The 72,089-nt window shown below is 44.7% G+C and overlaps 3 protein-coding genes and 3 long non-coding RNA genes across 7 annotated transcripts in view; 3 read left to right on the top strand and 3 right to left on the bottom strand.

Annotated features, from left to right (window-relative positions):
• Positions 1-8,314, top strand: part of LOC139418060 (retinal homeobox protein Rx1-like) — an 8,566-nt gene extending 252 nt beyond the window's left edge. The window contains exons 1-3 of the mRNA XM_071167225.1: positions 1-25; positions 4,180-4,433; positions 7,883-8,314. The exon at positions 1-25 is cut by the window's left edge and continues 252 nt beyond it. Of these exons, the coding sequence (XP_071023326.1) occupies positions 1-25; positions 4,180-4,433; positions 7,883-8,314 (711 nt within the window). The remainder of the gene's footprint in view (positions 26-4,179; positions 4,434-7,882) is intronic.
• A 13,520-nt stretch (positions 8,315-21,834) lies between these two features.
• On the top strand, positions 21,835-36,564 carry LOC139413465 (albumin 1-like). Of its 2 annotated transcripts, none has more exons than XR_011634799.1 (14): positions 21,835-22,045; positions 24,189-24,321; positions 25,343-25,465; positions 25,628-25,716; positions 27,688-27,820; positions 27,994-28,091; positions 28,201-28,330; positions 30,850-31,070; positions 31,281-31,413; positions 32,254-32,357; positions 33,498-33,639; positions 35,318-35,541; positions 35,774-36,005; positions 36,379-36,564. XR_011634799.1 is itself a non-coding variant. In XM_071160919.1 (14 exons), the coding sequence occupies exons 1-14, from the start codon at positions 21,927-21,929 to the stop codon at positions 36,490-36,492; spliced, it is 1,827 nt and encodes a 608-aa protein (XP_071017020.1). In that variant the 5' UTR covers positions 21,835-21,926; the 3' UTR covers positions 36,493-36,564. The 2 variants fall into 2 exon arrangements, 1 of the variants encoding a protein (XP_071017020.1); XM_071160919.1 differs by having other exon boundaries at positions 35,774-35,906; positions 36,448-36,564.
• Positions 28,436-29,194, bottom strand: LOC139413476 (uncharacterized). Its single transcript, XR_011634802.1, has 4 exons — positions 29,147-29,194; positions 28,703-28,828; positions 28,574-28,665; positions 28,436-28,542 (listed from the first exon to the last, which is right to left on the bottom strand). It is a non-coding gene; the product is annotated as an uncharacterized lncRNA (long non-coding RNA).
• On the bottom strand, positions 29,316-30,882 carry LOC139413481 (uncharacterized). Its single transcript, XR_011634803.1, has 3 exons — positions 30,744-30,882; positions 29,513-29,555; positions 29,316-29,442 (listed from the first exon to the last, which is right to left on the bottom strand). It is a non-coding gene; the product is annotated as an uncharacterized lncRNA (long non-coding RNA).
• Positions 29,564-30,539, bottom strand: LOC139413485 (uncharacterized). Its single transcript, XR_011634804.1, has 4 exons — positions 30,465-30,539; positions 30,220-30,271; positions 30,031-30,117; positions 29,564-29,634 (listed from the first exon to the last, which is right to left on the bottom strand). It is a non-coding gene; the product is annotated as an uncharacterized lncRNA (long non-coding RNA).
• Positions 36,565-43,543: 6,979 nt separating the features above from the next.
• On the top strand, positions 43,544-69,102 carry LOC139413463 (proto-oncogene c-Rel-like). Its single transcript, XM_071160901.1, has 9 exons — positions 43,544-43,632; positions 48,011-48,150; positions 52,547-52,695; positions 53,176-53,267; positions 62,690-62,830; positions 63,748-63,852; positions 64,392-64,607; positions 64,765-64,908; positions 66,147-69,102. The coding sequence occupies exons 1-9, from the start codon at positions 43,626-43,628 to the stop codon at positions 67,148-67,150; spliced, it is 1,998 nt and encodes a 665-aa protein (XP_071017002.1). The 5' UTR covers positions 43,544-43,625; the 3' UTR covers positions 67,151-69,102.
• The last annotated feature ends 2,987 nt before the right edge of the window (positions 69,103-72,089 follow it).

Below are 72,089 nucleotides of genomic sequence, written 5' to 3'. Positions count from 1 at the left end.
AGCACCCAGCACTCTGCCTTTCACGGTCAGTACATTGGTTGTTATTGATTTATAGGTTCATTCATTGATTGATTAGGTGATGTTTATTACATGAAGACAAGGTAAAGGGCGGCAGGTAGCCTAGTGGTTAGAGAGTTGGGCCAGTAACCGAAAGGTTGCTAGATCGAATCCCCGAGTTGACAAGGTAAAAATCTGTCGTTCTGCCCCCGAACAAGGCCCCCACTGTTCCTAGGCTGTCATTGTAAATAAGAATTTGTTCTTAACTGACTTGCCAGGTTAAATAAAATAAATAAATAAAAGTAACACTTCCTATGAATACCCTCTTATGAGACATGCATAATGCATTATAATGGACAACATAGGCACTAATAACTGCTCATAAACATCTATAACATATACAGCAACAACATCAGTGAAATAGCAGTTCATATAAGACTTATATCCAAGACTTTCACTTCTCCACAGTAAAATGAGTAGTCACAATGTTTACTTAGATTACCTCATCCAGGAGGAAAGGCAGGGACAGTTGAAAGCATACGGCACTGACCTCATCCAGGAGGAAAGGCAGGGACAGTTGAAAGCATACGGCACTGACTTCATCCAGGAGGAAAGGCAGGGACAGTTGAAAGCATACGGTGCTAACCTCATCCAGGAGGAAAGGCAGGGACAGTTGAAAGCATACGGTGCTAACCTCATCCAGGAGGAAAGGCAGGGACAGTTGAAAGCACACTGTGCTAACCTCATCCAGGAGAAAAGGCAGGGACAGTTGAAAGCACACGGCGCTGACATCATCCAGGAGGAAAGGCAGGGACAGTTGAAAGCACACTGTGCTAACCTCATCCAGGAGGAAAGGCAGGGACAGTTGAAAGAACACTGTGCTAACCTCATCCAGGAGGAAAGACGGGGACAGTTGAAAGCATACGGCACTGACCTCATCCAGGAGGAAAGACGGGGAGAGTTGAAAGCATACGGCACTGACCTCATCCAGGAGGAAAGACGGGGACAGTTGAAAGCATACGGTGCTAACCTCATCCAGGAGGAAAGGCAGGGACAGTTGAAAGCATACGGTGCTAACCTCATCCAGGAGGAAAGACGGGGACAGTTGAAAGCACACTGTGCTAACCTCATCCAGGAGGAAAGGCGGGGACAGTTGAAAGCACACGGTGCTAACCTCATCCAGGAGGAAAGGCAGGGACAGTTGAAAGCATACGGCGCTAACCTCATCCAGGAGGAAAGGCAGGGACAGTTGAAAGCATACGGTGCTAACCTCATCCAGGAGGAAAGGCAGGGACAGTTGAAAGCATACGGCGCTAACCTCATCCAGGAGGAAAGGCAGGGACAGTTGAAAGCATACGATGCTAACCTCATCCAGGAGGAAAGGTAGGGACAGTTGAAAGCATACGGCGCTAACCTCATCCAGGAGGAAAGGCAGGGACAGTTGAAAGCACACTGTGCTTGGATTGTCATTTTCTCAAGATTCAGAGACTACAGTTTATCACTACAGTATAGCTACAATGTTTAACTTAATGTTTCCAACCTGTTAAGGATGATGCAAATTTTCGCAGCTTTTCGCAACTTTTTTTTACAAATCGCGCAACATTTCAACGTCCTGCTACTCATGCCAGGAATATAGTATATGCATATAATAAGTATGTGTGTATAGAAAACACTCTGAAGTTTCTAAAACTGGTTAAATCATGTCTGTGGCTATAACAGAACGTGTTCAGGAGTAAAAATCCCAGGAATAACTGTTCACCAAAAACACAAAAAAAATATTCATCCGCCAGTCTTTGAATTGTCTAAGGCGATAGAAAATAGATGAGGTTCCGTTTACAACGCCTACAGCTTCCACACGATGTCGCCAATACTGGCATTTCTTTGCACGTTTATCCTTGGTGGGATGACGTATAGGCACTTCCTGTCTTGGGGTGCACCCAGGAAATTATGAAAGTGAAAAAAATGGACGATGATTTCAAGACTTGCTGCTATCGAATACAGATTGCCCCGTGATCAATTCTATCGATTATTAACGTTTATTAATACCTAAAGTTGGTTTACAAAAGTCGTTTGAAGTGATTTGTAAAAGTTTAAAAGGCAACTTTGTTAATTTTAAAAAGTGACGTTGTGTCGTGTAAAGGTGAATTTTCCTTGGATCAGACGGCCTTCATAAATTGACATTTTGGGCATACTTTGACGGATTTAATCGGGAAAAAGACCCAATTGTGATGTTTATGGGACATATAGGAGTGCCAACAAAGAAGCTCGTCAAAGGTAATGAATGTTTTATATTTTATTTCTGCGTTTTGTGTAGCGCCGGCTACCGCAAAATCTTTTGTTTAGGTCTCGTTCAGGTATTTTGGGGGGTGCATGCTATCAGATAATAGCTTCTCATGCTTTCGCCGAAAAGCATTTTACAAATCTGACATGTTGGCTAGATTCACAACGAGTGTAGCTTTAATTGAGTACCTTGCATGTGTGTTTTAATGAAAGTTTGAGTTTTATCGAGTACTACGAGTGGCGCTCTGAAATTTCCGCTGATTTGGTTCCTGTGCAGGAACCAAAAATTTGCATCATCCGTAACAGGTTTTAACACAACCAGATCTAGGACCAGGCTTGGATAAGAAATGGCAGGTTGGATATCGACTGACTGACTAAGTAGGCCTGGCTGGGATGAATAAGGGACTGGTGTACCAAGTATTTTGTTTATTAGAACATAACATTATATCCTTCTATTACTGTAACATTACAGCATAGTGACTTAAGGAGACCACTTTTCCTGCCTCACATGTTTGTTACCAAGTCAACGATCTGATGATAATCTTGAGCCTCAATTGATTTGGATTAATAAATTAACAAACTCGGATTAGATCTACCATCCATCAGCCATGTGTAGTGGGGCTTCAACCTCACCCTGTTTTCTACCATCAGCCATGTGTAGTGGGGCTTCAACCTCACCCTGTTTTCTACCATCTATCAGCCATGTGTAGTGGGGCTTCAACCTCAGCCTGTTTTCTACCATCAGCCATGTGTAGTGGGGCTTCAACCTCAGCCTGTTTTCTACCATCAGCCATGTGTAGTGGGGCTTCAACCTCACCCTGTTTTCTACCATCAGCCATGTGTCATGGGGCTTCACCTCACCCTGTTTTCTACCATCAGCCATGTGTAGTGGGGCTTCAACCTCACCCTGTTTTCTACCATCAGCCATGTGTAGTGGGGCTTCAACCTCAGCCTGTTTTCTACCATCAGCCATGTGTAGTGGGGCTTCAACCTCAGCCTGTTTTCTACCATCAGTCATGTGTAGTGGGGCTTCAACCTCACCCTGTTTTCTACCATCAGCCATGTGTAGTGGGGCTTCAACCTCACCCTGTTTTCTACCATCTATCAGCCATGTGTAGTGGGGCTTCAACCTCAGCCTGTTTTCTACCATCAGCCATGTGTAGTGGGGCTTCAACCTCAGCCTGTTTTCTACCATCAGCCATGTGTAGTGGGGCTTCAACCTCACCCTGTTTTCTACCATCAGCCATGTGTCATGGGGCTTCACCTCACCCTGTTTTCTACCATCAGCCATGTGTAGTGGGGCTTCAACCTCACCCTGTTTTCTACCATCAGCCATGTGTAGTGGGGCTTCAACCTCAGCCTGTTTTCTACCATCAGCCATGTGTAGTGGGGCTTCAACCTCACCCTGTTTTCTACCATCAGCCATGTGTAGTGGGGCTTCAACCTCAGCCTGTTTTCTACCATCAGCCATGTGTAGTGGGGCTTCAACCTCACCCTGTTTTCTACCATCAGCCATGTGTCATGGGGCTTCAACCTCACCCTGTTTTCTACCATCCATCAGCCATGTGTAGTGGGGCTTCAACCTCACCCTGTTTTCTACCATCAGCCATGTGTAGTGGGGCTTCAACCTCACCCTGTTTTCTTAGAAAAGATGATCTGGTGTGGGGCGGTGCAGAGGACAAGTACAGTCTTGGTGTAGATTAGAGCTGTCTATTCCCACATGAGGACACTCAGGTTTAACAGGTGGCATCTGTCCCCATGGGACTATGAGATCACCCGTAGAGAGAGCTGCATATTAGGTCGCCTTTTGGTAAGTAGAGCTGGCACTGCCGAAGGAGCCGAGTGCAAGAAGACAGATACCTAAACACACACGTCTCTCCTGTTCGACTGTCTCCTCTTCAGAGTCGGGCCTTTTCTCCAGGGACGAGTGTGACGGGGACCTGGGAGATCTCCAGAAGGGGGTGGGCAGCGGGGAAAAGTCCCCCGAGCCTCCAAAGGAGGACCGCCCTAAGAAGAAGCACCGGCGTAACCGCACCACCTTCACCACCTTCCAGCTCCATGAGTTGGAGAAGGCCTTTGAGAAGTCCCACTACCCTGACGTCTACAGCCGGGAGCTCCTGGCCATGAAGGTCTACCTCCTTGAGGTCCGTGTCCAGGTATACAACCTCCACCTATCTAATACTACTACTATACACTATTAATACTGTATTGAGTATCTACCTATCTAATACTACTACTACTATACACTATTAATACTGTATAGTCTCTACCTATCTAATACTACTATACACTAATAATACTGTATAGTCTCTACCTATCTAATACTACTACTACTATACACTAATAATACTGTATAGTATCTACCTATCTAATACTACTACTACTACTACTACTACTACTATACACTAATAATACTGTATAGTCTCCACCTATCTAATATTACTACTACTATACACTATTAATACTGTATAGTCTCTAGCTGTTTAATACTACTACTATACACTATTAATACTGTATAGTCTCCACCTATAATACTACTACTACTACTATACACTAATAATACTGTATAGTCTCTACCTATCTAATACTACTATCACTATACACTAATAATAATGTATGGGAGTCTCTACCTATCTGATACTACTATCACTATACACTAATAATACTGTATTGAGTATCTACCTATCTAATACTACTATACACTAATAATACTGTATAGTCTCTACCTATCTAATACTACTACTACTATACACTATTAATACTGTATAGTCTCTACCTATCTAATACTACTATACACTAATAATACTGTATAGTCTCTACCTATCTAATACTACTACTACTATACACTAATAATACTGTATAGTATCTACCTATCTAATACTACTACTACTACTACTATACACTAATAATACTGTATAGTCTCCACCTATCTAATATTACTACTACTATACACTATTAATACTGTATAGTCTCTAGCTGTTTAATACTACTACTATACACTATTAATACTGTATAGTCTCCACCTATAATACTACTACTACTACTATACACTAATAATACTGTATAGTCTCTACCTATCTAATACTACTATCACTATACACTAATAATACTGTATGGGAGTCTCTACCTATCTGATACTACTATCACCATACACTAATAATACTGTATTGAGTATCTACCTATCTAATACTACTATACACTAATAATACTGTATAGTCTCTACCTATCTAATACTACTACTACTATACACTAATACTACTGTATTGAGTCTCTACCTATCTGATACTACTATTACTATACACTATTAATACTGTATTGAGTATCTACCTATCTGATACTACTATTACTATCACTATACACTAATAATACTGTCTTGAGTCTCTACCTATCTAATACTACTATCACTATACACTAATAATACTGTCCAGGTATGGAGCCCTTGGCTGTCGACTATTACTAGACTAGGATTACTACTGGCCCTTCTACCACTACTACCACCACCACCCCCATTACTACAAGTACCACCACCACTACGACTAGTACTACCACCACCACTACTACAACTATTACCACCACCATCACCACTACTATTACTACTAATATTACCACCACCACTACTACTACTATTACTACTAATATTACTACTACTACTACTACTACTACTACTACTACTACTACTACTATTACCACCACCACCATTACTATTACCACCACTTCTACTACTACTACTATTACCACTACTACTACTACTATTACCACCACTTCTACTACTATTACCACTACTACTACTACTATTACCACCACTTCTACTACTATTACCACCACTACTACTATTACCACCACCACCACCACTACTACTATTACCACCACCACCACTACTACTATTACCACCACTACTACTATTACCACCACTACAACTACTACTATTACCACCACTTCTACTACTACTATTATTACCACTACTACTACTACTATTACCACCACTTCTACTACTATTACCACCACTTCTACTACTATTACCACCACCACCACTACTACTATTACCACCACTACAACTACTACTATTACCACCACTTTTACTACTACTATTATTACCACTACTACTATTACCACCACTTCTACTACTATTACCACCACTACTACTATTACCACCACCACTACTACTATTACCACCACTACAACTATTACTATTACCGCCACTTCTACTACTACTATTACCACCACTACTACTACTACTACTACTACTACTATTACCACCACTACTACTACTACTACTATTACCACCACTTCTACTACTACTACTACTACTACTACTATTACCACCACTTCTACTACTACTACTATTACCACCACTTCTACTACTACTACTACTATTACCACCACTTCTACTACTATTACCACCACTTCTACTACTACTACTATTACCACCACTTCTACTACTACTACTATTACCACCACTTCTACTACTACTACTATTACCACCACTTCTACTACTACTACTATTACCACCACTTCTACTACTACTACTATTACCACCACTTCTACTACTACTACTACTACTACTACTACTATTACCACCACTTCTACTACTATTACCACCACTTCTACTACTATTACCACCACTTCTACTACTATTACCACCACTTCTACTACTACTATTACCACCACTTCTACTACTACTACTATTACCACCCCCACCACTACTATGACTACTACTACTATTACCACCACCACCACTACTACTAATACCACCACTACTACTATTACCAGCACAGCTGCTGCTACTACTACTACTACTATTACTATTAGTAGTAGTAGTAGTGGGCACCAGTAGCTTACCACAGGTTAAATAAATTACACAGAATTACACAGCCTCTTACACAGCCTCTAACTAAATTGCATAGCCTCTAACTAAATTACACAGCCTCTAACTGAATTACACACCCTCTAACTGAATTACACAGCCTCTAACTGAATTACACAGCCTCTAACTGAATTACACAGCCTCTAACTGAATTACACACCCTCTAACTGAATTACACAGCCTCTAACTAAATCACACAGAATTACACAGCCTCTTACACAGCCTCTAACCAAATTACACAGCCTCTAACCAAATTACACAGCCTCTAACTAAATTACACAGCCTCTAACTAAATTACACAGTCTCTTACACAGCCTCTAACCAAATTACACAGCCTCTAACTAAATTACACACCCTCTAACTAAATTACACAGCCTCTAACTGAATTACACACCCTCTAACTGAATTACACAGCCTCTAACTAAATTACACAGCCTCTAACTAAATCACACAGAATTACACAGCCTCTTACACAGCCTCTAACCAAATTACACAGCCTCTAACCAAATTACACAGCCTCTAACCAAATTACACAGCCTCTAACCAAATTCATTTGAATTCTGAATAATTTAGTCCAGGCCATTTTTGTAAAAAAAAATTAAGCAAAACATCAACAACAACATCTACAAATACTATTATTACTACCATTATTGTGATGTAGTGTGCACTACATCGATGTAGTGTGCACTCCTGAGTGACTACTGTAGACTAATACTACGGTATCTTCTCTTCCGTGTCCAGGTGTGGTTCCAGAACCGTCGGGCTAAGTGGAGACGTCAGGAGAAGATGGACTCCAACTCAACAAAGCTCCGCAACTCCCCCATGTTGTCTTTCAACCGGTCGCCCATGCCCCCCAATGTGGGTCTCATGTCCAACCCATTACCCCTGGACCCCTGGCTGGCATCACCCGTGTCCAGCGGCACCCCGATGCACACTATCCCCGGATATGCAGGCCCAGGGCAGGGCCCTCACTTTCAGCCTGCCTACCCCAGCCACTCCCACTGCCACAGCCACAGCTTCCTCGACAGCCCCCCAGGACATGGCATGGTGCACCAAGGGATGGTACAGGGGATGCAGTCTGTGGCCCTGCCACTCTACCAGTGCCCCTGCAGCTTCAATGATAAGTACCCTCTGCTAAGGACCTGGAACATGGTTCCAGCATCACAGCACTGAGGTTGAAGGCTAAGGAGCACATCCATTCCATGGATAAAACCTGGAAGCCGGACATTCATTTAAGGATGGTCAACCACAACAGGTGATCACAACAAAGATATTATGTTAACAATAGTGAACTTCAACATGATCAAAACAAAGACATTCTATAAAGGATGCTAAACTTCAACATAATCAAAACAAAGACATTCTATAAAGGATGCTAAACTTCAACATAATCAAAACAAAGACATTCTATAAAGGATGCTAAACATCAACATAATCAAAACAAAGACATTCTATAAAGGATGCTAAGCTTCAACATAATCAAAACAAAGAAATTCTATAAAGGATGATTACTTCAGCAGGTAATCAAAACAAAGACATTCTATAAAGGATGATTACTTCAGCAGGTAATCAAAACAAAGACATTCTGTAAAAGGGATGGTGAACTTCAGAACAAAGACATTCTGTATAGTTTATACATTTTTTTTTGTTAATTTTAGTTAACCTTTATTTATTTTAGTCAGATAAAGAGATATGGTCAAAAGTAATACATTATATAGGGATTAGGGTGCCATTTAGGTTGTGTTCTGTGTATTTAAAAGGCTTATTGTCTCCATTAAGTTTTTTTTCTTATCACTTATTTATATTTGCATATTTGTACACTGTAAATTCTTTCTGGAAGTGAAATAAAATGAACTTTTACGAATAATTCAGTGGTGCTACCATATTGAAAAGTCTAGTGATCATGTGAAATGTTATCATATTGGCATTGATTAAAGATTGTTTACACCTAATATTAGCTTTGTGTTACTGTAACAAATCCTGTCCTAGTTACTGTAACTAGATGGGGCAGGGTGGGGTGTGTTACAGTAACTAGATGGGGGCAGGGTGTGTTACAGTAACTAGATGGGGGCAGGGTGTGTTACAGTAACTAGATGGGGCAGAGTGTGTTACAGTAACTAGATGGGGGCAGGGTGGGGTGTGTTACAGTAACTAGATGGGGCAGGGCAGGGTGTGTTACTGTAACTAGATGGGGCAGGGTGGGGTGTGTTACAGTAACTAGATGGGGGCAGGGTGTGTTACAGTAGCTAGATGGGACAGGGTGTGTTACTGTAACTAGATGGGGCAGGGTGTGTTACAGTAACTAGATGGGGCAGGGCAGGGTGTGTTACAGTAACTAGATGGGGCAGGGTGGGGTGTGTTACAGTAACTAGATGGGGCAGGGTGGGGTGTGTTACTGTAACTAGATGGGGCAGGGTGGGTTACAGTAACTAGATGGGGCAGGGTGTGTTACAGTAACTAGATGGGGCAGGGCAGGGTGTGTTACAGTAACTAGATGGAGGCAGGGCGGGGTGTGTTACGGTAACTAGATGGGACAGGGTGTGTTACAGTAACTAGATGGGGGCAGGGTGGGGTGTGTTACAGTAACTAGATGGGGCAGGGCAGGGTGTGTTACAGTAACTAGATGGGGCAGGGTGGGGTGTGTTACAGTAACTAGATGGGGCAGGGTGGGGTGTGTTACTGTAACTAGATGGGGCAGGGTGGGTTACAGTAACTAGATGGGGCAGGGTGTGTTACAGTAACTAGATGGGGCAGGGCAGAGTGTGTTACAGTAACTAGATGGAGGCAGGGCGGGGTGTGTTACGGTAACTAGATGGGACAGGGTGTGTTACAGTAACTAGATGGGGGCAGGGTGGGGTGTGTTACAGTAACTAGATGGGGCAGGGCAGGGTGTGTTACAGTAACTAGATGGGGCAGGGTGTGTTACAGTAACTAGATGGGACAGGGTGTGTTACAGTAACTAGATGGGGCAGAGTGTGTTACAGTAACTAGATTGTGGCAGGGTGGGGTGTGTTACAGTAACTAGATGGGGCAGGGTGTGTTACAGTAACTAGATGGGGCAGGGCAGGGTGTGTTACAGTAACTAGATGGGGCAGAGTGTGTTACAGTAACTAGATGGGGCAGGGCAGGGTGTGTTACAGTAACTAGATGGGGGCAGGGTGTGTTACAGTAGCTAGATGGGACAGGGTGTGTTACAGTAACTAGATGGGGCAGGGCAGGGTGTGTTACAGTAACTAGATGGGGGCAGGGTGTGTTACAGTAACTAGATGGGGCAGGGCAGGGTGTGTTACAGTAACTAGATGGGGCAGGGTGGGGTGTGTTACAGTAACTAGATGGGGCAGGGTGGGGTGTGTTACTGTAACTAGATGGGGCAGGGTGTGTTACAGTAACTAGATGGGGCAGGGTGTGTTACAGTAACTAGATGGGGCAGGGCAGGGTGTGTTACAGTAACTAGATGGGGCAGGGTGTGTTACAGTAACTAGATGGGACAGGGTGTGTTACAGTAACTAGATGGGGCAGAGTGTGTTACAGTAACTAGATGGGGGCAGGGTGGGGTGTGTTACAGTAACTAGATGGGGGCAGGGTGGGGTGTGTTACAGTAACTAGATGGGGGCAGGGTGGGGTGAGTTACAGTAACTAGATGGGGCAGGGTGGGGTGTGTTACAGTAACTAGATGGGGCAGGGTGTGTTACAGTAACTAGATGGGACAGGGTGTGTTACAGTAACTAGATGGGGCAGAGTGTGTTGCAGTAACTAGATGGGGGCAGGGTGGGGTGTGTTACAGTAACTAGATGGGGGCAGGGTGGGGTGTGTTACAGTAACTAGATGGGGCAGGGTGGTGTTTGTTACAGTAACTAGATAGGGCAGGGTGTGTTACAGTAACTAGATGGGGCAGGGTGGGGTGTGTTACAGTAACTAGATGGGGCAGGGCAGGGTGTGTTACTGTAACTAGATGGGGGCAGGGTGTGTTACAGTAGCTAGATGGGACAGGGTGTGTTACAGTAACTAGATGGGGCAGGGCAGGGTGTGTTACAGTAACTAGATGGGGGCAGGGTGTGTTACAGTAACTAGATGGGGGCAGGGTGGGGTGTGTTACAGTAACTAGATGGGGCAGGGCAGGGTGTGTTACAGTAACTAGATGGGGCAGGGTGGGGTGTGTTACAGTAACTAGATGGGGCAGGGTGGGGTGTGTTACTGTAACTAGATGGGGCAGGGTGGGTTACAGTAACTAGATGGGGCAGGGTGTGTTACAGTAACTAGATGGGGCAGGGCAGGGTGTGTTACAGTAACTAGATGGAGGCAGGGCGGGGTGTGTTACGGTAACTAGATGGGACAGGGTGTGTTACAGTAACTAGATGGGGGCAGGGTGGGGTGTGTTACAGTAACTAGATGGGGCAGGGCAGGGTGTGTTACAGTAACTAGATGGGGCAGGGTGTGTTACAGTAACTAGATGGGACAGGGTGTGTTACAGTAACTAGATGGGGCAGAGTGTGTTACAGTAACTAGATTGTGGCAGGGTGGGGTGTGTTACAGTAACTAGATGGGGCAGGGTGTGTTACAGTAACTAGATGGGGCAGGGCAGGGTGTGTTACAGTAACTAGATGGGGCAGAGTGTGTTACAGTAACTAGATGGGGCAGGGCAGGGTGTGTTACAGTAACTAGATGGGGGCAGGGTGTGTTACAGTAGCTAGATGGGACAGGGTGTGTTACAGTAACTAGATGGGGCAGGGCAGGGTGTGTTACAGTAACTAGATGGGGGCAGGGTGTGTTACAGTAACTAGATGGGGCAGGGCAGGGTGTGTTACAGTAACTAGATGGGGCAGGGTGGGGTGTGTTACAGTAACTAGATGGGGCAGGGTGGGGTGTGTTACTGTAACTAGATGGGGCAGGGTGTGTTACAGTAACTAGATGGGGCAGGGTGTGTTACAGTAACTAGATGGGGCAGGGCAGGGTGTGTTACAGTAACTAGATGGGGCAGGGTGTGTTACAGTAACTAGATGGGACAGGGTGTGTTACAGTAACTAGATGGGGCAGAGTGTGTTACAGTAACTAGATGGGGGCAGGGTGGGGTGTGTTACAGTAACTAGATGGGGGCAGGGTGGGGTGTGTTACAGTAACTAGATGGGGGCAGGGTGGGGTGAGTTACAGTAACTAGATGGGGCAGGGTGTGTGTTACAGTAACTAGATGGGGCAGGGTGTGTTACAGTAACTAGATGGGACAGGGTGTGTTACAGTAACTAGATGGGGCAGAGTGTGTTGCAGTAACTAGATGGGGGCAGGGTGGGGTGTGTTACAGTAACTAGATGGGGGCAGGGTGGGGTGTGTTACAGTAACTAGATGGGGCTGGGTGGGGTTTGTTACAGTAACTAGATAGGGCAGGGTGTGTTACAGTAACTAGATGGGGCAGGGTGGGGTGTGTTACAGTAACTAGATGGGGCAGGGCAGGGTGTGTTACTGTAACTAGATGGGGGCAGGGTGTGTTACAGTAGCTAGATGGGACAGGGTGTGTTACAGTAACTAGATGGGGCAGGGCAGGGTGTGTTACAGTAACTAGATGGGGGCAGGGTGTGTTACAGTAACTAGATGGGGCAGGGCAGGGTGTGTTACAGTAACTAGATGGGGCAGGGCAGGGTGTGTTACAGTAACTAGATGGGGGCAGGGTGTGTTACAGTAACTAGATGGGGCAGGGCAGGGTGTGTTACAGTAACTAGATGGGGCAGGGTGGGGTGTGTTACAGTAACTAGATGGGGCAGGGCAGGGTGTGTTACAGTAACTAGATGGGGCAGGGCAGGGTGTGTTACAGTAACTAGATGGGACAGGGTGAGGTGTGTTACAGTAACTAGATGGGACAGGGCAGGGTGTGTTACAGTAACTAGATGGGGGCAGGGTGTGTTACAGTAACTAGATGGGACAGGGTGAGGTGTGTTACAGTAACTAGATGGGGGCAGGGTGGGGTGAGTTACAGTAACTAGATGGGGCAGGGTGTGTTACAGTAACTAGATGGGGCAGGGTGGGGTGTGTTACAGTAACTAGATGGGGCAGGGTGTGTTACAGTAACTAGATGGGGCAGGGTGGGGTGTGTTACAGTAACTATATGGGGCAGGGTGTGTTACAGTAACTAGATGGGGGCAGGGTGGGGTGTGTTACAGTAACTAGATGGGGGCAGGGTGTGTTACAGTAACTAGATGGGGCAGGGTAGGGTGTGTTACAGTAACTATATGGGGCAGGGTGTGTTACAGTAACTAGATCGGGGCAGGGTGGGGTGTGTTACAGTAACTAGATGGGGCAGGGTGTGTTACAGTAACTAGATGGGGCAGGGTGTGTTACAGTAACTAGATGGGGGCAGGGTGGGGTGTGTTACAGTAACTAGATGGGGCAGGGTGTGTTACAGTAACTAGATGGGGCAGGGTGGGGTGTGTTACAGTAACTAGATAGGGCAGGGTGTGTTACAGTAACTAGATGGGGCAGGGTGGGGTGTGTTACAGTAACTAGATGGGGCAGGGTGTGTTACAGTAACTAGTTGGGGGCAGGGTGGGGTGTGTTACAGTAACTAGATGGGGCAGGGTGTGTTACAGTAACTAGATGGGGCAGGGTGGGGTGTGTTACAGTAACTAGATGGGGCAGGGTGTGTTACAGTAACTAGATGGGGCAGGGTGGGGTGTGTTACAGTAACTATATGGGGCAGGGTGTGTTACAGTAACTAGATGGGGGCAGGGTGGGGTGTGTTACAGTAACTAGATGGGGGCAGGGTGTGTTACAGTAACTAGATGGGGCAGGGTAGGGTGTGTTACAGTAACTATATGGGGCAGGGTGTGTTACAGTAACTAGATCGGGGCAGGGTGGGGTGTGTTACAGTAACTAGATGGGGCAGGGTGTGTTACAGTAACTAGATGGGGCAGGGTGTGTTACAGTAACTAGATGGGGGCAGGGTGGGGTGTGTTACAGTAACTAGATGGGGCAGGGTGTGTTACAGTAACTAGATGGGGCAGGGTGGGGTGTGTTACAGTAACTAGATAGGGCAGGGTGTGTTACAGTAACTAGATGGGGCAGGGTGGGGTGTGTTACAGTAACTAGATGGGGCAGGGTGTGTTACAGTAACTAGTTGGGGGCAGGGTAGGGTGTGTTACAGTAACTAGATGGGGCAGGGTGTGTTACAGTAACTAGATGGGGCAGGGTGTGTTACAGTAACTAGATGGGGGCAGGGTGGGGTGTGTTATAGTAACTAGATGGGGAAGGGTGGGGTGTGTTACAGTAACTAGAAGGGGCAGGGTGGGGTGTGTTACAGTAACTAGATGGGGCAGGGTGTGTTACAGTAACTAGATGGGACAGGGTGTGTTACAGTAACTAGATGGGGCAGGGTGTGTTACAGTAACTAGATGGGGGCAGGGTGGGGTGTGTTACAGTAACTAGATGGGGCAGGGTGTGTTACAGTAACTAGATGGGGCAGGGTGGGGTGTGTTACAGTAACTAGATGGGGCAGGGTGTGTTACAGTAGCTAGATGTGGGGTGTATGTGGAAATGTGTGTTGTGTGTGTGGGGTGTGTGTGTGAGTGGGAGGTGGGTGTGTGTGGGGGGGGTATGTGTGGTAGGTGTGTTGTGTGTGGGAGGTGGTTGTGTGGGGGGGGGGGGTATGTGTGGTAGGTGTGTTGTGTGTGGGGTGTATGTGTGTGTGGGAGGTGGGTGTGTGTGGGGGGGTGTATGTGTGGTAGGTGTGTTTTGTGTGGGGTGGGTTTGTATGGGAAGTGTGTAGGGTGTGTGTGTATTGGGTTCATGTGGGAGGTGGGTGGGTGTGTGGGGGGTATGTGTGGGGGGGTATATGGGAGGTGTGTGGGGTGTGTGTGTATTCGGTGTGTGTGTATTGGGTGCATGTGGGAGGTGTGTGTGGTAGGTGTGTTGGGTGTGTTTGGGGTGGGTTTGTATGGGAGGTAGGTGGGTGTGTGTGGGGGGTATGTGTTGGGTGTGTGTGGGGTGGATGTGTGTTGGGTGTGTGTGGGGTGGGTGTGTGTGGGAGGTGTGTTGGGTGTGTGTGGGGTGGGTTTGTATGGGAGGTGGGTGGGTGTGTGTGGGGGATATGTGTGGGGTGTGTGTCGGAGCTGTGTGGTGTGTGTGTGTGTATTGGGTGTGTGTGTATTGGGTGTGTGTGCATTGGGTGTGTGTGTATTGGGTGTGTGTGCATTGGGTGTGTGGGGGAGGTGTGTGTGTTCTGTAGATAACAGTTTGTGCTGTATAACCTCACCTGATACCAGTGTGTAACTGTCAGAGCAGCAGTAGTTGCTAATATTAAGGGATATGCCTACAATAAATATTATTATTGCATTGCAAGGATGTACTTTCGTATGGCTATTTATAACAAAGGGCCACAATATTATGCCTTGGTGTTTACATTTCTACGGACCTAATTACCAAATTGACACATTTCTCCAGTAAGCAGGGTTCTACAAACATGTCAATTGAAAATGTGTTTTTTTGTAATAAGTGTATGGCTGGACGAGGGTTGAAGTTTATTACTAAATAATAACAAAACATTGAGTTTGTAACTCGCTGTTCATTGAAAAACATGATGCAGGGAGGGGTGTGTTACAGGGTTGTGTGTGTGTGTGTGTGTGTGTGTGTGTTCTAATGTGGCGGCTGTGTGCCCACGTCTGTGTGCGTACGTGGGTGGGCTGTGTGTGTAGGCTGAAGATCTGTTGACAGTCCAAGAGGGGTTGTTTGTGTAACGTGACAGGGGTTATCTATCTCCAGTTTGGAGGCATTTCAAGTCCATAGGTCTGCAAAAATGTCCTTTGAAAATGTTTTTGTGTCATAAATGTATGGCTGAATGAGGGTTGTAATTTAAAATTAAATAATAACAATACATTGAATTTGTAACGCACTGTTCATTGAAAAATAATCTCAAAGTTCTATAGTTTGTGTGTGTGTGTGTGTGTGTGTGTGTGTGTGTGTGTGTGTGTGTGTGTGTGTGTGTGTGTGTGTGTGTGTTCATACTCAGAGAAAGGTATCCCTGCCCACCAGGTAAACTGGGGATGGGTCTGGAATAAGCAGGGCTTTCTCCTATAGCAGGGCTTTCTCCTATAGCAGGGCTTTCTCCTATAGCATGGCTTTCTCCTATAGCAGGGCTTTCTCCTATAGAGCTCCATTTTTATGGAATGGTCTGCCTACCCATGTGAGAGACGCAAACTCTGTCTCAACCTTTAAGTCTTTACCGAAGACTCATCTCTTCAGTGGGTCATATGATTGAGTGTAGTCTGGCCCAGGAGTGGGAAGGTGAACGGAAAGGCTCTGGAGCAACGAACTGCCCTTGCTGTCTCTGCCTGGCCGGTTCCCCTCTTTCCACTGGGATTCTAACCCTATTACAGGGACTGAGTCACTGGCTTACTGGTGCCCTTTCATACCGTCCCTGGGAGGGGTGCGTCACTTGAGTGGGTTGAGTCACTGATGTGATCTTCCTGTCTGGGTTGGTGCACCCCCTTGGGTTGTGCCGTGGCGGAGATCTTTGTGGGCTATACTCGGCCTTATCTCAGGATGGTAAGTTGGTGGTTGAAGATATCCCTCTAGTGGTGTGGGGGCTGTGCTTTGGCAAAGTTGGTGGAGTTATATCCTTCCTGTTTGGCCCTGTCCGGGGGTATCATCGGATGGGGCCACAGTGTCTCCTGACCCCTCCGGTCTGAGCCTCCAGTATTTATGCTGCAGTAGTTTGTGTGTCGGGGGGCTAGGGTCAGTTTGTTATATCTGGAGTACTTCTCCTGTCTTATCCGGTGTCCTGTGTGAATTTAAGTATGCTCTCTCTAATTCTCTCTTTCTCTCTTTCTTTCTCTCTCTCGGAGGACCAGAGCCCTAGGACCATGCCTCAGGACTACCTGGCATGATGACTCCTTGCTGTCCCCAGTCCACCTGGCCGTGCTGCTGCTCCAGTTTCAACTGTTTGCATGCGGCTATGGAATCCTGACCTGTTCACCGGACGTGCTACCTGTCCCAGACCTATTATTTGACCATGCTGGTCATTTATGAACATTTGAACATCTTGGCCATGTTCTGTTATAATCTCCATCCGGCACAGCCAGAAGAGGGCTGGCCACCCCTCATAGCCTGGTTCCTCTCTAGGTTTCTTCCTAGGTTTTGGCCTTTCTAGGGAGTTTTTCCTAGTCAACGTGCTTCAACACCTGCATTGTCACGGAGTTCCTTTGTTATGTCTTTGTGTTAGGTTGGTCAGGGCGTGAGTTGGGGTGGGTAGTCTATGTCCTTTTTCTATGTTGTTATATTTCTATGTGTTTGGCCTAGTATGGTTCTCAATCAGAGGCAGGTGTCGTTCGTTGTCTCTGATTGAGAATCATACTTAGGTAGCCTGTTTTCCCCATTTGGGTTGTGGGTGTTTGTTTTTTGGTTTGTGTTTCTGCACCAGACAGGACTGTTTCAGTTTCATTTTCGGTCTCTTGTTGTTTTTGTCATTCAGTGTTCTGTTCTATGAAATAATCATGAACACAAACCACGCTGCACTTTGGTCCTCACCTTCTTCCACCAAGGAAAACCGTTACATGCATTGCTTGCTGTTTGGGGTTTTAGGCTGGGTTTCTGTACAGCACTTTGAGATATCAGCTGATGTACGAAGGGCTATATAAATAAATTTGATTTGATTTGGAATACTCCATAGCTCCTGGTTGCCTCGGCCACTAAGTACGGCTTGTTTGAAAGACGGTTTCAGCTGTCGTGGGCTGCCAGCTGTTTGGAGATGGAGGTGCTTTCTGTACCCTTGAGTGCCACGCATACAGGGACCTTTGAAATGTTCGGATCCTTTTGTTTTTGTAAATTTGATTAGTGGATTCAAAGTATGCGTCCGTGTGTGGTGAGGTTATGGACCATTGGCAACAGACAGCCACAATTATTTTAAACCTTTATTTAACTAGGAAAGTCAGTTAAAGAACAAATTCTTATTTACAATGACGGTCTACACCGGCCAAACGCGGATCAATTGTGCGCTGCCCTATGGGACTCCCAATCACGGCCGGATGTGATGCAGCCTGGATTCGAACCAGGTGCCTTAGACCCACTAGTAACACTTGACTTACTATAAGCCACCTGTTTCTAATTGACAGTTCAGTCATTAAGCAGACGCTCTCATCCAGAGAAACGTACAGTTAAGGCATTAAAATAGCTAGGTGAGACAACAACACATCACTGTCGTATCACGTACATTTTCCTTCAATGAAGTAGCTATAAGCAGTCAGTAAATAGTGAGTTATTTAAGAGAGTCTTCAAAGAGGAAGGGTTTCAGATGTTTCCTGAAGATGGGCAGGGACATCGCTGTCCTATCTTCAAGGGGAAGCTGGTTCCACCATCGGGGTGCCAGGATAGAGAAGAGTTTTGACTGGGCTGAGCGGGAGCGGGATGGGAGGGCCAAGAGACCAGCGCTGGAGAGATGGAGTGCTTGGGATGGGGTGTAGGGTTTGAGCACAGCCTGAAGGAAGGGAGGGCGGTTCTTCTTGCTGCTCTGTAGACAAGCACCATGGTCTTGAAGATGATGCAAGTTTCGACTGGAAGCCAGTGGAGTGTGCGAAGGAATGGGGTGACATGGGAGAACTCAGGAAGGTTGAACACCAGGTGGGCTGCGGCATTTTGATGGCACAATCTATAATTTAGATGGTGGGTTAGCATGGGAACAGTTTGGAGACATATTATCTGGTTACCTTTAAACAGGTCAACATACACAAGGCTGCGGGGCCAGACGGATTACCAGGACGTGTGCTCCGGGCAAGTGCTGACCAACTGGCAGTTGTCTTCACTAACATTTTCAACATGTCCCTGATTGAGTCTGTAATACCAACATGCTTCAAGCAGACCACCATTGTCCCTGTGCCCAAGAACACAACGGCAACCTGCCTAAATGACGACAGATCTGTAGCAGTCACGTCCGTTGCCATGAAGTGCTTTGAAAGGCTGGTAATAGCTCAAACAGATCCACAGATGATGCAATCTCTATTGCACTCCACACTGCCCTTTCCCTCCTGGGCAAAAGGAACACCTACGTGAGAATGCTATTCATTGACTACAGCTCAGCGTTCAACACCATAGTATCCTCAAAGCTCATCACGAAGCTAAGGAACCTGGGACTAAACACCTCCTTCTGCAACTGGATCCTGGACTTCCTGACGGGCCGCCCCCAGGTGGTGAGGGTAGGTAACAACACATCTGCTATGCTGATCCTCAACACTGGAGCTTCCCAGGGGTGCGTGCTCAGTCCCCTCCTGTACCCCCTGTTCACCCACGACTGCATGGCCAGGCACGACTCCAACACCATCATTAAGTTTGCAGACGACAGAACAGTGGTAGGCCTGATCACCGACAACGACGAGACAGCCTATAGGGAGGAGGTCAGAGACCTGGTCGGGTGGTGCCAGAATAACAACCTATCCCTCAACGTCACCAAGACTAAGGAGATGATTGTGGCTTATCATATATGCATAGCCACTTTAACTATACATTCATGTACATACTACCTCAATAAGCCCTACTAACCGGTGTCTGAATATAGCCTTGCTACTCCTTTTTCAAATGTCTTTTTACTGTTGTTTTTATTTCCTTACTTACCCACACACACCACACACACACCACACACACACACACACACACACACACACACACACACACATATACCTTTTTTCGCACTATTGGTTAAGTAAGCATTTCACTGTAAGGTCTACACCTGTTGTATTCCGCGCACGTGACAAATATACTTTGATTTGATTTGACAGTTTGAAGACAACATGTGTAGGTTGGCATGGGGACAGTTTGGTGAAATTATCTGGTTAGATGGTGCAGGTTACCATGGGGACAGTTTGGAGACAGATTACCTGGTTAGCTGGTGCAGGTTAGCATGTGGATAGTTTGGAGACATATTACCTGGTTAGATGGTGGGTTAGCATGGGGACAGTTTGGAGACAGAATATCTGGTTAGATGGTGCAGGTTAGCATGGAGACAGTTTGGAGACAGATTACCTGGTTAGCTGGTGCAGGTTAGCATGTGGATAGTTTGGAGACATATTACCTGGTTAGATGGTGGGTTACCATGGGGACAGTTTGGAGACAGATTACCTGGTTAGATGGTGGGTTAGCATGGGGACAGTTTGGAGACATATTACCTGGTTAGATGGTGGGTTAGCATGGGGGCAGTTATGAGACATGTTATCTGGTTGGTTAGCATGGGGACAGTTTGGAGACATATTACCTGGTTAGATGGTGCAGGTTAGCATGTGGACAGTTTGGAGACATATTACCTGGTTAGATGGTGGGTTAGCATGGGGACAATTTGGAGACATATTACCTGGTTAGATGGTGGGTTAGCATGTGGACAGTTTGGAGACATATTACCTGGTTAGATGGTGCAGGTTACCATGGGGACAGTTTGGAGACAGATTACCTGGTTAGATGGTGCAGGTTACCATGGGGACAGTTTGGAGAAATTATCTGGTTAGATGGTGCAGGTTAGCATGGGGACAGTTTGGAGAAATTACCTGGTCAGATTGTAGGTTAGCATGGGGACAGTTTGGAGAAATTACCTGGTCAGATTGTAGGTTAGCATGGGGACAGTTTGGAGAAATTACCTGGTCAGATTGTAGGTTAGCATGGGGACAGTTGGAGACAGATTACCTGGTCAGATTGTAGGTTAGCATGTGGACAGTTGGAGACCTATTACCTGGTTAGATGGTGCAGGTTAGCATGGGGACAGTTTGGAGACAGATTATCTGGATAGATGGTGCAGGTTAGCATGGGGACAGTTTGGAGACAGATTATCTGGATAGATGGTGCAGGTTAGCATGGGGACAGTTTGGAGACAGTTTATCTGGTTAGATGGTGCAGGTTAGCATGGGGACAGTTTGGAGACAGATTATCTGGTTAGATGGTGCAGGTTAGCATGTGGACAGTTTGGAGACATATTACCTGGTTAGATGGTGGGTTACCATGGGGACCGTTTGGAGACATATTACCTGGTTAGATGGTGGGTTAGCATGTGGACAGTTTGGAGACATATTACCTGGTTTGATGGTGGGTTAGCATGGGGACAGTTTGGAGACATATTACCTGGTTAGATGGTGGGTTAGCATGGGGACAGTTTGGAGACATATTACCTGGTCAGATGGTGGGTTAGCATGGGGACAGTTTGGAGACATATTACCTGGTCAGATGGTGGGTTAGCATGGGGACAGTTTGGAGACATATTACCTGGTCAGATGGTGGGTTAGCATGGGGACAGTTTGGAGACATATTACCTGGTCAGATGGTGGGTTAGCATGGGGACAGTTTGGAGACATATTACCTGGTCAGATGGTGGGTTAGCATGTGGACAGTTTGGAGACATATTACCTGGTCAGATGGTGGGTTAGCATGGGGACAGTTTGGAGGCACAACGGACAGTGGACTTTGTCTTTCAGACCTTTATTTACTGACAGATCACTGTGTGCAAAGACCAGTTGTGAAACACAGTCCCAGGTCCAAATGAAAGAGAGTCAGAGAGACAGAGAGAGAGAGAGAGAGGTGGAGAGAGAGAGAGAGAGAGAGAGAGAGAGAGAGGTGGAGAGAGAGAGAGAGAGAGAGAGAGGTGGAGAGAGAGAGAGAGAGAGAGAGAGAGAGAGAGAGAGAGAGAGAGAGAGGTCAGCTAATGATTGACAGATTCCACAATAGTATAAAGGAGCCCTGCATTTCTCCATTCCTCGGCTCAATCGCTAGATCCCGTCCTCCATCCATCCCTCCTTCTCTCCATCCATCCCTCCGTCCGTGCGCCTGTCCTTTCATCATGCAGTGGTTGTCTGTCTGCAGCCTGTTGGTGCTGCTGAGTGTGTCAGCCCGGTCTCAGGCTCAGAACCAGATCTGTACCATCTTCACAGAGGCCAAGGAAGATGGATTCAAATCTTTGTGAGTAGTGAAGCCTCATACTGCAGTAGTAGATATGCCTCATGTTGCAGGAGTAGATATGCCTCATACTGCAGTAGTAGATATGCCTCATGTTGCAGTAGTAGATATGCCTCATATTGCAGTAGTAGATATGCCTCATACTGCAGTAGTAGTAGATATGCCTCACATTGCAGTAGTAGATATGCCTCAAATTGCAGCAGTAGTAGCCATGCCTTATATTTCATTAGTAGGATGCCTCACATTGCAGTAGTAGATATCCCTCATACTGCAGTATTAGATTTGAGGCAAATTATCTCAAGAAATCAGTCAGAAAGTTAAAGCTTGGTCACAAATGGGTCTTCCAAATGGACAATGACCCCAAGCATGCTTCCAAAGTTGTGTCAAAATGGCTTAAGGACAACAAAGTCAAGGTGTTGGAGTGACCATCACAAAGCCCTGACCTCATTCCTATTGACAATTTGTGTGCAGAACTGAAAAAAAAGCGTGTGCAAGCAAGGAGGCCAATCCCGATCAGACGCGATTCTGAAAAGGAAGATATATTGGAGACAACATTAGAAAACTATGAGAATGCAGGGAAACTAAGTATAATCTGTAGAGCAGATTTTGAGAGAGCATTTCATACAGTACGCCTAGAATCTGTTTATAAGTGCCTGGATTTTTTCTACTTTATAGAATGTCTCATAAAATGGGTAGAAGTCATGTACAGTAAAATGATAAATAACGGTTACTTCTCTGAGAATTTTGAATTGTCAAGAGGCATAAAACAAGGTTGTCCTGTGTCACCATACCTATTTATTATGGCCATTGAATTGCTTTAAAAATCAGATCTAAATGATGACATTATTAAGGGGCAAATAAATGAAGGGATTAGAGACAAAATGATCAATGTACGCTGATGATTCTCTTTGAGTCCTCAATCTTCAACCTTGAAAGGCCACATTGAGGACCTGGATAATAAACCCAACTATGATAAGTGATAATATGATAATACTATATTAAGGATTGGGTCTCTAAAAGATGCAAACTTTAAAGTTTGGTGAAGTCGATGTGCTTGGTGTACATATCCCCGGGAAAAGTTGAGGGATCTTTGCAACTATTAACTTTGATCAAAAACAGCAAAATATATATAATCTTGAAACTGTGGAAACAGCCATCCGTTTACGGGAAGATTTACCCTGATAAATTCTCTAGTCATATCAAATCAAATCAAATTTATTTATATAGCCCTTCGTACATCAGCTGATATCTCAAAGTGCTGTACAGAAACCCAGCCTAAAACCCCAAACAGCAAGCAATGCAGGTGTAGAAGCACGGTGGCTAGGAAAAACTCCCTAGAAAGGCCAAAACCTAGGAAGAAACCTAGAGAGGAACCAGGCAATGTGGGGTGGCCAGTCCTCTTCTGGCTGTGCCGGGTGGAGATTATAACAGAACATGGTCAAGATGTTCAAATGTTCATAAATGACCAGCATGGTCGAGTAATAATAAGGCAGAACAGTTGAAACTGGAGCAGCAGCACGACCAGGTGGACTGGGGACAGTCGCAGTTTACATATTTATTAATGGACTTATTGACTCCAAGGGAATCATTCTTCAAATCATGCGAGAAAATAAATTTCCCTTTATTTGGAATGGCAAACCAGATCAAATTAAATGAGCATATGTACATAACAAACACCAGTTTGGAGGGTTAAAACTATTCAATATTAAGGCATTAACCTCTCTCTTAAAGCCTCCATTGTACCCCAGAAAATTCTAAATCCAAATTGGTTTTCTAGCAAGCTCCTGAGAGAGGACCATCCAGTTTAAGAGCTCTTTGCATTTTTGCTGATTAAAACCTTAGCTGTAAGTAGCAGTAGAAGTATTGTTGTCCGGGACGGTAGGGTAGGGAGAACAAGTATAAGAAAACATTTTTCTAGGCAAGTCAGTTAAGAACAAATTCTTCTTTACAATGACAGAAAGGTGGGTTAACTGCCTTGTTCAGGGGCAGAACGAAAGATTTGTCAGCTCGGGGATTCGATCCAGCATCCTTTCGGTTACTGGCCCAATGCTCTAACCACAAATAACAATGAGTTCAGTCAGTAAACTGCACTGTGTGTTCATGTTTTGGTTTAATGCATCATCTGACTGACTGTGCGTGCGTGTAGGATCCTTGTAGGGCTGGCTCAGAATCTTCCCGATAGTACGTTGGGTGACTTGGTGCCTCTCATCGCGGAGGCCTTAGCCATGGGCGTCAAATGCTGCTCAGACACTCCTCCAGAGGACTGCGACAGAGATGTGGTGAGAGACACCTATCATTTCATCATTCTGATCACACCTCATCTTCCTTATCACATCTCATCCTTATCATACCTCATCAACCTTATCACACCTCATCATCCTGATCACACCTCATCTTCCTTATCACACCTCATCATCCTTATCACACCTCATCATCCTGATCACACCTCATCATCCGTATCATACCTCATCATCCTTATCACACCTCATCATCCTTATCACACCTCATCATCCTTATCACACCTCATCATCCTTATCACATCTCATCCTTATCACACCTCATCATCCTTATCACACCTCATCATCCTTATCATACCTCATCATCCTTATCACATCTCATCATCCTTATCACACCTCATCATCCTTATTATGAGATGTGGTGAGAGACACCTATCATTTCATCATTCTGATCACACCTCATCTTCCTTATCACATCTCATCCTTATCATACCTCATCAACCTTATCACACCTCATCTTCCTTATCACACCTCATCTTCCTTATCACACCTCATCATCCTTATCACACCTCATCATCCTGATCACACCTCATCATCCGTATCATACCTCATCATCCTTATCACACCTCATCATCCTTATCACACCTCATCATCCTTATCACACCTCATCATCCTTATCACATCTCATCCTTATCACACCTCATCATCCTTATCACACCTCATCATCCTTATCATACCTCATCAGCCTTATCATACCTCATCAACCTTATCACATCTCATCATCCTTATCACACCTCATCATCCTTATCATACCTCATCATCCTTATAACACCTCATCATCCTTATCACACCTCATCATCCTTATCACATCTCATCATCCTTATCACACCTCATCATCCTTATCATACCTCATCATCCTTATCACATCTCATCATCCTTATCACACCTCATCATCCTTATCATACCTCATCATCCTTATCACACCGCATCTTTCTTATCACACCTCATCATCCTTATCACACCTCATCATCCTTATCACGCGCGCGCGTGTGCGTGTGTGCAGGCGGACCTGTTCCAAAGTGCGGTGTGTTCCTCTGAGACCCTGGTGGAGAAGAACCATCTGAAGATGTGCTGTGAGAAGACTGCCGCTGAGAGGACACACTGCTTCCTGGACCACAAGGCCAAGGTAGAATGGACCACCCCTCCCTCTGAGCCAGGTTTCCTATCTAGGTTTCTTCCTTCTGCTCTTTGGGGTGTAGACCGGGTTACTGGAAGTCAAAAAGACTTTATGGATACATTTGACTGATTGATTGAGTGATTGATTGAGTGATTGATTGATTGATTGTAGATTCCTCGGGACCTGTCCCTCAAAGCTGAGCTGCCCGCTGCAGACCAGTGTGAAGACTTCAAGAAGGACCACCAGGCTTTTGTTGGGAGGTAAGTGTCCACACTCGACTCGAGACCACACCATCGTCTAGAGACCACACCATTGATTAGAGACCGTCGACTTGAGACCACACCATCGACTAGAGACTACACCATCGATTAGAGACCATCGACTTGAGACCACACCATCGACTTGAGACCACACCATCGACTAGAGACCACACCATCGACTAGAGACCACACCATCGACTAGAGACCACACCATCGACTAGAGACCACACCATCGACTAGAGATCACACCATCGACTAGAGACCACACTATCGACTAGAGACCACACCATCGACTAGAGACCACACCATCGACTAGAGACCACACCATCGACTAGAGACCACACTATCGACTAGAGACCACCCCATTGACTAGAGACTACACCATCAACCTGAGTCCACACCATCAACTAGAGACTACACCATCGACTAGAGACCATTGACTAGAGACCACACCATCGACTAGAGACCACACCATCGGCTAGAGACCACACCATCAACTAGAGACCATCGACTAGAGACCACACCATCGACTAGAGACCACATCATCGACTAGAGACCATCGACTAGAGACTACACCATCGATTAGAGACTACACCATCGACTAGAGACCACACCATCGACTAGAGACCACACTATCGACTAGAGACCACACCATCGACTAGAGACCACACTGTCGACTAGAGACCATCGACTAGAGACTACACCATCGACTAGAGACCACGCCATCGACTAGAGACCACACTATCGACTAGAGACCACACCATCGACTAGAGACCACACCATCGACTAGAGACCACACCATCGACTAGAGACCACACTATCGACTAGAGACCACCCCATTGACTAGAGACTACACCATCAACCTGAGTCCACACCATCAACTAGAGACTACACCATCGACTAGAGACCATTGACTAGAGACCACACCATCGACTAGAGACCACACCATCGGCTAGAGACCACACCATCAACTAGAGACCACATCATCGACTAGAGACCATCGACTAGAGACTACACCATCGATTAGAGACTACACCATCGACTAGAGACCACACCATCGACTAGAGACCACACTATCGACTAGAGACCACACCATCGACTAGAGACCACACCATCAACTAGAGACTACACCATCGACTAGAGACTACACCATCGACTAGAGACCATTGACTAGAGACCACACCATCGACTAGAGACCACACCATCGACTAGAGACTACACCATCGACTAGAGACCATTGACTAGAGACCACACCATCGACTAGAGTCCACACCATCAACTAGAGACTACACAATCGACTAGAGACCATTGACTAGAGACCACACCATCGACTAGAGACCACACCATCAACTAGAGACCATCGACTAGAGACCACACCATCGACTAGAGACCACATCATCGACTAGAGACCATCGACTAGAGACCACACCATCGATTAGAGACTACACCATCGACTAGAGACCACACCATCGACTAGAGACCACACTATCGACTAGAGACCACACCATCGACTAGAGACCACACTATCGACTAGAGACCACACCATCGACTAGAGACCACACTGTCGACTAGAGAGTACACCATCGACTAGAGACCATCGACCAGAGACCACACCATCGACTAGAGATTACAACATCGACTAGAGACCACACCTTCGACTTGAGACCATCGACTTGAGACCATCGACTTGAGACCATCGACCAGAGACCACACCATCGACTAGAGATTACACCATCGACTAGAGACCACATCATTGACTCGAGACCATCGACTAGAGACCATACCATCGACTAGAGACCATACCATCGACTAGAGACCACACCATCGACTAGAGACCACACCATCGACTAGAGACCATCGACTTGAGACCACACCAGCTAAAATACTGTGTTAGGCCGCTGAGCAGTATGGAGTGTTTTTCTGGAATTTACTGTGTGTGTGTGTGTGTGTGTGTGTGTGTGTGTGTTTCAGGTTCATCTTCAAGTTCTCCAAGAGTAACACGATGCTACAACCACATGTGATCCTGGCTATCGCCAAAGCTTATGGAGAGGTTCTGACTAGCTGTTGTGGAGAGGCTGAGGCCCAGACTTGCTTCGACACCAAGGTCAGGAGGCGTCAGATCGCACCCTATTTTCTATACAGTACTCTACTTATGAGAGAATAGGGTGCCATTTTGTATGCAGTCTCTCTCTCAATTCATTTCAATAATATTTATTGGCATGGACAGATAAAGCACCTATATAGCCAACGTAAACATTCTCTCTCTCTCTTTTCCAGAAAGCTACTTTCCAACGCGCCGTCGGGAAACGCGTGACTGAACTCAGGGCCCTGTGCATCGTCCACAAGAAATATGGAGACCGCGTTGTCAAGGCCAAGTAGGACACGTCAATCTAAAATTCTATGGTTCTAATTGGCTGAGAGCCAGGTGAGCCCGCCCTTGGGCCAGTCCCATTGGTTGACGCGTGTGTCTGTCTGTTCTAACAGGAAGCTGATCCAGTACAGTCAGAAGATGCCTCAGGCCTCTTTCCAGGAGATGGGAGGCATGGTAGACAAGATCGTAGCGACTGTTGCCCCCTGCTGCAGCGGAGACATGGTCACATGCATGAAGGAGAGGGTAAACTATGTCTTCTCTCTATTCCTCTCTTTTTATTGGTGGATTGCTCTTTTAGTTCCTCCTCTCTTTTAAAACTATTTCATTTCCTCTCTGTTTACCTTTTAAACTCTGTCTCTAAACTCTCAACCTCTCACCTCTTAGCCTCTCAGTCTCTCACCTCATCCTCTCACCTCTTAGCCTCTTTCTTACCTCTTAGCCTCTCACCTCTCATCCTCTCAGCCTCTCACCTCTTAAGCCTCTCACCTCTCATCCTCTCACCTCTTAAGCCTCTCAGCTCTCACCTCTTAGCCTCTCACTTCTTAGCCTCTCAGCTCTCACCTCTATTCCTCTCTAGCCTCTCACCTCTCAGCCTCTCACCTCTTAGCCTCTCACCTCTCAGCCTCTCACCTCTTAAGCCTCTCAGCTCTCACCTCTTAGCCTCTCACTTCTTAGCCTCTCAGCTCTCACTCTTTCAGCCTCTCACCTCTCACTCTCAGCCTCTCACTCTCAGCCTCTCACCTCTCAGGCTCTCACCTCTCACTCTCACCTCTCACTCTTACCTCTCAGCCCCTCACCTCTCAGCCTCTCACCTCTCACTCTCACCTCTCACCTCTCAGCCTCTCACCTCCCTCTCTCACCTCTCACTCTCACCTCTCACTCTCAGCCTCTCACCTCTCACCTCTCAGCCTCTCACCTCCCTCTCTCACCTCTGACTCTCACCTCTCACTCTCAGCCTCTCACCTCCCTCTCTCACCTCTCACTCTCAGCCTCTCACCTCTCAGCCTCTCACCTCCCACTCTCACCTCTCACTCTCACCTCTCACTCTCAGCCTCTCACCTCTCAGCCTCTCACCTCTCAGCCTCTCACCTCTCAGCCTCTCACCTCATACTCTCACCTCTCAGCCTCTCAGCCTCTCACCTCTTAAGCCTCTCAGCTCTCACCTCTCAGCCTCTCACCTCTCAGCCTCTCACCTCTCAGCCTCTCACCTCATACTCTCACCTCTCAGCCTCTCAGCCTCTCACCTCTTAAGCCTCTCAGCTCTCACCTCTTAGCCTCTCACTTCTTAGCCTCTCAGCTCTCACTCTTTCAGCCTCTCACCTCTCACTCTCAGCCTCTCACTCTCAGCCTCTCACCTCTCACTCTCAGCCTCTCACTCTCAGCCTCTCACCTCTCACTCTCAGCCTCTCACTCTCAGCCTCTCACCTCTCAGCCTCTCACCTCTCAGCCTCTCACCTCTCACCTCTCACTCTCAGCCTCTCACTCTCAGCCTCTCACCTCTCACTCTCAGCCTCTCACTCTCAGCCTCTCACCTCTCAGCCTCTCACCTCTCAGCCTCTCAGCCTCTCACCTCTCAGCCTCTCACCTCTCAGCCTCTCACCTCTCAGCCTCTCACCTCTCACCTCTCAGCCTCTCACCTCTCACCTCTCAGCCTCTCACCTCTCAGCCTCTCACCTCTCACCTCTCACCTCTCAGCCTCTCACCTCTCAGCCTCTCACCTCTCACCTCTCAGCCTCTCACCTCTCAGCCTCTCACCTCTCAGCCTCTCACCTCTCAGCCTCTCACCTCTCAGCCTCTCACCTCTCAGCCTCTCAGCCTCTCACCTCTCAGCCTCTCACCTCTCAGCCTCTCACCTCTCAGCCTCTCACCTCTCACCTCTCACCTCTCAGCCTCTCAGCCTCTCACCTCTCAGCCTCTCAGCCTCTCACCTCTCAGCCTCTCACCTCTCAGCCTCTCACCTCTCAGCCTCTCACCTCTCAGCCTCTCACCTCTCACTCTCAGCCTCTCACCTCTCAGCCTCTCACCTCTCACTCTCAGCCTCTCACTCTCAGCCTCTCACCTCTCACTCTCAGCCTCTCACTCTCAGCCTCTCACCTCTCAGCCTCTCACCTCTCAGCCTCTCAGCCTCTCACCTCTCACCTCTCAGCCTCTCACCTCTCAGCCTCTCACCTCTCAGCCTCTCACCTCTCACCTCTCAGCCTCTCACCTCTCACCTCTCAGCCTCTCACCTCTCAGCCTCTCACCTCTCACCTCTCACCTCTCAGCCTCTCACCTCTCAGCCTCTCGCCTCTCACCTCTCAGCCTCTCACCTCTCAGCCTCTCACCTCTCAGCCTCTCACCTCTCAGCCTCTCACCTCTCAGCCTCTCAGCCTCTCACCTCTCAGCCTCTCAGCCTCTCACCTCTCAGCCTCTCACCTCTCAGCCTCTCACCTCTCAGCCTCTCACCTCTCACCTCTCAGCCTCTCAGCCTCTCACCTCTCAGCCTCTCACCTCTCAGCCTCTCACCTCTCAGCCTCTCACCTCTCAGCCTCTCACCTCTCAGCCTCTCACCTCTCAGCCTCTCACCTCTCAGCCTCTCACCTCTCAGCCTCTCACCTCTCAGCCTCTCAGCCTCTCACCTCTCAGCCTCTCAGCCTCTCACCTCTCAGCCTCTCACCTCTCAGCCTCTCACCTCTCAGCCTCTTTCTATTGGATGTGTGTCTGCATATACATGTATCTGTGTCCCTGACTCTTCCTGCCTGTGTGTGTATCCCCCCAAACAGAAGGCCCTGGTGGATGAGGTGTGTGCTGATAAGAGTGTGTTGTCTCGCGCGGCGGGTCTGTCTGCATGCTGTAAGGAGGATGCAGTACACAGAGGGTCCTGTGTTGAGGCCATGAAGCCAGACTCTAAGCCAGACGGTCTGTCTGAGCACTACGACGTTCACGCTGACATAGCAGCAGTCTGCCAGACCTTTACCAAGACCCCGGATGTAGCCATGGGGAAGTATGTATACACACACACACACACACACACACACACACACACACACACACACACACACGCACACACACACATCTGGAAAAGCTGCCTATACACACAATTCTGACTTTGTATGGGGTGTTGCTATTGGCTAAACGACTGTGTACGTACGGTCTGTTCTGATTGGCTGTCTGACTACTGACTCTCTGTATATGGTCTGTCCTGATCGGGCAGGTTGGTGTATGAGATCTCAGTGCGTCACCCTGAGTCGTCTCAGCAGGTGATTCTGAGGTTCGCCAAGGAGGCTGAGCAGGCCTTGCTCCAGTGCTGTGACAAGGAGGACCATGCAGAGTGTGTCAGAACCGCTGTATGTATTAGCCATGTGTGGTTTCCATACTAACCCCAACCCAAGACCAATTCCCTTTGGGGACAACAAAGACTTCCATACTAACCCCAACCCAAGACCAATTCCCTTTGGGGACAACAAAGATTTCCACACTAACCCCAACCCAAGACCAATTCCATTTGGGGACAAAAAGGAGGTGTCTTGTCTTCTCTTATCAGAAGACCTGGCTAGTTACACTATATATCAGTCTGTGATGTGTAACCTAGCTAGTTACACTATATATCAGTCTGTGATGTGTAACCTAGCTAGTTATACTATATATCAGTCTGTGATGTGTAACCTAGCTAGTTATACTATATATCAGTCTGTGATGTGTAACCTAGCTAGTTACACTATATATCAGTCTGTGATGTGTAACCTAGCTAGTTATACTATATATCAGTCTGTGATGTGTAACCTAGCTAGTTATACTATATATCAGTCTGTGATGTGTAACCTAGCTAGTTACACTATATATCAGTCTGTGATGTGTAACCTAGCTAGTTATACTATATATCAGTCTGTGATGTGTAACCTAGCTAGTTATACTATATATATCAGTCTGTGATGTGTAACCTAGCTAGTTACACTATATATCAGTCTGTGATGTGTAACCTAGCTAGTTATACTATATATCAGTCTATGATGTGTAACCTTGCCTTGACCTGAATACTTGCAGTAGCTCCCCTGAGCTAATAGCAGATAGTTGTTGGCTTTAACACAGCAGGCTAGCACTGAATTCCTAGTATTTTTAGACCATAATAATGGCCTCTGCCCTGTTATGTGGCATCATGCCAACTGTATGAACGGTTCTGTCCCCAGCTGGCAGGAAGTGATATTGATAAGAAGATCACTGATGAGACTGACTACTACAAGAAGATGTGTGCTGTTGAGACTGGCATGAACAATAACGCCTTTGAGAAGAGGTGAGGGGTCACGCTTTAACACAGAGATATTACCGTTCAGATGAGATTCATGTGGTATGAGATATTAACGGTCAGATGAGATTCATGTGGTATGAGATATTAACGGTCAGATGAGATTCATGTGGTATGAGATATTAACGATCAGATGAGATTCATGTGGTATGAGATATTAACGTTCAGATGAGATTCATGTGGTATGAGATATTAACGGTCAGATGAGATTCATGTGGTATGAGATATTAACGTTCAGATGAGATTCATGTGGTATGAGATATTAACGGTCAGATGAGATTCATGTGGTATGAGATATTAACGATCAGATGAGATTCATGTGGTATGAGATCTGAAACATCACACTTAGGCCTAACAACTTATGGGTGAATTGATCCTTACTTTATGGCTTACTAATCATTTATGAATGGTTTATTTTTAATACATTACTACTTAATGACTGATTAACAATCAACTCATGCTCCTCTTCCTCCTCCTCTACCTCCTCTTCCTCCTCCTCTAACCATCCTCCACATCCTACTCCTCCTCTACCACCTCCTCCTACTCCTCCTCCTCCACCACATCCTCCTCCCACTCCACCTCCTACTCCTCCCACTACACCTACTACTCCTCCTCCTTTACCACCTCCTCCCACTCCACCTCCTACTCCTCCTCCTCTACCACCTCCTCCCACTCCACCTACTCCTCCTCCTCTACCACCTCCTCCCACTCCTTCTCCACCTCCACATCCTACTCCTCCTCTACCACCTCCTCCTCCTCTACCACCTCCACCTCCTCCATCTCCTCCACCTCCACATCCTCCTCCTCCTCTACCTTCTCCTCCACCTCCTCCATCTCCTCTTCCTCCTCCACGTCCTCCACCTACTCCATCTCCTCTTCCTCCACCTCCTACTCCACCTCCTACTCCTCCTCTACCACCTCCTCCTCCTCTACCACCTCCTCCACCTCCTCTACCACCTCCACCACCTCCACCTCCTCTACCACCTCCTCCACCTCCTCTACCACCTCCTCCACCACCTCCACCTCTACCACCTCCTCCATCTCCTCCACCTCCTCCTCTACCACCTCCTCCACCTCCTCCATCTCCTCCACCTCCTCCTCTACCACCTCCTCCACCTCCTCCTTCAGTATGATGGTGCACTACACCAGGATAATGCCCCAGGCCTCCTTCGACCAGCTCCACATAGTGTCAGAGAGGGTGCATGATGTTCTCCATGACTGCTGCAAGGACGAGCCAGGCCACTTCATCCTGCCTTGTGCAGAGGAGAAGGTCTGACACACACACACATCCTCCCTACCTTTCCCTCCACTTCATCCTGCCTTGTGCAGAGGAGAAGGTCTGACACACACACACACACACACACACACACACATATCCTCCCTACCCCCTCCTTCCACTACCCCCTCCCTCCACTACCCCCTCCCTCCACTACATCCTCCCTACCTTTCCTTCCACTACCCCCTCCCTCAACTACCCCCTCCTTTCACTACCCCCTCCCTCCACTACCCCCTCCCTACCTTTCCCTCCACTACCCCCTCCCTCCACTACACCCTCTTTCCCTCCACTACACCCTCTTTCCCTCCACTACATCCTCCCTACCTTATCCTCCACTACCCCCTCGCTCCACTACCCCCTCCCTCCAAGTCTCTCTAGATATGTCACATCCTCTCATATTAAATCACTCTGCTCTTCCCAGTGTTGACCCCTCCCCTTTCTGTTTCTGTCACCACAGCTGACCAACACCATATACTCTACTGTACTCTGCTGTACTCTACTCTACTCTCCTGTACTCTACTGTACTCTACTCTACTGTACTGTACTGTAATCTACTGTACTCTACTGTACTGTAATCTACTGTAATCTACTGTACTCTACTCTACTGTACTGTACTGTAATCTACTGTACTCTACTGTACTGTAATCTACTGTACTCTACTCTACTGTAATCTACTGTACTATACTGTACTCTACTGTACTCTCCTGTACTGTACTGTACTCTACTCTACTGTACTGCCCTCTACTGTACTGTGCTCTACTCTACTGTACTCTACTGTGCTCTACTGTACTGTGCTCTACTGTCCTGTACTGTGCTCTTCTCTACTCTACTCTACTGTGCTCTGCTCTACTCTGCATTACCCATGTGTCCTCTACTGTACTGTGCTCTACTGTCCTCTACTGTACTGTGCTCTACTGTCTGTCTCTACTGTACTGTGCTCTTCTCTACCCATCTCTCCTCTACTGTACTGTGTCCTCTACTCTACTCTGCATTACCCATGTGTCCTCTCCTCTATTACCCATGTGTCCTCTCCTCTACTCTGCATTACCCATGTGTCCTCTCCTCTCTATTACTGTGTCCTGCATTACCCATGTGTCCTCTACTCTACTCTGCATTACCCATGTGTCCTCTACTCTACTCTGCATTACCCATGTGTCCTCTACTCTACTCTGCATTACCCATGTGTCCTCTCCTCCCATGTGTCCTCTACTCTACATTACTCTACTTTACTGCATTACCCATGTGTCCTCTACTCTACTCTGCATTACCCATGTGTCCTCTACTCTACTCTGCATTACCCATGTGTCCTCTCCTCTACTCTGCATTACCCATGTGTCCTCTACTCTACTCTGCATTACCCATGTGTCCTCTACTCTACTCTGCATTACCCATGTGTCCTCTCCTCTACGCTGCATTACCCATGTGTCCTCTACTCTACATTACCCACGTGTCCTCTACTCTACTCTGCATTACCCATGTGTCCTCTACTCTACCCTGCATTACCCATGTGTCCTCTCCTCTACGCTGCATTACCCATGTGTCCTCTACTCTACTCTGCATTACCCATGTGTCCTCTACTCTACCCTGCATTACCCATGTGTCCTCTACTCTACTCTGCATTACCCATGTGTCCTCTACTCTACTCTGCATTACCCATGTGTCCTCTCCACAGCTGACCGATGCCATCGACGCCACATGTGAGGACTACGACCCCTCCAGCATTAACCCCCGCATCGCCCACTGCTGCAACCAGTCCTACTCCATGAGGAGACCCTGTATCCTGGCCATCCAGCCTGACACAGAGTTCATGCCCCCAAAGCTGGATGCCAGCAACTTCCACATGGGCCCTGAGCTCTGCACCAAGGACAGCAAGGAGCTGCTGCTCTCTGGGAAGAAGTGAGATATATTACCAACGCACTGTGAATAAACACGTGGGCACAAATTAAACACACGTAGGCATGAAACTAACACACACACACACACACGAGCTCACACATACACACACTCCAACAACAACAAAAATTAATGTGTGTGTGTGTGTGTGTGTGTGTGTGTGTGTGTGGTGTGTGGTGTGTGTGTGTGTGTGTGTGTGTGTGTGGTGTGTGTGTGTGTGTGTGTGTGTCCTCAGACTACTGTATGGTGTGGTCAGACATAAGACCACCATCACTGAGGAGCAGCTGAAGTCCATCTCTACTAAATATCACAGTATGAAGGAGAAGTGCTGTGCTGCTGAGGACCAAGCAGCATGCTTCACTGAGGAGGTAAACACTCACCGCTCAACACGGTTCAAACCCTTTCATCCTCATTAAGAGAGGTGGTACAGAACAGTAGAGAGAGAACATCATGTTTCATTAAGAGAGGTGATACAGAACAGTAGAGAGAACATCATGTTTCATTAAGAGAGGTGATACAGAACAGTAGAGAGAACATCATGTTTCATTAAGAGAGGTGATACAGAACAGTAGAGAGAACATCATGTTTCATTAAGAGAGGTGATACAGAACAGTAGAGAGAACATCATGTTTCATTAAGAGGTGGTACAGAACAGTAGAGAGAACATCATGTTTCATTAAGAGAGGTGGTACAGAACAGTAGAGAGAACATCATGTTTCATTAAGAGAGGTGGTACAGAACAGTAGAGAGAGGTGATACAGAACAGTAGAGAGAACATCATGTTCCATTAAGAGGTGATACAGAACAGTAAAGAGAGAACATCATGTTTCACTAAGAGAGGTGGTACAGAACAGTAGAGAGAGAACATTAATTGATTCTAACAACTGATCACCTTGTTTTCTCCTACAGGCACCCAAGCTGGTTTCTGAGAGTGCAGAGCTGGTCAAGGCTTAAGATAGAATTGTGATGATTTTAATTTCAAAAGATGAACTGATGATTTTAAAAAAATAAAAATAATAAAGGTTCTGTCTGTATCGATCCATCTACCTCCCCAGCCTACATTTACACCATGGTGACCTCATCCTCCTATCCACAACGTCTTGTCATCCACTCATAAGTCTGTCTATCAGTGATCTGTGATCGACTCATAAGTCTGTCTATCAGTGATCTGTGATTGACTCATAAGTCTGTCTATCAGTGATCTGTGATCGACTCATAAGTCTGTCTATCAGTGATCTGTGATTGACTCATAAGTCTGTCTATCAGTGATCTGTGATCGACTCATAAGTCTGTCTATCAGTGATCTGTGATTGACTCATAAGTCTGTCTATCAGTGGTCTGTGATTGACTCATAAGTCTGTCTATCAGTGGTCTGTGATTGACTCATACGTCTGTCTATCAGTGATCTGTGATTGACTCATAAGTCTGTCTATCAGTGATCTGTGATCGACTCATAAGTCTGTCTATCAGTGATCTGTGATTGACTCATAAGCCTTACAGCCTACCCTCATCAAACCTCTATCTGGGATGAATCACGCCGCTGGTTAATTTCTGATAGACATGAATGACTCCTGTCAATCAAACACACATGAATAACTGAATAAAGTCATGTTTATCAACTGTATTACTGCCGTGGATATTTATTAATTATGTGTTTGGAGGATTCTCAAGACTTTAATACTTGTCCATGCGTTAGTTTCTTTATGACTACATCACAATTTTAAACCCATGAGTTTTCTTACAACTGTTTATGAATTATTTTGTGTCTTCACATTTTGTTTTATTAACAGTTGATGAACTAAGTATAAATCCTTCATAAACCCTTGATGAAGGCAACGTTAATGGAAAGAGTTGCACATTTTTGTTCAGAAATTCTTAGCTTTCTCTCTCTCTCTCTCTCTCCATGGCTCCCTCCTCACTAAAAGAGAAACATATTGACACATTTCATCTGAATAATTCACAACGCAATAAATAAAAGTAGTGATGAAGTCAATCTCTCCTTCAATTTAAACCAGGAGAGATAAACATGCATATTATTAATATTAGCTCTCTGTGTACATCCAAGGGCCAGCCGTGCTGCCCTGTTCTGAGACAATTGCAATTTTCCTAAGTCCTTTTTTGTGGCACCTGACCAAACGACTGAACAGTAGTCAAGGTGCAACAAATCTAGGGCCTGTAGGACCTGCCTTGTTGATAGTGTTGTTAAGAAGGTAGAATCTAGGGCCTGTAGGACCTGCCTTGTTGATAGTGTTGTTAAGAAGGTAGAATCTAGGGCCTGTAGGACCTGCCTTGTTGATAGTGTTGTTAAGAAGGTAGAATCTAGGGCCTGTAGGACCTGCCTTGTTGATAGTGTTGTTAAGAAGGTAGAAACTAGGGCCTGTAGGACCTGCCTTGTTGATAGTGCTGTTAAGAAGGTAGAATCTAGGGCCTGTAGGACCTGCCTTGTTGATAGTGTTGTTAAGAAGGTAGAAACTAGGGCCTGTAGGACCTGCCTTGTTGATAGTGTTGTTAAGAAGGTAGAATCTAGGGCCTGTAGGACCTGCCTTGTTGATAGTGTTGTTAAGAAGGTAGAAACTAGGGCCTGTAGGACCTGCCTTGTTGATAGTGTTGTTAAGAAGGTAGAAACTAGGGCCTGTAGGACCTGCCTTGTTGATAGTGTTGTTAAGAAGGTAGAAACTAGGGCCTGTAGGACCTGCCTTGTTGATAGTGTTGTTAAGAAGGTAGAAACTAGGGCCTGTAGGACCTGCCTTGTTGATAGTGTTGTTAAGAAGGTAGAAACTAGGGCCTGTAGGACCTGCCTTGTTGATAGTGTTGTTAAGAAGGTAGAGCAGCGCTTTATTATAGACAGACTTCTCTCCATCCTAGATACTGTTGTATCAATATGTTTTGACCATGACAGTTTACAATCTAACATTTCAACTTGCTCAATTTCCAAATTTAAGTCGAGGTTTAGGGTTTAGTGAATGTTTTGTTCCAAATACAGATGCTTTCAGTTTAAGAAATATTTAGGGCCAATTTATTCCTTGCCACCCATTCTGAAACTAACTGCAGCTCTTTGTTGAGTGTTGCAGTTATTTCAGTCGCTGTAGTAACTGACGTGTATAGTGTTGAGTCATCCGCATACATAGAAACTCTGGCTTTACTCAAAGTCAGTGGCATGTCGTTAGTAAAAATAGAAAAAAGAAAAGGGCCTAAACAGCTACCCTGGGGAACTCCTGATTCTAATTGGATGATATTTGAGAGGCTTCCATTAAAGAACACCCTCTGTGTTCTGTTGGACAAGTAACTCTTTATCCACATTATAGCCGGGGATGTAAAGCCATAACACATACGTTTTTCCAGCAGCAGACTATGATCAATAATGTGAAAAAGCTTCACTGAAGTCTAACAAGACAGCCCCCACAATAATTTTATCATCAATATCTCTCAGCCAATCATCCGTCATGTCCATTAACAGTGACTGGAGTCAGGAACCCAGGGCCGGCCCACTCATTAGACAGGATTACACAGCTGCCTCTGCCAACCCTGTCCATTAACAGTACCCTCGTAAAACTGACTATTCTACCAATCTTCGACTTCGGCGACGTCATTTACAAAATAGCCTCCAACACTCTACTCAGCAAACTGGATGCAGTCTATCACAGTGCCATCCGTTTTGTCACCAAAGCACTATATACTACCCACCACTGCGACCTATATGCTCTCGTTGGCTGGCCCTCGCTACATATTCGTCGCTAAACCCACTGGCTCCAGGTCATCTATAAGTCTTTGCTAGGTAAAGCTCTGCCTTATCTCACTGGTCACCATAACAACACCCACCCGTAGCACGCGCTCCAGCAGGTATATCTCACTGGTCATCCCCAAAGCCAACACCCACTTTGGCCGCCTTTCCTTCCAGTTCTCTGCTGCCAGTGACTGGAATGAATTGCAAAAATCGCTGAAGTTGGAGACCTATATCTCCCTCACAAACTTTAAGCATCAGCTATCTGAGCAGCTTACCGATCGCTGCATCTGTACATAGTCCATCTGTAAATAGCCCACCCAACTACCTCATCCCCATATTGTTATTTGTTTACTTTTTTGCTCTTTTGCACATCAGTATCTCTTCTTGCACATCATCATCTGCACATCCATCACTCCAGTGTTAATCTGCTAAATTGTAATTACTTCGCTACTATTGGCCTATTTATTGCCTTTACCTCCTTACTCCATTTTCACACACTGTATATAGATTTTTCTATTGTGTTATCGACTCTACTTTTGTTTATTCCATGTGTAACTGTGGTGTTGTTTGTGTCGCACTGCTTTGTTTTATCTTGGTCAGGTCACAGTTGCAAATGAGAACTTGTTCTCAACTGGCCTCCCTGGTTAAATGAAGGTTAAATAAAATTAAATTAAAAAACAGTGACTGGAGTCAGGAACCCAGGGCCGGCCCGCTCACTAGACAGGATTACACAGCCGTCTATGGCGGCATGTTGACGAGGGCGGCAAATTTCATGCAACACTGTAGGCCAGGGATGGGCAACTCCTATCCCCTGGGGCCTGATTGGTGTCACAATAACACACCTGACTCCAATAATCAACTAATCATGATCTTCAGTTTAGAATGTAATTAGTTTCATCAGGTGTGTTGATTGGGGATGGGGGGGGGGGGGGGGGGGTGTGACATCTCTCTGGCCCCTGAGGACTGGAATTGCCCCTCTCTGCTGTGGGCTACACCTCAGCCATTTTTTGGGGCCCGGACTGGCCTTGTTTTTTTGGTGCAGTCCGGACTGGCCTTGTTTTTTTGGTGCAGTCCGGACTGGACTTGATTTTTTGGTGCAGTCCGGACTGGACTTGTTTTTTTGGTGCAGTCCGGACTGGACTTGATTTCCACGTCCACGGACGTTGTTTTTAAGTCGGGTCTGGACCAAATCTGAACCAATTATAGACGTCTATGTTTAGTTCAGATTTTGTCCGGTTGATTTGGCCCAAACCAGGGATGTCACGCGACATTCAGAACATCCAGGGCTCAACCCTGAAGACCTGGGGCCAACTCCGGGTGGGAGGGGGGGTTGATCTCTGCGCGACTGAAATGAAGCACCCCACATTCTTGGCCTGGCACCTTAGCAGTGAACATTTAGCAGAAACATAACGTGATGTTTCGTATCTCACTACTGTCTTCCATGCACTGTGTTCTCCTGAAGTCAAATAATCAACACTTGTTCATATTAATTCAATAGATTGTGGTCAGTAAACCCATGGAATATGGTGTTAACAAAATGTATAAAAAATCTATTGGCAAGTACAAATTACAAGTGCATAACTATATTGTAATTTTCCATTAAGAATAATTGTTGTAAAAAGTATTTGTATCATTTTGTTGCAATGTTTTCATTAACCATGTCCAATATTTTATTGGCAATATAAAGAAAAAGCCTCATGTTTATGTTGGTCACATTACTGCTAACTAACGTGAGCTAGTCAATGCTGCGCACAATGTGCAGTTCCAAAACCATCCAACGGGTGGCAGCCTAGACCACAAATTAATGTTTTGCATTAAATAATGTTGTAGTTAGGTGCAATATAGCAGGATTGGGATTGTAGGCTGCCAACCTTGATTATGATGGAATTGTATAAACTCAGATTAGCAGAAGGCATGGAATATAACTGTAGAGTGTGTGTGTGGGGGGGTTAGTTAGTGATACTTGTTGGTTAGTTAGTGATACTTGTTGGTTAGTTAGTGATACTTGTTGGTTAGTTAGTGATACTTGTTAGTTAGTTAGTGATACTTGTTTGTTAGTTAGTGATACTTGTTGGTTAGTTAGTGATACGTGTTGGTTAGTTAGTGATACGTGTTGGTTAGTTAGTGATACATGTTGGTTAGTCAGTGATACATGTTGGTTAGTCAGTGATACACTTTGGTTAGTTAGTGATACTTGTTGGTTAGTCAGTGAGACTTGTCGAATGGTGAACAGAGCTCCAAAAATTGGATTCAGTGTCCAGATAGCTAATCAATTACTGTCAAAACCCTGCTCATAAAATTGGCTAGGTAGCTAATGTTAGCAGCACTGCTAGCTGGACTGTGTAGTCCCTAACATTCCGCTTTGACATTGCTCATCCAAATATTTATATATTCTTAATTCCATTCCTTGACTTTAGATTGTGTTTATTGTTAGATAGTACTGCACTGTTGGTGCTATAAACACAAGCATTTCGCTAAACACATGTATGTATGTGACAAATAAAATTTGATTTGATATAGTTTAATGTTATCTGTCAGTACGGTTTTGAGTCAACATGTTGAAATGTAAATTATTCTATTCTGGTTTACTGTGAGGTCAATAACTCTGAATAGCATCAACATGGGCTAACAAAATGTGTTTACAGTAGTAGCAAGAGAACACAGTTTACCTCCAGTTCTCCATCTTTGCGCTCTCTCCCTCAGAGAACGAACAGTCGCGTGCGCGTGCCGACATTTCTTTGGATGAATCAGAAATGTCTTGGAAAACCACTTTGACTCCGCCTCCTGAAGTGCCACCTTACACAGAAATGCTGCTTTTAGGCACCACTAAAAAGGGCAGGACAGGTTCATTCATGATTGGAGTATTCATTGCAGTGTGTAATACAGTGTAGACCCGTTTGTTTTACACCATCCCAGCAGGGAAAAAGACTCTCCGGGCTGAGGCAAAATCATTCGGGGCTAAACACCCGAAATCCCAGGTCTGGTGACTTCAATGGCCCAAACATTGACGTCTCTAAATTTCATATTTTCAACTTTCATTCAAAACCGAAAATGAACCTGATTTCAACGTACAGAAAATACACATGTTCAACTTTCACTCAGAACCTAAATTGAATACCTTCAACGGCTGGAGAATTGTTTTTACATTTTAGACGTCTTTTCACCTTCATTTTACTCACAGTGACTATTCTTGTAGGGGCGGCAGAAAGGCCAGGAGCAGAACTGCATTAACCGCTGTGTGCGTCAAAGATTTGAATGGATGGAAAGAAGGGCGATAATACCTTTCCTGAGTTTAAAAAATATATATATATATATTATGAGCATAAAAACCACCAGAATCATTGAGAAAAACATTAGATATCAAAAGAACATGACAATTATTTATCATTTGTCTTTTCATAACAGCTTTTTTGTATGCCATTATCACAGGGTGAACACTGCCTACCCTCCTACACTGACTGTACGTCACTGGCGCACAGTACCTCACCAGAGTTCGACAGCATTGTGAGCAAATATGCTTCTGTAATCCCCAAAATCAATGACACACAATGACCAATTACCTCCACAGTTGTCATTGGAAAAATGTAAACATTCTTGTTGTGCGCCCCTTTTATACTCATAATTAAAACCATGCGAGATGGTAGCTTCAGATTGTTTTACTCATCATGTGTACATTTGCTCAAATATAATATAAATTATTACATTAGAATGAATAAAATATAGATAGGAAATAAATCTTGTTGTTTCATCTACTTCCTTGTTCTGTATTAGTTGGGAGATTCCCACTGAATTGTGGGCGTTCAACGTCTCGAGGGGATTACCCCAACTCAACACTGAGAATGCCGCTCAAATACAGACATGTTTACAGGTAACCAAATGATATTACTCTCGTGTAATGTTCAATACATTATTGGTAGTCAACGCATAGGCAAAATCTCCGCAAGTGTAGACTAGTCTATTATCAACGTAATCTGTACATTTAATTCATTTGGGTGAATTCCCTTAGCCTATGTCATCTGATCTCACTGTGCATTCCTACCGATCACACGTTTTCATTTAAAGTTGTCCCAAGTTAAAAACGTAAATGCGAAAGTTATGTGCTTTTCAGAGGAATAGCTAATTGATCTATCGATGAATATGTTTTTAGCGTTCCCATCCATATTTACACAGCAGCACATTCGTTCGCGCATCTGAGGCTGTGATATTCTGGGCGGAGACACCGGGGAATTCCCAGGCGACTCTCTCTCTCTCTCTCTCTCTCTCTGTCTGTCTCGCTCTGTCTCTCACACACTTTCTCTCTCTCTCCCAGCTGGAGCTTCTCATTCAGACAACAACCCGTGATAAGGTTGTGCACACCAACACCATGGATGGTAAGTATCTACAGATATTATTAATATTATGAGGCGACTGCTAAAAATGGTCTTTCAGCAGGATTCTATAACACCTTTAGGCTTCACATGTAATTATTATTTTACGTTTTTTTTATGTGGTTCGTCATTGACGTGATGATCTGAGAAGTATTTTTGTGAAAAATAAGAAATTCAACAATTTCTATGGTTTGCTTACACGTTATTATTAAATGTTTAACCTGTTTATGTTTGGTCAACATTGCTAACTGTTGCCTAACATATGCCAAAATGACTAGTCTTAGAATCAACACTGATCACCGGCACGGAAAGAAGGTTTAAGTGCTTGTCTATTTGCGCGTGATAGTTTTCAGATTGGGTTTTCTTTAGAAACTTTTCTTTAAAAACAAGCCAAAACTTTGTAGACTAAATTATATAAAAGCACTTGGTTCCCATATACTGATAATGGTCTATATAGCCACTGTGCACGATAAGTTAGGAGGAAGTGTCTGTTATTTACTTGAAATTTGGCACGGGTTGCAGAACGTGTCTCATCTAATAGCCTGAGAACAACTATTGTGAATATCTAGTTTGGTATAGCTGTCACTCATTCCTCCTGTTTTCACATTCTTTCATTGATCACTTAATTCATTTGGTTACTCACTCTCGTGTGTGTGTGTGCGTGTGCGTGTGTGTGAGCAGCTTGGGCGTGATAACGTTCCTCCCCATTCACTTCCTCAATTGTATTCTTGTGTTGGCAGAGATGTCAGTCATATTTTTGCTAGAGAATGTGAATGTACAGACAGACAGGCAGACAGGCAGGCAGACAGACAGACACAGACAGACAGACCGACCAAGGCTCAGCAGCAGGTGGTGGAGAGAAGGTCTGAGTTGGTAAGGTGGTTTGTAGGTAGCGTGAGAATGTGAAAGGGTGAGAGGGGGGAGGCAAGTGTGTGTAAGCATGCTTCAGGTGTCTCATTAGGAAGAATTGCTAAAGCATAGCTGTGTGTGTGTGTGTGTGTGTGTGTGTGTGTGTGTGTGTGTGTGTGTGTGCGTGCGTGCGCGTGCGTGCGTGCGCGCGTGCGTGTCTCTGGTTAGGTTTAGGTTGGGTTTATGAGAAGTCAATGTGTGGTTGACTGTCAATGAGTTCCCCATGTACTAACATACTGTACCGATCCTATATGAGCCACGTTACAATTCCCACCAAGCGGCTTAACCCTTATTGGCACAATGCCTTTGGGTGTTTGTCTTTCACACCAGTGACCTGGGTTCGCTTCCCTGCTCCAACGTTTGCTACAAAAATCACCGACCAGAATTGTTAATGAGTCGGTAAATATGGAGCCAATTTCTCAGGATTTGTCTACATATTTGATAAGTAATACATTATCTATCCAATACATGATCAATCCAATACATTATCTACCCAATACATTATATACCCAATACATTATCTACCCAATACATTATCTATCCAATACATTATCTATACAATACATTATCTATACAATACATTATCTATCCAGTACATTATCTACCCAATACATTATCTATCCAATACATTATCTACACAATACATTATCTACACAATACATTATCTACACAATACATTATCTACACAATACATTATCTACACAATACATTATCTGCCCAATACATTATCTATCCAATACATTATCTATCCAATACATTATCTACCCAATACATTATCTATCCAATACATTATCTATCCAATACATTATCTATCCAATACATACCCAATACATTATCTATCCAATACATTATCTACCCAATACATTGTCTATCCAATACATTATCTACCCAATACATTATCTACCCAATACATTATCAACCCAATACATTATCTATCCAATACATTATCTATCCCATACATTATCTACCCAGTACATTATCTATCCAGCACATTATCTACCCAATACATTATCTACCCAATACATTATCTATCCAATACATTATCTACCCAATACATTATCTATACAATACATTATCTACACAATACATTATCTACCCAATACATGATCTACCCAATACATTATCTATACAATACATTATCTACCCAATACATTATCTACACAATACATTATCTATCCAATACATTATCTACCCATAGCCTTTGTTCTCTCAGTGACTATTCAGAACCTTTGATGACTGCCTTTTGCACTATAGTTGTATAGTATTTGAGTGTGTATTGTCATCTATAGTATAAATACATATGTACACTACCGGTCAAAGGTTTTAGAACACCTACTCATTTCAAGGGTTTTTCTTTATTTTTACTATTTTCTACATTGTAAAATAATAGTGAAGACATCAAAACTATGAAATAACACACGTAGTAACCAAAAACGTGTTCACATCAAAATATATTTTATATATGAGATTCTTCAAATAGCCATCCTTTGCCTTGATGACAGCTTTGCACACTCTTGGCATTCTCTCAACCAGCTTCTTGAGGTAGTCACCTGGAACGCATTTCAATTAACAGGTGTGCCATGTTAAAAGTTAATTTGTGGAATTTCTTTCCTTCTTAAATGCGTTTGAGCCAATCAGTTGTGTTCTGACAAGGTAGGGGGGTATACAGAAGATAGCCATATTTGGTATATATATATATATATATATATGGAATACTATATATATATATATATATATGGAATATTATATATATATATATATATACCAAATAGGGCTATCTTCTGTATACCCCCCTACCTTGTCAGAACACAACTATATATATATATATATATATATATATATATATACATATATATATACTGAGTATACAAAACATTAAGAACACCTGCTCTTTCCATGACACAATCCAAGTTTCCATCCACAGTTTTTATGTGAGTAAAGTCATACTGTAAAAGAAAATCATGGCAGTTGTGATGGAAACCAGCCTGGTCTCATAGACTAACGTAACATAGCAAACATAAATCCAGAACGCTCATATGGTATGTTTGGTATTGTTACACAAGACAGATGGTTACTTCTAGCTACTTTTCAACTACATAATACTTTTAAGCTACTTTGCAACTACTTAGCATGATAGCTAACCCTTCCCCAAACCCTAACCTTAACCCTTCCCCTAACTCTAACCTTAACCCTTCCCCAAACCCTAACCTTAACCCTTCCCCTAACTCTAACCTTAACCCTTCCCCTAACTCTAACCTTAACCCTTCCCCAAACCCTAACCTTAACCCTTCCCCTAACCTTAACCCTTTCAGCTAACCCTTCCCCTAACCTTAACCCTTTCAGCTAACCCTTCCCCTAACCTTAACCCTTTCAGATAACCATTCCCCTAACTCTAACCTTAACCATTCCCCTAACTCTAACCTTAACCCTTCCCCTAACTCTAACCTTAACCCTTCCCCTAACTCTAACCTTAACCATTCCCCTAACTCTAACCTTAACCCTTCCCCTAACTCTAACCTTAACCCTTCCCCTAACTCTAACCCTAACCCTTCCCCTAACTCTAACCCTTCCCCTAACTCTAACCCTAACCCTAACCTTAACCCTTCCCCTAACTCTAACCATCAACCCTTTAACAAATAGGAGGGTGGGGGGTGGAATACTAAACTATATAGAATACTAAACTATATGGAATACTAAGCTATATGGAATACTAAACTATATGGAATACTAAACTATATGGAATACTAAACTATATAGAATACTAAACTATATGGAATACTAAGCTATATAGAATACTAAGCTATATGGAATACTAAACTATATGGAATACTAAACTATATGAAATACTAAACTATATGGAATACTAAACTATATGGAATACTAAACTATATAGAATACTAAACTATATGGAATACTAAGCTATATAGAATACTAAGCTATATGGAATACTAAACTATATGAAATACTAAGCTATATGGAATACTAAACTATATGGAATACTAAACTATATGAAATACTAAACTACAGTGGGGCAAATAAAGTATTTAGTCAGCCACCAATTGTGCAAGTTCTCCCACTTAAAAATATGTAGAGAGGCCTGTAATTTTCATCATGGGTACACTTCAACTATGACAGACAAAATGAGAAAAAAAATCGAGAAGATCACATTGTAGGATTATTAATGAATTTATTAGCAAATTAAGGTGGAAAATATTTTTTGGGGGGGTTGGTCTAACTCAATATTAGGAAAGGGGTTCTTAATGTTTGGTATACTCAAGGTATAGTAATGGTACTGTATATATCATTTAACAGACACTTTTATTCAAAGCGACTAACAGTCGTTTGTGTATAAATGTTTCATATGGGTGGTCCCGGGAATCTAACCCATTATCCTGGCCTTGCAAGCACCATGCTGTACCAACTGAGCTACAGGGGACCATATCTAACCCTCTCTCCCTGTGTTGTTGTCCAGTGGCCGAGCCCAGTGTTCAGATCTTTGAGCAGCCCAAACAGAGGGGCATGCGCTTCAGGTACAAGTGCGAAGGCCGCTCTGCAGGCAGCATCCCTGGAGAGAGGAGCTCTGACAACAACAGGTCATACCCCACTATACAGGTAAGCAAATAATATCACGGTCATATGCCATTTAACAGACACTTTTATCTGACTTACAGTCATGTGTGCGTACATTTTACATACGGTCCTGGGAATTGAACCTACTGTCCTACTGTAGTTATATACTACATAGTGTTGAACGATTAACCGAATATTCGGGGGGGCTCGGTTATTAAAAAAAGAGATCGGTTCAATTACTTGAATTCCATTTAGTCCAACGCGTCGTTTCTCTGGAGAGAAATCAAATCGAGAACTATATGGGACGCTGGGCTGAAGGGAGTTGTAGTTTTCATGAAGCAAATATTCAACCTAGTTCAGCGCAGGGACTGCGTAATTACTACAATGACCATAATCCATTGCGCCTGTTCTTTTCCGGCTCTGACACAGATGGATACACTTTTATGCCTGCTAAGTTAGGTTAGATACACACAGACCGCATACGCCATCGCATGAGAGAGGAATGTACACAACACAACGATGAGATAGAGAGGGATAGAGAGTTCATGAAAGTATGCCTTATCTACTTTGAAGAGCTAGTAGTGAAAGGATTTTGTCAGACAACTCGGCAGCATACTTAAGCAGGCTAGCCTAGCTAAACAGGATGACTACAGACAGCTCTGCAGTATATTTAGGCAGGTTAGCCTAGCTAAATAGGATGACTACAGACAGCTCTGCAGTATATTTAGGCAGGCTAGCCTAGCTAAACAAGATGACTACAGACAACTCTGCAGTATATTTAGGCAGGTTAGCCTAGCTAAACAGGATGACTACAGACAGCTCTGCAGTATATTTAGGCAGGTTAGCTTAGCTAAACAGGATGACTACAGACAGCTCTGCAGCTTACTTAAGCAGGCTAGCCTAGCTAAACAGGATGACGACAGTACAGTATGGAGAGAACATAACATTAGATGGCCTGGCTGACACTGTTACTGCCTGAGATGAGATGATGACTAATACTACAGTATATCCATCTCAACACTAATACTACAGTATATCCATCTCAACACTAATACTACAGTATATCCATCTCAACATTAATACTACAGTATATCCACCTCAACACTAATACTACAGTATATCCATCTCAACACTAATACTACAGTATATCCATCTCAACACGAATACTACAGTATATCCATCTCAACACGAATACTACAGTATATCCACCTCAACACTAATACTACTGTATATCCATCTCAACATTAATACTACAGTATATCCATCTCAACATTAATACTACAGTATATCCATCTCAACTCTAATACTACAGTATATCCATCCCAACACTAATACTACAGTATATCCATCTCAACACTAATACTACAGTATATCCATCTCAACACTAATACTACAGTATATCCACCTCAACACTAATACTACAGTATATCCATCTCAACACTAATACTACAGTATATCCACCTCGGCACTAATACTACAGTATGTCCATCTCAACACTAATACTACAGTATATCCATCTCAACATTAATACTACAGTATATCCATCTCAACACTAATACTACAGTATATCCACCTCAACACTAATACTACAGTATATCCACCTCAACACTACTACAGTATATCCATCTCAACACTAATACTACAGTATATCCATCTCAACATTAATACTACAGTATATCCACCTCAACACTAATACTACAGTATATCTAACATTAATACTACAGTATATCCATCTCAACACTAATACTACAGTATATCCATCTCGACATTAATACTACAGTATATCCATCTCAACACTAATACTACAGTATATCCATCTCAACACTAATACTACAGTATATCCACCTCAACACTAATACTACAGTATATCCATCTCAATACTAATACTACAGTACCAGTATATCCATCTCAACACTAATACTACAGTATATCCATCTCAATACTAATACTACAGTATATCCATCTCAACACTAATACTACAGTATATCCATCTCAACACTAATACTACAGTATATCCATCTCAACATTAATACTACAGTATATCCACCTCAACACTAATACTACAGTATATCCATCTCAACATTAATACTACAGTATATCCATCTCAACACTAATACTACAGTATATCCATCTCAACATTAATACTACAGTATATCCATCTCAACACTAATACTACAGTATATCCATCTCAACACTAATACTACAGTATATCCACCTCAACACTAATACTACAGTATATCCATCTCAATACTAATACTACAGTACCAGTATATCCATCTCAACACTAATACTACAGTATATCCATCTCAATACTAATACTACAGTATATCCATCTCAACACTAATACTACAGTATATCCATCTCAACACTAATACTACAGTATATCCATCTCAACACTAATACTACAGTATATCCATCTCAATACTAATACTACAGTATATCCATCTCAACACTAATACTACAGTATATCCATCTCAACACTAATACTACAGTATATCCATCTCAACACTAATACTACAGTATATCCATCTCAACACTAATACTACAGTATATCCATCTCAACACTAATACTACAGTATATCCATCTCAACATTAATACTACAGTATATCCACCTCAACACTAATACTACAGTATATACACTAGTGTATCATAATACGCTAACCCTGAGGAGTATATACAGGACCATATCCTAGTCACTAGTGTACTGCAGTATTCGAGCCAGCATTTGTCGCTAAATCTAGTCCTCTCTGACCCCATGAGCAGGTATCTCTGTTTTGAATAGTTTCTACTCTCTCTGCCCATCCGAACAATTAGCCACTCCTTCCTGCTCCAGCTCTGTGAAAACCACTCACAGACAGCTGTGATGAAATGATAAAGAGATTTAATGATTCGTGATGTCATTACTAGTATTCTAGACTCTCTGGTCTACTAACAACTTTCTGCTGTTTTCACTGATGTTGTCCATGTTATTGATTCCTCTCCTCTTCTCCTCTCATATCTTCTCCTCTGTTCTCCTCTCATCTCTTCTCCTCTGTTCTCCTCTCCCCTCTCTTCTCTTCTGTTATCTTATCTCCTCTTATCTTCTCTCTTCTCCTCTCTCCACTTCTCTTCTCTTATATTCTCCTCTTCTATCTTCTCATCTCTTCTCATCTCCGCTCTTCTCCGCTCTTCTCTCTTCTCCTCTCTTCTCTTCTCCTCTTCTCCTCTCTCCACTTCTCCTCTTCTCCTCTCTTCTCTTCTCCTCTCTCCACTTCTCCTCTTCTCTTCTCTTCTCCTCTCTTCTCTTCTCCACTTCTCCTCTTCTCCTCTCTCCACTTCTCTTCTCTTATATTCTCCTCTTCTATCTTCTCATCTCTTCTCATCTCTGCTCTTCTCCGCTCTTCTCTCTTCTCTTCTCCTCTCTTCTCTTCTCCTCTCTCCACTTCTCCTCTTCTCTTCTACTCTCTTATCTTCTCCACTTCTCCTCTTCTCCTCTCTTCTCCTCTCTCTCTCTTCTCCTCTCTCCACTTCTCCTCTCTCTCCTCTCTCTTCTCTTCTCCTCTCTTCTCTTCTCTTCTCCTCTCTCCACTTCTCCTCTTCTCCTCTCTTCTCTTCTTCTCTCTCCACTTCTCCTCTTCTCTTCTCTTCTCCTCTCTTCTCTTCTCCACTTCTCCTCTTCTCTTCTCTTCTCCTCTCTTCTCTTCTCCACTTCTCCTCTTCTCCTCTCTTCTCCTCTCTTCTCTTCTCCTCTCTCCACTTCTCCTCTTCTCCTCTCTTCTCCTTTCTCCACTTCTCCTCTTCTCTTCTCTTCTCCACTTCTCCTCTTCTCCTCTCTTCTCTTCTCCTCTCTTCTCCTCTCTTCTCTTCTCCTCTCTCCACTTCTCCTCTCCTCTTCTCCCCTCTTCTCCGCTCCTCTTCTCCCCTCTTCTCCTCTCCTCTTCTCCCCCCTTCTCCTCTTCTCTTCTCCCCTCTTCTCCTCTCTCCACTTCTCTTTTCTCCTCTCTCCTCTCTCTCCTCTCTCTCTTCTCCTCTCTCCACTTCTCTTTTCTCCTCTCTCCTCTCTCTCCTCTCTCTCTTCTCCTCTCTCCACTTCTCCTCTCTCTCTTCTCCTCTCTCCACTTCTCTTCTCTCCTATCTCCTCTCTCTCCTCTCTCTTCTCTCTCTCCTCTCTCTCTTCTCCTCTCTCCACTTCTCCTCTCTCTCTTCTCCTCTCTCCACTTCTCCTCTCTCTCTTCTCCTCTCTCCACTTCTCTTCTCTCCTATCTCCTCTCTCTCCACTCTCTTCTCTCCTCTCTCTCCTCTCTCTTCTCCTCTCTCTTCTCTTCTCTATGTTCCTCTTTTATTAGTGTGTTTATCCTTTATTAAACCCGGTAAGTAATCTCTTTTACAATAACGACCTGAACGCCCTGTATTCACTTCCTTCTTTAAATGTTTACCCCTCCTCTCTTTCCCCATCAGATTCTGAACTACTGTGGGAAGGGCAAAGTGCGCGTTTCCCTGGTAACCAAGAACGAGCCCTTTAGGCCCCACCCCCATGACTTGGTGGGCAAGGACTGCAAGGAGGGATTCTACGAAGCTGAGTTTGGCCCAGAGCGCAAGGTCTTCGCGTGAGTCATCCACTTGAGTTTATCTCACACACACGGTTACCATTATCATCACCATCATCATCATTATAATAAACACAGTCACCACCATCATCATTATTTTCCACTTTTAGTCACTATCACTATCACTATCATCATCACCATCATCATCATCACCCTTTTCACTGTCATTTGCATCACCACCCCCTTGTCAAGGGCAGAGTCATGTTGTGGGAGTTCCTCCAGTTGTTTTGCATGTGATGATGTGATCACACACACGCACACACACACGCACACACACAGGCACGCATGCACACGCACACACACACACACACACTAGTCCAAATGGATGGCCCCTCACTTTGCAAAACCACAGTGCTGAGGGAATTCCCCAGATAATATCACTTTGTCTATGTATCTGTGTAACCGCTTGGGTTATACATGGAGACCATTTTATGCCCCAGGACCCTGAGTTTCTGACTTCCCTATGCTTCGTATCCACAGCTTCCAGAATCTGGGTATCCAGTGTGTGAGGAGGAGAGAGGTAAAGGACTCCATCGTGCAGAGGATGACCAGAGGGATCAACCCATTCAATGGTGGGTTTCTCTCTCAGCTACAGTCTCTCAGGCTTTTCTCCTCCCCCCCCTCTCTTCCTCTCTCTCTCCCCCTCTCTTCCTCTCTCTCTCCCCCCTCTTCCTCTCTCTCTTCCCCCCTCTCTTCCTCTCTCTCCCCCCTCTCTTCCTCTCTCTCCTCCCCTCTCTTCCTCTCTTCCTCTCTCTCTCCCCCCTCTTCCTCTCTCTCTCCCTCCTCTCTTCCTCTCTCTCTCCCCCCTCTCTTCCTCTCTCTCCCCCCTCTCTTCCTCTCTCTCTCTCCCCCCCTCTCTTCCCCCCTCTCTTCCTCTCTCTCTCCCCCCTCTCTTCCCCCCTCTCTTCCTCTCTCTCCCCCTCTCTTCCTCTCTCTCCTCCCCTCTCTTCCTCTCTCTCCTCCCCTCTCTCTCCCCCTCTTCCTCTCTCTCTCCACCCTCTTCCTCTCTCTCTCACCCCCTCTCTTCCTCTCTCTCCCCCCCTCTCTTCCTCTCTCTCCCCCCTCTCTTCCTCTCTCTCTCCCCCTCTCTTCCTCTCTCTCTCCCCCCCTCTCTTCCTCTCTCTCCCGCCTCTCTTCCCCCCTCTCTTCCTCTCTCTCCCCCCCCTCTCTTCCTCTCCCCCCCCCCCTCTTTCACATTTACTTTCTGACATATTCATTTAGAGTGAGAAGTAGATATATATACATGGGCTACTGCTGTCCTAACCACAAGTAGACGGAGATAGATCTGTCAATTTCCTCCTAGAACTTCTATCCCCGGGTCTCTGCAGCAAAGTGTCGTTGTTGTCTCCATTACAAGACAAGAGCTAACCTGCTTCCCCATTTTCATAACACACAGTTGTAGTGCTGGATACCACGTGAGAGAGGGGAATGTGTGTGTGTGTGTGTGTGTGTGCGCGTGTGTGTGTGTGTGTGTGTGTGTGTGTGTGTGTGTGTGTGTGTGTGTGTGTGTGTGTGTGTGTGTGTGTGTGTGTGTGTGTGTGTGTGTGTGTGTGTGTGCTGAAGGTGTGCAGCCTCTGATGACATTGAAAACATGAAGTACTACCATACAAGCCATTGTACTGATTGGGTAGTACTACTATACAAGCCATTGTACTGATTGGGTAGTACTACTATACAAGCCATTGTAATGGTATATAGATACCGTCCTGTAGGTTTTCTGTCCAGCCCTGTTCCTGGAGAGATACCTCCAGGTTCTCTAGATTAGGGTTGGAGTTATAACCTACTGGACAGTAGCTCTCCAAGAACAGGGTTGGAGTTATAACCTACTGTACAGTAACTCTCCAAGAACAGGGTTGGAGTTTAAACCTACTGGACAGTAGCTCTCCAGGAACAGAGTTGGAGTTATAACCTACTGGGCAGTAGCTCTCCAGGAACAGGGTTGGAGTTATAACCTACTGGACAGTAGCTCTCCAGGAACAAGGTTGGAGTTTAAACCTACAGGATGTTAGCTCTCCAGGAACAGGGTTGGAGTTATAACCTACTGGACAGTAACTCTCCAAAAACAGGGTTGGAGTTTAAACCTACTGGACAGTATCTCTCCAGGAACAGGGTTGGAGTTATAACCTACTGGACAGTAATTCTCCAGAAACAGGGTTGGAGTTATAACCTACTGGACAGTAATTCTCCAGAAACAGGGTTGGAGTTATAACCTACTGGACAGTAACTCTCCAGGAACAGGGTTGTAATTTAAACCTACAGGATGTTAGCTCTCCCGGAACAGGGTTGGAATTTAAACCTACAGGATGTTAGCTCTCCCGGAACAGGGTTGGAATTTAAACCTACAGGATGTTAGCTCTCCCGGAACAGGGTTAGAATTTAAACCTACAGGATGTTAGCTCTCCCGGAACAGGGTTGGAGTGCTATTTGTCAATAGCAAATGAGGAAATCTGGTCACCGTTTGGCCATACAGAACTTGTGTGTTGTTAAAAGGAAGTAGGAGTCATTATTCATCGATGTGAATAACACACAGCAGTTCTGTTACTAAACTTTGTACCAATTCTGTTACACCACTTCCTCTCAACTCCCCTCGACTGTTTTACCTCGTCATGTCCGCTACTCTTTACGGATCGACGGTCTAAACAAGACGGCGGTAACAACATGTGTATCTAGACTGAGATTGAGATTGAGATTGTTCTTCTCAAATGTAGCACCATGAATAGCCGTGTTTATCTGTCCCTTATGGATCCATGTGAAACAACTTTGTTGTGTGGTTTCAAAAAAGGAGAAATGAAACACGTAAATAAATCCTGGGATGGAGACAGACAACAGGTTTTTACAGACAACACACTTGGCAGGTTTTGAGTTTGGAGGAATATGATTGGAATTGAGAAAACAAGAGCACCTTGTAGAGCATAAGGGTCCAACTCATTCCACGGAGGGACTAGTGTCTGCGGTTTTTTGGTTTTTCCTTTCAATTAAGACCTTGACAACCAGGTGAGTGAAGCTCCTTACTAATCAGTGACCTTAATTCACCAATCAAGGACAAGGGAGGAGAGAAAACCCACAGACACTCAGCCCTCCGTGGAATGTGTTTGACACCTGCAATGTAGAATAACTAGAGTTTCCAGTCCAGGTTGTTGTTTCCGTGGTGACGGTCGGTGGCGAGTTGTCGCGGCGATGGTCGAATGGCAAGGCAAGAGAAGAACATTTCACTTCTGCAGTGAAACACAGCTGCTTCCTGTACAGGGAGAGATACAGATAGACACACACACACACACACACACACACACACACAGCCCCCCTTCCGTTTAAGTATACAGACCACTAGGTCTGCTTCTACATGGGAAAATGGCTGACATCATTTAAAAAAATGGAATTCCATTTTATTCATTTTTTGTTCCTGTGAGCTCAATGCGCAGTTTCCTTTAAAGATAAATCAGATCCAGCCTGAACTGTGTGATGTAGTAGGGAGTTGTAGTTTCCTTTAAAGATAAATCAGATCCAGCCTGAACTGTGTGATGTAGTAGGGAGTTGAAGTTTCCTTTAAAGATAAATCAGATCCAGCCTGAACTGTGTGATGTAGTAGGGAGTTGTAGTTTCCTTTAAAGATAAATCAGATCCAGCCTGAACTGTGTGATGTAGTAGGGAGTTGTAGTTTCCTTTAAAGATAAATCAGATCCAGCCTGAACTGTGTGATGTAGTAGGGAGTTGTAGTTTCCTTTAAAGATAAATCAGATCCAGCCTGAACTGTGTGATGTAGTAGGGAGTTGTAGTTTCCTTTAAAGATAAATCAGATCCAGCCTGAACTGTGTGATGTAGTAGGGAGTTGTAGTTTCCTTTAAAGATAAATCAGATCCAGCCTGAACTGTGTGATGTAGTAGGGAGTTGTAGTTTCTCTAAAGATAAATCAGATCCAGCCCGAACTGTACGATGTAGTAGGGAGTTGTAGTTTCCTTTAAAGATAAATCAGATCCAGCCTGAACTGTGTGATGTAGTAGGGAGTTGTAGTTTCCTTTAAAGATAAATCAGATCCAGCCCGAACTGTGTGATGTAGTAGGGAGTTGTAGTTTCTCTAAAGATAAATCAGATCCAGCCTGAACTGTGTGATGTAGTAGGGAGTTGTAGTTTCCCTTAAAGATAAATCAGATCCAGCCTGAACTGTGTGATGTAGTAGGGAGTTGTAGTTTCCTTTAAAGATAAATCAGATCCAGCCTGAACTGTACGATGTAGTAGGGAGTTGTAGTTTCCCTTAAAGATAAATCAGATCCAGCCTGAACTGTGTGATGTAGTAGGGAGTTGTAGTTTCCTTTAAAGATAAATCAGATCCAGCCTGAACTGTGTGATGTTGTAGTTTCTCTAAAGATAAATCAGATCCAGCCTGAACTGTGTGATGTTGTAGTTTCTCTAAAGATAAATCAGATCCAGCCTGAACTGTGTGATGTAGTAGGGAGTTGTAGTTTCTCTAAAGATAAATCAGATCCAGCCTGAACTGTGCCATGTAGTAGGGAGTTGTAGTTTCCAACAGGCCAATATTCGACATAGGGTTAATCAATGGATTTGAAGGTGGTTTCTAGACAGGTTGGGACGAGGGTTAATCAATGGATATGAAGGTAGTTTCTAGACAGGTTGGGACGAGGGTTAATCAATGGATATGAAGGCGGTTTCTAGACAGGTTGGGACGAGGGTTAATCAATGGATATGAAGGTGGTTTCTAGACAGGTTGGGACGAGGGTTAATCAATGGATTTGAAGGTGGTTTCTAGACAGGTTGGGACGAGGGTTAATCAATGGATTTGAAGGTGGTTTCTAGACAGGTTGGGACGAGGGTTAATCAATGGATATGAAGGTGGTTTCTTGACAGGTTGGGACGAGGGTTAATCAATGAATATGAAGGTTGGGACGAGGGTTAATCAATGGATATGAAGGTGGTTTCTAGACAGGTTGGGACGAGGGTTAATCAATGGATATGAAGGTTGGGACGAGGGTTAATCAATAGATATGAAGGTGGTTTCTAGACAGGTTGGGACGAGGGTTAATCAATGGATATGAAGGTTGGGACGAGGGTTAATCAATAGATATGAAGGTGGTTTCTAGACAGGTTGGGACGAGGGTTAATCAATGGATATGAAGGTTGGGACGAGGGTTAATCAATAGATATGAAGGTGGTTTCTAGACAGGTTGGGACGAGGGTTAATCAATGGATTTGAAGGTGGTTTCTAGACAAGTTGGGACGAGGGTTAATCAATGGATATGAAGGTTGTGACGAGGGTTAATCAATGGATTTGAAGGTGGTTTCTTGACAGGTTGGGACGAGGGTTAATCAATGGATTTGAAGGTGGTTTCTTGACAGGTTGGGACGAGGGTTAATCAATGGATATGAAGGCGGTTTCTAGACAGGTTGGGACGAGGGTTAATCAATGGATATGAAGGCGGTTTCTAGACAGGTTGGGACGAGGGTTAATCAATGGATATGAAGGTTGGGACGAGGGTTAATCAATGGATATGAAGGTGGTTTCTAGACAGGTTGGGACGAGGGTTAATCAATGGATTTGAAGGTGGTTTCTAGACAGGTTGGGACGAGGGTTAATCAATGGATATGAAGGTGGTTTCTAGACAGGTTGGGACGAGGGTTAATCAATGGATTTGAAGGTGGTTTCTAGACAGGTTGGGACGAGGGTTAATCAATGGATATGAAGGTTGGGACGAGGGTTAATCAATGGATATGAAGGCGGTTTCTAGACAGGTTGGGACGAGGGTTAATCAATGGATATGAAGGTGGTTTCTAGACAGGTTGGGACGAGGGTTAATCAATGGATTTGAAGGTGGTTTCTTGACAACCAAAGAGATTATTCATAAGGGGGACAAGATTCAGCTTCCCGGTCTCAGTCCCTCTCAGCCTTTTACATTCTCAACCCTCCACCTGCTTAACCTCTCTTGATCTGTGGCTGTCTCTCTCTCTCTCTCTCTCTCTCTCTCTCTTTCACACACACACACACACACACACACACACACACACACACACCTGCCACTCTGCCTCCCCCTCTCTCACCCTTCCTCATTCTCAAAGTACCTACCTACAGTACCAGCTAATCAACCCAGCTCCAAACCCAGACCTCTCTAGATGTCTGCCTGTCTGTCTGCCTGCCTGCCTGCCTGCCTGCGTGCCTGCCTGCCTGCCTGCCTGCCTGCCTGTCTGTTTGTCTGTCTGTCTGTCTGTCTGTCTGTCTGCCTGCCTGCCTATCTGTCTGCTTGCCTATCTGTCTGTCTGTCAGTCTGCCTGTCTGTCCGTCTGCCTGCCTGTCTTTCTGTCCGTATGTCTGTCTGCCTGCCTGCCTGTCTGCTTGCCGATCTGTCTGCTTGCCTATCTGTCTGTCTGTCTGTCTGTCTGTCCGCCTGTCCGTCTGTCTGCATGTCTGTCTGCCTGTCTGTCTGTCAGCCTGTCTGCCTATCGGTGTCTGGCCGGCACACACACACACAAGTGTGAGAACGTCTATTTCCACTTCTATTAGAGGTGCTGATGTCTGCCACCCTCTCAGCTTGCCTGTTGGACTTCAAGTCATACACAGTTTAATGCATACAGTAGTGGACCCTATCTCCTTCCCCTTGCTCTGTCTGGTCATTGTGGTTTTACCAGGGCTGCTGTCTACGTCAATTCTCCTCTCTCCTCTCTCCCCCTCTCTCTTTCAAGTCAGAAGTCGTCATTGGTGCCCCGACAGTCTTGTTTCTTAAGTCTGCATTACCCACACCCACACACAGACATACACACTTATACACACACTGATATTTCCACCTGCGGTGACATCACTAGGCGTCACAATGGTGATGCTGTAGGAGGGATAACCTCTAGAGAGAACCCAGAGAGAGAGAACCCAGAGAGAGAGAGAGTGGGAGAGAACCCAGAGGGAGAGAACCCAGAGAGAGAGAAAGAGAACCCAGAGAGAGAAAGAGAACCCAGAGAGAGAGAGAGAACCCAGAGAGAGAGAGAGAGTGGGAGAGAACCCAGAGGGAGAGAACCCAGTGAGAGAGAGAGTGGGAGAGAACCCAGAGGGAGAGAACCCAGAGAGAGAGAAAGAGAACCCAGAGAGAGAAAGAGAACCCAGAGAGAGAGAGAGAACCCAGAGAGAGAGAACCTAGAGAGAAGCCAGAGAGAGAGAGGGAGAGAACCCAGAGAGAGAGAAAGAGAACCCAGAGAGAGAGAGAACAAAGCTGTGAACGATCTGAGAGACAAGGCAAGAAGGGCATTCTATGCCATCAAAAGGAACATAAATTTCAACATACCAATTAGGATCTGGCTAAAAATACTTGAATCAGTTATAGAACCCATTGCCCATTATGGTTGTGAGGTCTGGGGTCCGCTCGCCAACCAAGACTTCACAAAATGGGATAAACACCAAATTGAGACTCTGCACGCAGAACTCTGCAAAAATATCCTCAGTGTACAACGTAGAACACCAAATAATGCATTAGGCCGATACCCACTAATTATCAAAATCCAGAAAAGAGACATTAAATACTACAACCACCTAAAAGGAAGTGATTCCCAAACCTTCCATAACAAAGCCATCACCTACAGAGAGATGAACCTGGAGAAGAGTCCATTAAGAAAGCTGGTCCTGGGGCTCTGTTCACAAACTCAAACACACCCCACAGAGCCCCAGGACAGCAGCACAATTAGACCCAATCAAATCATGAGAAAACAAAAAGATAATTACTTGACACATTGGAAAGAATTAACAAAAAAACTGTGCAAACTAGAACGCTATTTGGCCCTAAACAGAGAGTACACAGCGGCAGAATACCTGACCACTGTGACTGACCCAAACTTAAGGAAAGCTTTGACTATGTACAGACTCAGTGAGCATAGCCTTGCTATTGAGAAAGGCCGCCGTAGGCAGATCCGGCTCTCAAGAGAAGACAGGCTATGTGCTCACTGCCCACAAAATGAGGTGGAAACTGAGCTGCACTTCCTATCCTCCTGCCAAATGTATGACCATTTAAGAGACACATATTTTTCTCAGATTCCACAAAGAATATGAAAACCCAATTTTGATAAACTCCCATATCTACTGGGTGAAATACCACAGTGTGCCATCACAGCAGCAAGATGTGTGACCTGTTGCCACAAGAAAAGGGCAACCAGTGAAGAACAAACACCATTGTAAATACAACCCACGAGAGAGAGAGAGAGAGAGAGAGGGGGGCAGAGAGAGAGAGAGATAGAGAGGGGGGCAGAGAGAGAGAGAGCTAGAGAGACAGAAAGAGAAAGAGAGAGGCAGAAAGAGAGAAAGTGTGGGCTGATATGAAACATGGTCACCGTACGTACGTGTGTGTGGGGGTGTGACACTTTTGGGCTGTCAAAACCGTTAATGCATGTGTATATGTGTGTGTGTGTGGGGGGGGGGAGGGAGAGACCTATATCTCTGTGTGTGGATGAGTAGGTCTAAGAGTCTGTGGGTTGTATCTGTGACGTTTCTAACCACCCTATCTAAGCACTACCTGTGTGTGAGGCTGGGGGAACCTCCCACGTGCCCCATGTCAGAGCCCAAACACTCTGCTACTATGGACTACAGAGAAGGTGTTAAGGGTAACTGTCTTGTAAGATGCGCTCCAACGCACTACTGCACATCTCTCACTCACTCTCTCACTCACTCCCTCCCTCTTTCTCACTCTCTCCCTCGCTCTCTCTCTCCCCCTCTCTCACTCTCTCTCACTCTCTCACTCTCTCTCACTCTCTCACTCTCTCACTCCCACCCTCTCTCTCTCTCTCTCCCCCTCACTCACTCTCTCTCACTCACTCCCTCGCTCTCTCTCTCTCCCCCTCTCTCACTCTCTCACTCACTCCCTCCCTCTCTCTCACTCTCTCCCTCACTCTCTCTCTCCCCCTTTCTCACTCTCTCACTCACTCCCTCCCTCTCTCTCACTCTCTCTCCCTCTCTCTCTTTCTCTTTCACACACTCTCTCTCTCTGTCTCTCTCTCTCTCAATTCAATTCAATTCAATTCAAGGGGCTTTATTGGCATGGGAAACATGTGTTAACATTGCCAAAGCAAGTGAGGTAGATAATATACAAAAGTGAAATAAACAATAAAAATTAACAGTAAACATTACACATACAGAAGTTTCAAAACAATAAAGACATTACAAATGTCATATTATGTCATACATACAGTGTTTTAACAACGTACAAATGGTTAAAGGACACAAGATAAAATAAATAAGCATAAATATGGGTTGTATTTACAATGGTGTTTGTTCTTCACTGGTTGCCCTTTTCTCGTGGCAACAGGTCACAAATCTTGCTGCTGTGATGGCACACTGTGGAATTTCACCCAGTAGATATGGGAGTTTATCAAAATTGGATTTGTTTTCGAATTCTTTGTGGATCTGTGTAATCTGAGGGAAATATTAGGTTAGGAAGTGCAGCTCAGTTTCCACCTCATTTTGTGGGCAGTGAGCACATAGCCTGTCTTCTCTTGAGAGCCAGGTCTGTCTATGGCGGCCTTTCTCAATAGAAAGGCTATGCTCACTAAGTCTGTACATAGTCAAAGCTTTCCTTAAGTTTGGGTCAGTCACAGTGGTCAGCTATTCTGCCACTGTGTACTCTCTGTTTAGGGCCGCACACTCTCTCTCTCTCTCTCTCCCTCCCTCTCTCTTTCTCTCTCTCTCTTTCTCTCTCTCTCTCCCTCTCTCTTTCCCTCTCTCTCTCTTTCATGCCCTACCGCTCTCTCTTAGATCTCTGTGCAGCCCAGTCTCCCTTTCCTTCTCTGTCTATCGTATTTTAACTTTTTTGAAAAGAGATGATGTTTCTCTTTCCTATTGTGGCCAATAGTGTTTCAACTACGTGGAAACGAGTAGCCTGTTTACTACTCACGTATTCAACCACTGAACAAGGTCATGTGTGTGTGTGCGCGTGTGTGTGTGTGTGTGTGTGTGTGTGTGTGCATGTATATTTACTTGACGTTTGATTGGCTGACTGACTGATTGATGTCCCCACAGTGCCACGGGAGCAGCTGTTACAGACCGAGGAGTACGACCTGAACGTGGTGCGACTCTGTCTGCAGGTGTTCCTACAGGACGACAGCGGACACTACAACCGTGCGCTCAACCCCATTGTCACAAACCCTATCTATGACAACAGTGAGTATAGCTAGGCTATCACTAGCTAGCCTTGACGTTCAATAGTCAGGCTTACACTAGCACAAACCTCATCTATGACAACAGTGAGTAGATCTAGGCTATCACTAGCTGGCCTTGACAGTGAATAGCCAGACTAACACTAGCACAAGCCCATCTACGACAACAGTGAGTATAGCTATGCTAATGCTAGCTAGCTAAAATAACTCCATATACGATAACCGTAAAATAGCCAGGCTAATGCTAGCACCAACGCTAGCCAGGCTAATGCTCGCTAGCACCACCCCCATCTACAGCAATAGAGAGTATCCAGTAGCTAGGCTAACCCTAGCTTGCTTACAGACCTCTATATACATTACCAGTGAGCGCTGTAGCCAGGCTAGCACTAGCTAGGACTAAACCTAGCCGGGCTAAAGCTAGCTAGCACCAACCTCATCTAAGACAACAGTGAGTAGAACCAACCAAACCAGTGACTACTACGCTAATGCTATCTTATGACGACCTGGCTACATTCTCTGTCTGACATTGCACCCCTTCTGTTTATAGACAAAGAGGAAGCAAGCAGACCACAAACTCAACATTAACATGAATGTTTTAAGCAGCACTGTTGCCGTTGTTCACTGTTGCCGTGGTTCACTTCCTCATATGAAAGCATGCATGTGATTCTCTATCTCGTTAGAGAGCACTCCAAAATAACTTAATGCCCCTGTCGTCTGTCCCTAGTGCTCTGGTGTTAAACTGCCTGACTGAAACTGGTGAAAGTTATTCTTTATACCTGACAAGAGTGTAGGGTTAAAGAGATTTCACTCACAATATACATACATGGCATGCTTGCACACACACACACACACACACACACACACACACACACACACCGTGTAACCTTTGCCATCTCCTCTCCTGTAACCTTTGTCACCAAGGGGCTCCGAACACGGCTGAGCTGCGTATCTGTCGGGTCAACAGGAACAGTGGCTGTGTGAAGGGAGGAGACGAGATCTTTCTGCTGTGTGATAAAGTCCAGAAAGGTACAGTATGTCCACAGAGTGTAAAGAAATTGAAAATATGTATTCTCACCTTCCCTTCCATGGATCACAATGTACTGCTATGGGACTCCCGATCACGGGCCGGTTGTGATGCTATATGTGTCTCTTTTCATCCATCCATCCATCCATCCATCCATCCATCCATCCATTCATCCATCCATCCATCCATCCATCCATTCATCCATCCATCCATTCATCCATCCATCCATACATACATCCAGCCATACATCCATCATCCATTCATCCATCCATCCATCCATCCATCCATTCATCCATCCATTCATCCATCCATCCATCCATCCATCCATCCATACATCCATTCATCCATCCATCCATCCATCCATCCATCCATCCATTCATCCATCCATTCATCCATCCATCCATCCATCCATCCATCCATCCATCCATTCATCCATCCATCCAAGCACTTCCTTAGTCATAGTCCTTGTCTCTCCTCTCCTATTCACTCATTCCTTCATCTCCTCATCCCTCCATCCCTCCCATTCCCTGCTCGTGTCCAGATGACATTGAGGTGCGTTTCTTCACTCCTGGCTGGGAGGCTAAGGGCTCCTTCTCCCAGGCTGACGTTCACCGCCAGGTGGCCATCGTCTTTAAGAGCCCGCCCTACTACGACACGTCCATCCCCGGCCCGGTCACTGTGCACATGCAGTTACGCCGTCCCACCGACCAGGAAGTCAGCGAGCCCATGGAGTTCAGATATCTACCCGACGACAAGGGTGAGGAAGCCATCTCATTTTTTATATTTATTCTCTCCCTGTTGTAATCATAGTTTACTCATTCATGTTGACTGCGCTATAAATCAGGAACATACCATGTGAATGTTGGTTTCCGCTAGGCTGACACTTTAACATAGTATCTGTGTGTTGTCTACAGATCCCTATGGTTGCCAGGAGAAGAAGAGGAGAAGAGAGCACCTGATGAAAACCTTACCTGGGTTCCTACCTTTAGGTGGAATGAATCCCATGAACAGACCGAAGGCAGTACCACACAGTCCCATGGCCCAGTCCATGAGGAAAGGTAAGAGAACACACACACACACACACACACACACACACACACACTTAACCAACCCCGACCTAGGCCCAGACACTGATCCTCTTATCTTAAACCACCTGCTACCTCTCTTTATCTGTGTCTGTCTGTGGAATGCACACTCACACACACACACACACACACATAAAATCTCCCACTGAAATAAACGCACAAAAGTCGTGATATTGATGGAACTTTATTTAACAACCTGGTCTCAGAGCAAAACATATTATATTTTACGAAATCCATGCCATTCTATTTAGCATGATATGTTGCTTTACATTAGGTTACATTACATTGGCCTACCAATGTAATAGCGGTCGTACAATATAATAAGAATTGCAGGACGTATAGAATCCTACACCTTGATCGCGTTTGACCCGTTTAATATGATGTATTACATTCGTTTAGTGTTTTTGGGCTCCCGGGTGGTGCAGTGGTCTAAGGCACTGCATCGCTGTGCTAGAGGCATCACTACAGACCCTGGTTCGATCCCGGGCTGTATCACAACCGGCCCGTGATCGGGAGTCCCATAGTGTGGCTCACAATTGGCACAGCATCATCCGGGTAAGGGGAGGGTTTGGCCGGTGTAGGCCGTCATTGTAAATAAGAATTTGTTCTTAACTGACTTGCCTAGTAAAATAATATATTTATTTTTTTAAGTATGAGGTTCGACTAGTTTAGTGTGATATATTATCTTTGACTAGTTTAGTATGATATATTATCTTTGACTAGTTTAGTGTGATATATTATCTTTGACTAGTTTAGTGTGATATATTATCTTTGACTAGTTTAGTATGATATATTACGTTAAGGTTTGGGTTAGGAGTTAGGTTAAATGGTAAAGGTTATAGTTAGCGGAAGGGTTAGCTAACATGTTAAGTAGTTGCAAAATTGCTAATTAGCTAAAACGCTAAACTTGTCCGTGATGAGATTCGAACTCACAACATTTGAGTCGCTAGCTCCACGTTCACGTTATACATATCACACTAAATAGAGTGGCTTGGATTTTAGGAAAATATTTGATGTTTTTGCTCTGAGACCAGGCTGTATTTAAGCCTTGATGTAGAGATGTATTGTTTTGCTCTGAGACCAGGCTGTATTTAAGCCTTGTTGTAGAGATGTATTGTTTTGCTCTGAGACAAGGCTTTATTTAAGCCTTGTTGTAATGATGTATTTCTATATACACAACAACACTAATCTCCAAACCTCCTCTTTACCAGACATCAACAACATGTACATGAAACAGCCCTCTCCCGCTATGATGCGTCAAACCCCTCCTACCATGTACAACCACGCCAACCAACATTACCAACAACATAGCCCTCAGCAGCGCACAATGATGACATCCATCAACCAGATGTGGCCCCAACCCAACCCGACTTTGTCCCTGGAGACCATCAGAATTAACCCCTCGAGCACCGGTAGTAACCAGGGTAACGGTATGCAGCAACAGCAGGTGAACCACTGTGTTACCTCTGGGTACCTTCATGGAGGGGAGAGCAGCGGTAGTGGTAGCGGTGGTGGTGGTGGTAACATCCTGCCCCAACTCACCATGGGGGACCTGCAATGTCTGGGTCTGGAGTCCAATCTCCAGGGTCCTTCGGCCAGTCATGCCCTGCCCGGTGGGCCTGATCTCCAGCTCCACCACCAGCAGCCTCACCCCCAGCACCCTCACCAGCGGCAGCACTTCCAACAGCATAGACAGCAGCAGCTCCACCAGAGGAAAGGGCCATCCTTTACCCAGGGCATGGGGAGCCAGGAAGGGCAGATCCAGGGGAGTCAGACCCAGACCCTGGGCCTCCAGGCACCCTGGAGCAGCGGTGGCGAAGTGGGGTCCCTGGGGTTGGGCTTCCTCCTGGATAGCGTGGAGAGTGATGAGATCATCCAGGGCCTGGTGGGAGGAGGGGGCCCTCAGGCCACCTTCCAACTGAAGCAGGAGCCCCTAACTGGGGGACAGGAGGGCCAGATGACCGCCTCTTGTTCCTTCTCCGCCTCGGACGGCCAGCAGCAGCAGTCGTACGCCAACCTCCTTCCCCGGCCTATGAGTAACAGCAACGGCATCACCATGGAGACAGCAAGGCATGAAAGCACCAATAACAACTCCAACAACATCCAGGCCCTCAAAAACTTACAGAACCCCTTCACCCCAGCCAATGGAATGGGGCAAGAAGGTGCCCATTTTGACTCCTTGGCTGCCTGGGCCTTTTTCACTTCACCGCAGTGACTTGGCACATTCTCAGCCTGTGGGAAATGCTTCTGGCAGTCTCAGTGAGCAAATGCTTAGTCATTTTGTCTGTGCAAGAATGTGGTCAGAACTTGTGAACAGACATAGAGATATTTTCAGGGCAAAGGTAACTCAACTGGCTATATGAATATGATATGAATGTACTTTTTTTTTTATATCACTCAATCAGTCTCAGAGTTAGATGAGTTGAGTTCTCTGCCAACAGAAGTAATCAATGCTTTGTGGTTTTAACATGATGAATATGCTTTTGAGGAAAAGGGGGATAAAGGTTAAGATAAACACGTGATAGTATGTTTTTGTTAACACTTTACTTGAAGTGGGCTGTTATAATGGCCTTACTAACCCATACAGAAGCAAGAATGTCATTACACCTTCCATGAAATGACCCCACATCATGTTGTTAGGTTAAAAAGAACACATGGTTCACACCATTCAAACCAATGAGGGTTCGGAACTTTAAAGCCGACGATCTCAGGAGGATCTTTTATCAGATAGAACCTTGTAGTTCTAATGTCCCGATTCAACGGTCTACTGTTCCATGTTCCGTGTTCCGTGTTCCGTGACAGTGTTATGTTACAGTGTAATGTTGGTCAAAGAGCCTCCAGAGTGGCCCGGTGGTCTAAGACACTGTTCTAGATGTGCCACTAGAGATCCTGGTTTGAGTCCAGGCTCTGTCGGCAGCCGGCCGCGACCGGGAGACCCATGGGGCGGCGCACAATTGGCCCAGTGTCGTTTGGATTAGGGGAGGGTTTGGCCGGCTGGGATGTCCTTGTCCCATCGCGCTCTAGCGACTCCTGTGGCGGGCCGGGCGCTATGCACGCCGACACGGTCGCCAGGTGACACTTGTGTTTTCTCCGACACATTGGTGCGGCTGTCTTCTGGGTTAAGCGGACATTGTGTCAAGAAGCAGTGCGGCTTGGCTGGATCGTGTTTAGGAGGACGCACGGCTCTCGACCTTCGCCTCTCCCGAGTCCGTACGGGAGTTGCAGCGATGGGACAAGACTGTAACTACCAATTGGGGAGGAAAAAGAGGTAAAAATACCCCAAAAATCTAAAAACATTTATCAAGGTTGAGCATAAAAAACTGTCATGACCTGTTACGTCAGCTGTTATAACAGCATCATAAAGGTATTATGACAAGTCCACTTTGGGTAAAGTGTTCTATGTCCTGTACATCTACAATAAAGCCAGTTGAGAGTTTAGCATGTTCAATCTCTACAAATGCTATAGCTCTGAAGAGTGGCGAGGTACTCAGATTCCCTCAGAGGAAGATTCTGGGAGTGTCCAGTCAGTCACTGTTGGAATACTTCAGAGATGCCTCCTTGTTTCCTTGACCTATCCTGTCACTCACTGAGATACAGGTGATAGTATATCTGAAAGCAAGGTGACCACCTTATTACTTCCACCAATCCAACCAATTGAGATCCGTGATGACTTCAGGTGAGGTAGGAAGGAAGGATGCATTTCTACAGTATTTCAACAGGACCAGTGGTAGGTAGCACTGTGGTATTCCCTGGTAATGGCTATGTCATATTAATAATCACGTGTGCTATCTATCCCAGAGTTCTCAGAGCATTGTGATGTAATCAACACTACGGAACATCCCAAATGGCACCCTATTCCCTAGTGCACTATATTAGGGCTCTGATCAAAACTAGTGCACGGCATAGGGGATAAGGTGCACTTTGGGATGCTGACCGTGGTTCCACATCAAATGCATCAGTTACTTTTCATGTCATAATTTACCCAAATACTGTATGTATGGTTTATAAATACTGTATGTATGGTGTATAAATGTTGATGGGTTTTTGTCTTAAAAAGTTGTTATTATTTTCATGAACAACATTTTGTAAGCTGATGATGTTTCTGTGGTATTTTCCTAAATGTTTTATGCAATTAATTCTTAATAAAAATCTTTATTTTATTCTAGACAAGTTTGCAATTGATTGTATCGAATGGGAAACAACATACTTAGTGCTCATTTCCAGTGGACGAAATAATCAGTATTTCATATTTGCCATAATCTCTGAAACAAAAACATTACTTAATTGTGTCAGGCGACATATTATATTAGCATATATGCATATTATATTTGCATATGTACATATTATATTTGCATATATACATATATTTGCCCTTGTTCTTGTACCTTTTGAATGACATTTGAGCCTAATAATTTAAAGTGCAACTTCTCCTTTGATCTAAGATATGAAATAGGAAAGATCGTTACATGTCGGCCCTAATGTAACAACGTTGACAGTATCTTTTACCAATAGCAAGATGTTGTCCTCGTGAGTCTGTCCTTTCTGGAGGCCGGACAGCCAATCCCGTAGCTCTACTGTGGTTATATTCATGCTCACTTTTTTTTTTGTTTACCTTATAAGTTGCCTATTGCATGATTTACAGTAAACCAGTGTTCACCATTCCAGTCTTTGGATGGGGCAATAGTCATCTGTGGTGATGCAATGCCTGATGTTCTGGTAAATGGAGACGGTGTTTTTAACCAGCCCACTGTCCAAATATCCAGTCATGCTTTTTCAAACACTTCTTTTTCTTCTTCTTCTGCTTTTCTTGGCATGCATCCCAAATGGTACCCTATTCCCCTATGTAGTGCACTATTTTTGACCAGGGCCCTATAGAGTTGAAGCCTCGTTGGACTCTGGTCAAAAGGAGTACACAGTGGTGGGTAAAGTACCCAGTTGTCATACTTGAGTAATAATAAAGATGCCTTAATAGAAAATGACTCAAGTAAAAGTGAAAGTCACCCGGTAAAATTCTATTTGAGTAAAAGTCTAAACGGATTTGCTTTAAATATACTTAAGTATCAAAAGTAAATGTAGAAATCATTTCAAATTGCTTATATTAAGCAAACCAGGCGGCACCATTTTCTTGTTTATTTTTTACATTACGGAAAGGCAGGAACACACTCCAACACTCAGACATCATTTAGGCAGGAACACACTCCAACACTCAGACATCATTTAGGCAGGAACACACTCCAACACTCAGACATCATTTAGGCAGGAACACACTCCAACACTCAGACATCATTTAGAAACAAAGCATTTGTGTTTACAGTAGGCAGTCAACACTCAGACATCATTTAGAAACAAAGCATTTGTGTTTAGTGAGTCAGATCAGAGGACCGAGGTAAAGACAGTTTAAGTTGGATATTCAACAGATATTCGCACTTTTAAACCTCAATAGCTTTCAAACCACCTGAGCCACAGACTCCAAATAAGTGTCATGATGTTGGAAAAATTGTGCACAACATTGCACAGGTCTTATTTTCACAATTTGGACATTAAATCACTTTCCAAAGCGAATAAACGTGGAAATGTGAGCAGCATTTTGTATTCCTAGTTGAATTAGTTAGGGAGCGTTAACAAAGTACAAACTTTTTTTTACATTCGAATTTCGATAGCTCCTTGGTCATGTGACCTACTTGCCCCAAACAAGGTTCAGAATGTCCACTGACTACCCTTCTATATTCCACACCCTTTGGTTTGTTCATTTTCATCTCACTCGATTTTACATAAATTTTTCATAATTTAAAACTTCAATAGCTCCTTGGTCGTGTGACCTACTGGACTCAAACAAACTTCAGAATGTCCACGGACTAGCCTTATATATTGCACACTCTTGTTTGTGTACTGTAAAATCATGCAGTGTAACGTCCATTTTTCATGGTATTAAATTTCAAAAGCTCCTTGGTCATGTCAATTACACACCTAAGAAGCGTGCAGTGGATATACACCCATATTGCATAACCTCTAGTCATGTATCATCTATATTGTTGTACATGAATATTAGTTTGACAATTACGGGGTTCAGTCCAATGTTGTGTTTACCCTTTTCTTTAGTATTTATCCATAATAATTGGTAGTCCTAAGTACTTATTTTCCCCGTTTTTTATTTACACAGTATTTAACAGCGGTACACAATAGGAGAGAGACAGATAATATCTCCTTTCATCGTTAACATCAACCAAGGAAAAGGGCAAAGTATTGTGTCTTCTAACTGCCCAAGAATAGGATCCAAAGTGTCAGGAAATGTTTGTTCCCATAAATACAAAGGAGGATTTGTCTCCTAGATGTCAACCGATTACGATTTTTCAACGCCGATACCGATGCTGATTATTGGAGGACCAAAAAACCCCGATACCGATTAATCGGCTGATTTTTATATGTATATTTGTAATAATGACAAGTACAACAATACTGAATGAACAATGAACAGTTTTATTTTAACTTAATATAATACATAAATAAAATCTATTTAGTCTCAAATAAATAATGAAACATCTTCAATTTGGTTTAAATAATGCAAAAACAAAGTGTTGGAGAAGAAAGTAAAAGTGCAATATGTGCCATGTAAAAAAGCTAACGTTTAAGTTCCTTGCTCAGAACATGAGAACATATGAAAGCTGGTGGTTCAATATTCCCAGTTCTTCAATATTCCCAGTTAAGTTTTAGGTTGGAGTTATTATAACGCGTTGACTATGTCTCAGTACCATTTGTGTTTCATATACCTTTGACTATTGGATGTTCCTATAGGCACTTTAGTATTGCCAGCCTAATCTCGGGAGTTGATAGGCCATGTCAATTCATCGGTCGACCTCTAGTCTCTCCTCATACATCTGGCACTTTAGTCAGACTGTCAGACTGTGTAAATACGTTATGATGGGGCCGGCAACGGAGTTCCCATTGGCTAAGCACCACGGAGACAAATCAGGAGAGAATACATGCAGGTGCCAATTGAAAGTCAAGGGGTGTGTCTGTGCCTTTTGGATGACTCTCTCTTTACAGAGAACCCCTGTGATTCAAGTCAAGAGCTACCCTTCCCCTTTCAGTCTGCTCTGCGCATGTCTGAAAGTGACAGAGTCAGCAGCCAAGAGAGTTTTTCACAGTATGTCATA

The sequence above is a fragment of the Oncorhynchus clarkii genome, chromosome 1 (genome assembly GCF_045791955.1).
Source record: "Oncorhynchus clarkii lewisi isolate Uvic-CL-2024 chromosome 1, UVic_Ocla_1.0, whole genome shotgun sequence".
In the NCBI taxonomy this organism is placed as follows: domain Eukaryota; kingdom Metazoa; phylum Chordata; class Actinopteri; order Salmoniformes; family Salmonidae; genus Oncorhynchus; species Oncorhynchus clarkii.
The sequence above is the reverse complement of the archived record's forward strand: the minus strand, read 5'-3'. Positions and strand labels throughout refer to the sequence as shown.

Coding starts and splice junctions, on each gene's coding strand:
- LOC139413465 (XM_071160919.1), top strand. CDS start 21,927: ATGCAGTGGTTGTCTGTCTGCAGCCTGTTGGTGCTGCTGAGTGTGTCA. Junction 28,092..28,200: donor GACCGCGTTGTCAAGGCCAA/GTAGGACACGTC, acceptor CTGTTCTAACAG/GAAGCTGATCCAGTACAGTC. Junction 35,907..36,447: donor CAGCATGCTTCACTGAGGAG/GTAAACACTCAC, acceptor TTTCTCCTACAG/GCACCCAAGCTGGTTTCTGA.
- LOC139413463 (XM_071160901.1), top strand. Junction 53,268..62,689: donor AGGGATCAACCCATTCAATG/GTGGGTTTCTCT, acceptor ATGTCCCCACAG/TGCCACGGGAGCAGCTGTTA. Junction 64,909..66,146: donor GGCCCAGTCCATGAGGAAAG/GTAAGAGAACAC, acceptor CCTCTTTACCAG/ACATCAACAACATGTACATG.